Here is a 52,641-nt window from a genome sequence, read left to right on the forward strand (position 1 = left end):
AAGAAAGGATAACCTAATCTGTGACTGACATATTCTATAAACCTTTTTCATCCTAAGATGATTGATTTATGCCAAGTTAAACAATTCTATAGAAGCTTAAGTATTTACTTTACAAACAAAAGTGGCCCGTCCCAGAATGTTTGGAATGTGGCCCAGTCCAAAGTTCACAGTGGGCTACCTGTAAGTAACCCAGCCACATTTTTTCAACAAAATGGCTGTCTTCTAAAACTATATTCTACAATTTACACCTTCAATAAATTCTAAAATCATGACCCAGAAGCCTGTGACCAATATTAAGTTTCTTAGATGTGACACGAGTTTGAATTATAAGTTGTGTGAAAGCCAAAACTGCAGTTTGCGGAAGAATGGGAGCAATGAGCTTCTAAAGTTAGCTTGTGTTCATCTCGGTCTCAGAGTTTTTATGTTTTGAGCTTGTAGGAGCTTAATCTGGTTAGTGCTGAGTAGAAAGTGGGAGGAAATGGGGTCAATAGCTCCCAAATGCATCCTAGTGGTCTCGGGGTTGACAGCCCTTCCTGATCCCTAACGCTCAGTGGGCCTCCATAGCCGGCTCCCAACATCTTGTCTCTCCTCAATTATTTTTAATCTCTCCATTAATGTCTTGATATCTGGGTTTGTATTTTGAGACCAGTCATTCTGGGGGCTGTTCATTGTTTGCCCTCCGAAGTCAGTTTTCTCAGTGTCTGACCTCCCAGAGGTCTGTGAGAGATCCATATTCTTCTTTTGGTTTTTTTTCATTTGTAGAGATTTTTCTCTCCCCCTTTCCCTCCCCTTCTTTAATTCTGCTTTTCAGGGGATGTGGGGTTGCTGTTGCTTTTACTTCTTTTTGTTCAATCTCCTGTTCTTCCTTATGAGCATCCTCTGGTTTTGGTTCACTTTTGAGGCTGGATTGTGGGTTGGGGCTATACTTTTTGCAGTTTTGGTGTTTAATTGAGGGGAAATCTGTGATTCAGAATCTATCTCTAGATCCCAGTATCCACCAACAGGTGTATGGGCACACTGGAATCCACTTTCCACTGTCTTACAATCTGTCCATGCAGTGGGGTTTAGGTTTGCTTCCTGGAACCAAAGGAGGTAAGAAAAAGGAAAATAATGGAAGAATGGGGGTCAAGAGGAAGTTGGAGAGAGAGAAGAGTGAGAGGGAAAACAGACATACATACCAACTAATGAATGAAAAGAGACACAAGGCCAGAAAAGAGTAACAAACAAAGAAACAAACAAAGAAACAAACAAAGATTTCCTAAAGCATACCGGTAATCACACAAAGACAGTCCAATAAATTCATGCCTTTTGATGTGCTTTTCTCCAGCACAAATATGTGGTCTAACTCAAAAAGCAAGCAAAAGTGAGAAAAAACAGTCAAAACAATAAAATCAAAAATCAAAATAAGAAACTAGACTAGCTCTGGAGTCTTTCCTGAGTGTCTAAAGTCAGTTAGCTCTGATCTCTAGCCTCTCCTCTTTGCAGGCAGATAGACTTACTCATAGGTTGGGTTGGTTCCCTTGGCTTGCTGCCTGAGAGGTCTGCCACAGGACTGAGTCTGATTCAGCATAGGGGAGGGCCTTTTGTCTCCTGTTTGGCAAGGTTACCTTAGAAACCAAGGTGGAGGCTGCTCGTAGATGGGCGGGGCAATGCAAATCTCTGCCTGGAAAATGGTTGCACTGGGTGGGTCTTCTTTCACCAATCCTTTCTCTCCACTTGTCCTTTCTCTCCACTGGTTCAGTCTGTGGATAGGGCGGGTGGTGGGTGGTGGCAGTGGCTTTGGGTCCCCCACAGGGCACTCAGTCAGGAATGGAGCTGGTATCTCTGAGGGACAAGCGCTTAGAGCCTCCCTGGTTGACTGTGGCTTGAGATGGGGCTGGGTGGGACCTGGAACCCAGGGCAGCCGGAACTCCAAGGTTTGAGCACTGGCCATGGCTTTGGGTGCTTCAGCCCAGGTGGCAGCATAGAGCCCAGAGGCACAGGTGCGGGGGGCCTGTGTGGGCAGTGGTGGCCTTGGGCCTGGTGGGGCGCCCCAGCAGTGAATCGAGCCTGTAGTTCCGAGGGGCAGGCATGGAGGGCCTTCCTGGGCTGCCACGGCCAGAGACTGGGCTGGGCGCCCAGCCAGGGAGGCAGCTGGCAGTGACTGAGCACCAGGCAGATCAGTGTAGCCAGTAAGAGAACCAAGATCTCCACAAGGCAGTATCCAAGGGCCTCCATTGGCGGTGGTAGGTGGCTTGGGGCCGGGTGAGACAGTGTTGCCGGGGAGGGAGCTGGAAGCTCCACTCTGCCAGGGCCCAGGGCTGCCTGGGGTGGAACAGCAGCGGCAAAGGGGCTGCAGTAGCCAGCCGTGCGTCGGACCGAGAATCTCCAGGCCTCTCAGCAGGTGGTAGTGGGAGGGGGGGAAGGAAAGTAAGAGTCTTTATGGGAACTCACTTTCAGAGAATCTCACAGTCCCACCTGTGCCATCGTCATCTTACCGGAGCTACCTCGAAGGATAATTTCTTAGGGTACATAAGTTTAGGTTTTTTTTCTTAATACTTTTAAATTTTTAATTCACTCTTTTCTTGCTTGCATAGTTTCTGAGGAAAAGTTACATATAATTCTTATGTTGGTCCCTTTATAGGTAAGAAAGTTTTTTTCTCATGCTACATGTTTTCTGAGCTTCCCGGATCTGTAGTTTGGTGTCTGGCATTATTTTGGAGAAATTCTCATTGTTTTAAATATGTATTCTGTTCATTTCTCATTTTCTTCCTCTTCTGTTATTCCCATTACACTTATGTGTAAACCTTTTGTAGTTGTCTCACAGTTTTCGGATATTTTTCTTGGATTTTTTTGTCTTTGTTCAGTTTGATTTTCAGTTTTAGACATTTCCACTGATATATCCTTAATCTCAGAGATTCTTTCCTCAGATGTGTTCAGTCTGCTAGTAAGCCAATCAGAGGCATTCTTCATTTCTGTTACAGTGTTTTAATCTCTAGCATTTCTTGTTGGTTCTTTCTTAGAACTTCTAACTCTCTGTTTAAACTGCCCATCGATTCTTGCATGTTGTCTACTTCACCCATTAGAACTCTTAGTATATTTATTTTAAATTCTTAGTCTGATAATTCCAACACCCTTGACATGTCTTTTTCCAATGTTTGTCTGTTTTTTCAAGTTGTGTTTTTGCCTTTTAATATGTCCTGTAATTTTGTAGTTGATAGCCAGATATGATGTCCTGGGAAAAAGAAACTGCTGTAAATAGGCCTTTAGTGATGTGATGGTAAGATATAGGAGATGAGGAAGTGTTCTAAAGTTCTACTATTATTTCTTTATATTTTAGTGATCCTGTGCCTCTAGGCTGTAAATTTCTCTAGTGTTTCTAAGTCTCCCTAACTCCCCATACATCCTTTACATGGAACAAGATTATATAGTGCACTGGAGTTGGGTATTTACCTTCTCTCAGGTCAGTTAAGCTCTGAAACACTCCAGCAGGCTAAGCTCTGGTTGATTAGTTTCTCTTGAGGGCATACCTTGTTAATAAGCCGGGCTCAGTGGCTCAGCCTGTAATCCCGTGCTTTTGGGAGGCTGAGGTGAGTGGATTGCCTGAGCCCGTGGGTTTGAGACCCGCCTGGGCAGGCAAGACCTCATCTCTACAATAAATAAAAAAATTAGCTGGGCATGGTAGCATGCGCCTGTAGTTCCGGCTACTGGGAAGGCTGAGGTGGAAGGATCACTGGAGCCCAGCAGGTCGAGGCTGTGGTGGCTGGGAGCAGCCACTACACTCCAGTCTGGGCGACAGAGTGAGACTCCAACTCAAAAAAAAAAAAAAAAGAAGAACAGAGTGTGCTAGTGTATTTCAAAATGGGTCATTTTCCCTACCCTTCCTGGCAGCATGAGAGGATTTTTCTCTGATATTTACCATGGGAACCTGGCCAAGTTTCTGAGGATAAAACTCTCAAAAGTGTGGAGGTTTCTTCATGACTCAGATGCCCTGGAAATATTTATTCTCGCACCTGTTTGTTCTAAGCATACCACAATTCTTTAATTACAGTTCAGGTTTTCTACCTCATCAGTGGTTCCCATGGATGTTTCTACTTCCGAGTCTTTGCTCCAGTAAGCCATGATTCCTTATACTCACCTGTCTCTCCAATCTTGAGAGCAGTGGCATGCCTTGTGTCTTTGCCTTTCTAATAGATCCAGGAAGAATGGTGATTTCTTAGTCTGTTCAGCTTTTTACTTGCCAGCATTGAGTGGTAACTTTCAAGTTCTTTACATGTTGAATAGAAATCACCAGTTAATGTCTTATTAATATAAAATTTAAAGAGCATTATTTTAAGAAAACTTGTTATATGATGGACATATATATGTATGTATACATTTTAAAGTTTATTATCTTTTTGACTTTATGATCTTTTATTTCATGCAGAATTTAAAAAATACAATATAGTCAAGTTTATTAAATTTTTTCATGAATTATGAGTTAGAAGTATTGCTTAAAAATTTATACTTTTTCAGAATGATAGAATTTTATATATTTTTTTTAGTTTTTCAGATTATTTTTGTTTTTAAATATTATAGGCAGCTACTCCAGATCAACATCCATTCTTTAACTCATATTTCTTCACTGCCTTCAGGTGTTGTCCTTGTCTATTTTTCCGTGTTTCTTATTCCCCCCTTTAGGTTTTTAACCTAGGCATTGGTTTTTCAGAATCCAAAGTGTATATTTTATTGTTAGTGCTGGAATCATGCCAATAGATTACTGAATATGAAAGTAATATATAGCCAGTCACCCCTGAGCCCTTACTAGAAATAAATAAAAGGAATACTATGTGAGTAGAAGGGATGTTATTAGAGAAGGAGAAAGAGATAAACTACTCCTCTACTTCATGAGAGTGTGTAGTGAGATGTCATTTCAGGCAATGTAAATTATCTGCCTGTTATCCTAAATCTGCCAGTTTCTTTGAGTTGAGAAGATGCAGACAAAGCAGTAGACAACCTTGTTTACAAATTGTCCATCAAGTGAGAAGGAGACAACTAATCTTAAAAGACAAGGACAACTTCGTATATTCTTTGTCTTTTTGAGGAGGAGAAATCAAACAAGTCAGACTTATTTTTAGCATTCAGACAATTTCAGCTATTGAAATGCCTTGAAATTTATTACCCCTTCAATGTTTGGGTTGCTGTTGTTTGGAAGATTTTTTTTTTGAATTTTTTTCTGTTACCACATATGCTTCTTGATGAGGTTTGGATATATCTATTGTAGTAACTATCATAGTTCTCCAAAGATGTTATTGAAAATTGATTATATTTTAAACATAATGTCCCTAATTTAAGCAGAATCTATATGGACAGGTCTGTTGTACTAATATTCCGTCTTTCTACCTCTCCCTCTCTTTCTCCCTCTGCCTCTCTCTCTGTCCTCTATCTTCTGTCCTTTTTTGTTTGTCTTTCTTGACTTTGCTGAACTGATTCTGTGTTCTAGTCTTTTCCTAAAGTAAGCATCTCTGAGGGAGTAACTATTTCTTTGGGCCACAATGCCATCACTATTACCATTTTAAAAATCATTTTATTGTGAATTAAAACAGTTCACAAAAGTAAATAAGCTTATAAACAATGAATTTATTTTCAGTTCTTGCAGATTTAAGATTTAAGACTATTATATCTATATCTACCTATATCAGTGTATATATCTATCTATATCTATGTGGGGGACCCCCAAAACTGGAATTTATAAAATATTGTATATTTATTCTTACATGTTTAAACTTCAGTCATCTTCAAAGTACTCTCTATTTGATGCAATACACCTATCTAGACAGTTTTTCCACTGCTCAAAACAGTTTCTGAATTTGTTCATTTTGGTGCCTTTTAGTGCTTTTGCTGTTTTTTGTTTCATCTCTTCCACATTCACCAAACATTTCCCACTGAGATCTTTTTTTCACCCAGGAAAACAAACAAATAAAGTTGCTTGCGGTAAGATCAGGTGAATAGGGAGGGTGAGGAACAGGAGTCATGCTGTTTTTGGTCAAAAACTACTGAACACTCAGTGTGGTATGGGCAGGTGCACTAGTAAATCACCCATCATGAAATGGGCAAATACAATGAAAGAATCTCTAATAAAAATATTCACTGAAGGCGAACACAACCTCTCATAACAATGCTAGCTGGTACACTGATGCTGCTGGGTTCCTAGAACACTTACTTAGTGGAGGAAGCCAGTACTACAAGGGGCACACCGCCAAAGATTGTTGTTTTTTTTTTTTTGAGGGTCTCCTCATATGTAGATGTGCCTATAGCTGTATATGAGAGAGATTTATTTTAAGGGATTCCTTCACACAATTGTGGGGACTGGTAAGTCCAACTTCTTCAGGGCAGGCTATTATGTTGGCGACCTAGGAAATAGCCGATTTTGCCATTTGAGTTTGAAGGCAGTATGAAGTGGAGGCAGAGTTTCTTAATTTCTTCTTTCTAAGTATTTTTCCCTTAAGATCTTCCACTGATTGTAGGAAGTTCGCCCACATTATGAAGAGTAATCTGCATTATTCAGAGTCTACCGGTTCAAATGTCAATTTTATCTAAAAAAAAAAAAAATCTGTGATCTATCCAAGTAGACACATAAAATTAGCAATCACATCTTCTTTACTTTTAGTAATTTTTTTTCTCACAGCCTGCTTTGTATTATATGAGTATAATACATCAGATTTCTTTTGATTTTGTCTGGTTTATCTATTTCCATTCTTTTTTAAAACTTCTCTGTACATTAAATCTCAAACTTACAATGTATTCTCATATATCTACACTCTCAACTGTTCATTGGCTACTTATTCCACTGAAAAATAGGAGCAATAAGAAGAAAATTTTCACAAGCTTCAGCACTTACCAGCCACCATTATCTGTGTTCAAACACGCTGTCTTCTTGCTCATTAGATTGTAACTCCATGATTGCAGGGACTTTGCTTATCCTCAGCACTTATTATCGCATCTGAAAAGCAATAGGCCTTTAAAAGATAATTGTTGAATTAATAATGAACGAAAAAATAACTCTATCATTACCAGGGCAAAAATTACCATTCACACATTCAGAAAAAATTTATTACATGCCTATTTCTTCATTGGCAGTATTCTAGAAACTAATAATATAGCAAAGAATAGAACAGATAAAAATCTCTATCCTAAGCGAGCTTATATTTTAATTGAGGAATAGGTTCATGTTAATCACTATCATAGGCCTTTACATGAATCATCTCTTTTAAATCATCCAAAAATTGTTAGGTAAGTGTAACTACACCTTTTTTCAGGTGAAAAAGCTGAGGGTTAACTCTCCTATCCAATATCACATAGAGCCAGAATTCAGACTGACGTCTTCAAATAAATGCTTTAATTACTAATCTTCTATGTTTTAATAGACATAGAGGGGCTTCCATATCATGCTGCAAATGTTGAGGAAGAAACAGCAGAAAGCTTATTTAAAGGTTTTGGGCAACTGTAGTTCTGACCCCAAGATGGCAGTGTTTACATTAGTCATGCCTGTAGATGTGAGTGTGTATGGAATAGCTACATCTGGTCTCTGATTGGCTGCTCATACTTTCTGAAAAACCTTTTGTTTAATGTTAGAAAAGAGAATATGTTGAAGCACATTAGCCCTAAGAAGAAGCAGAGCTCTGCAGAATAAAAATGGAGAAGCATCTGAGGATCTGCCTGGTGGTTTTGTGGCTTTATTTTTGTAGTAAGTTAGTAGACAGTTTTGGCCAGGTTGCCACAACAAATCTAGGAAACATTTTCTTAGAATTTGGGGCAAAGGTGTAGTCTACTGGGGTAGGAGGAGGCAAGAAAATGGGTCATTTTATAGTTTACCTGGGATTAATTGTGTAGAGTGAAGAAGGGAGGCAAATTAGAAAGTATTCAGATTGGATGATTGATCTCTTAAGTTTCACTTTGCTTTCTGAATAGGGGTGAGTGGCAAAAACCAAGTGGAGCAGAGTCCTCAATCCCTGATCACCCTGGAGGGAGACAACTGCACTCTTCAATGCAATTATACAGTGAGCCCCTTTAACAACTTAAGGTGGTACAGACAAGATACTGAGAGTGGTCCTGTTCTCTTGACCGTCATGTTTTCTGGTGAGAATACAAAGTCGAATGGAAGGTACACAGCAACTCTGGATGCCAGCGTCAAGCGAAGCTCTCTGCACCTCACAGCCTCTCAGCTCAGCGATTCAGCATCCTACATCTGTGTGGTGGGCGCACTGTGCTCCCCAGGCACTTGCAGCCAGTGCCCAAACCTGCACCTGGAGGCTGTTAAGGAAGCTTAGGAGTTTGAGTAGAACATTATTTTTTAACGCAAAATATAATTTCACAAGCGAGTTAGTATTTCTCTCTTAGTCATGATTAGATTTGGGCTTGAGCCTAGAGGTCTACAGAGCATAAAGATATCTTTACTCAACACATACAATTAACTACTACATCTGGCTGTTCTTTAGCACAAGACTTTCATGCTTGTTATTGCCACTAAAGTAGATTATACCTTTGGTTGGAAGGGAGAGACCGTTCTTTCCAGTTCTGGCTACCAGTAGAATGTCAACTAACTGAAAGAGCAACAAGTTAATGTGGTCGATGCCAATATCTTGATATTGCTCCCCCCTTACAGATATCCAGTCCTCATATCATGACTTTTCAAGTTTTCAGAAAGCATCCTGTGCCAAGTTCTCAGGTGCATACTGTGGGGAGAAATCTGCTTTGCCAATTTAGCCATGTTCCATATCAAGGCATCTCTCCAACTCTTTATCACCTTCCATCACCGATTCTTTGGAGGACATTTCTGTTTAGACTGTTTTGCCAGTGGACACCTGCAGACATGGTCACTCAAAGACAGAAGAACATCTGTGTCTGGCTCTTCAACCATTCATATTATAGAAAAGATATAAGGGAAAGAATGCCTACATGCAATTGTAAACACTGGTTTGCACAAATTAGCTGTGAAATTCCGTTTTGGAATAGTTAGAGAAATGTGAATATATACTTTGAGAATTAAATGAGGTAAATATTTACCTGAAAGGCAGATATCAACTACCAAAAACAGAAAAGATGTATACTAAGTTATTAAAATAGTAATCTCTGGGTTGTGGGAATAGAATTTTTAAATTTTTTAATCTTTTCTTGTCTTCTGTACTTTTAATTTTCTGTAGTTCACAGGTTTTGCTTCTGGCAAAATAAAATTTATTTTTAAAAATCTTAAGAAAATTTGAAGGAATAAATTTGACATGTCATTATCAACTTGCAGAAATAAATATTTTAAAATGATCACACATTCCAGGATGTTGTAATAAAGTTTACTTGTTAATTGCTTGTGACCATATTTCCAAATGCCTTGAATTCTGGAGCTAAAAGTAAGCCTGGATGTGTTAGGAAATCAGACATTTCTTCCTATCCTACACCTCCTTCCAAGTCTTTGGAGTGAAGAAATTAAAGATCAGCTTTCTTCTGCAGCAGACTTGCATAAAGTATTAATTTTAAATTTGTTGAGGAACACGATAAAATGCATGAAAACTTAACCAACAGGTGAAATCCCAAGTATGTGCACAAATACATTTTAAAGGTATTCTTAGAAGGAAACCACTGCAACACAGAAAGACAAAGGGGAAATGGCATATTTAGTTAGGTCTTGCACAGACTTACATAGAATTTATTCATTATATAATTATTTATTAAACAAGTAACAAGTGATAGGTGTTTTTGTTGGTGGAAGCAGTAGAGTAATGCACAGACACATACAGACACATGCAGACACAAAAGTCCTTCCCTCATGAGGTTTGAGTCCAGATTTGTCTATAGTGTTCACTTCACTTTACAGGAATATCTTTTGAAGTTTGTGTTCCAATATCTGCATTTCCCTTTCTTGCTTTAATGACTGGCAGATTTCATGTGGGAGATTAAAGTATAGACATTAAAGTGCTATATCTATCACTTACTAACTTATGTGTTCATGGACAAAATTGCTTAAACTTAGTGCACCTACACATCAATGGTAAGAACATACACCATGTAACTTGGATGGATTTAGAATCTATAATACTGAGTGAACTGTCACAGAAACAAAGAACTGAGTACCACACGTTCTTACTCATAAGCAGACATTGAACAATTATCATAATACTATAAGAAAAGGATTGGCAGTGTGGGAAACGGCCAGGGGGTTGGGGAGAACGGGATTGGCAGTAGTGGGGAACTGCCAGGGGATGAGGTGGGGGTACACCTCATCAACAAGGGTGCCTGCATAATGAACATTTGTATACCTAACCCTGAATTGTACCCCACATCTTTAAAATAAAAATTTTAAAAATTTGTTTAAAAAAAAATCTCATCCCATGGTTGTAAAGATTTAACTAAATTATGTGACCTTACTTAAATGATTGAATGGCATTAGTAGAAAAAGTTTTCAACAAATGGCATTTAGTCTTGGATGTAGAAGGGATAATAAAACAAAAACAATTCAAGATAAAACAACAGGAAAACTTAAAAATAGATTAAGGCTTACTTCTTCACCCTCCAGCTACTGATTATGTTATTTAACTATGGTTATGACTGTGAGTCACCCTTTATTTCATGTTGGCCTTCTCCCATCCAATTATTTGAACTGATTCTAATGGCTTTCTTGTATGGTTCTTGATCTCAGTTTTTATGCACAGAAAATGAAACTATTTTTTTTAATGTTTTCCTTTTTTATTTTTTAAAAAATTTTTATTACAAAGATGTGGGGTACAATTCAGGGTTAGGTATACAAACATTGATCATGCAGGTACCTCTGTTAATGAGGTATGACTCTCCCTCCCCTAGCAGTTTCCCTCAGCTGCCAATCCACCCTCCCCAGAAAATGAAACTTTCTTGCTTCTGGTATATCTTATTGTAAATTCTAAGATGAGCCCACATAAGTCTGATGGAGCAGGTCTTGAATATTATTATAATGAGATACTGTGCCAATAACTAGATACATGCCTGGGAGCTCATTTAACAGACTTCTGTATTGGAAGGGGGAGAAAATAAACTTTCTAGGTTTCGTTGAGGGATGAATTTTTTTTTGTTATTCAATTTATAACTTGTACAAGATAGATACTTAAGAAGTCTTATAGAAGATAAAAGGAAAGAGAACAATCTCGGGGACAACAGCAGGTGCAACTCTCCAACAAATCAGCACACAATCCTGGTGTGACCTGTTTCATTACTATTTCTTCAGAGATCAAGGGTAGCTGTGTGATCTGTGCACAGGGCAGTGGAGCTAGTTTTTGATTGGCTGGAGAGTTTCAAAGCAACAGAATTATGCATATGCCCTCAGAGAACAAACTATTTAACTTGGTAGTGTTTGTGGACTACCGGACCTCAACCAGAGTGCTCAGTGCACTTGATGGATAGAAAAATGGAGAAACTCTTAGGAGTCTCATTTGTGATTTTTTGGGGGCAGCTGTACGGTGAGTTGGTGGGCTTTGGAAACATGAAATTAAAGAGAAGACTGTAGTATCTTTTCCAAAAATCTGAAAGTTATAAATGTGTGGCTAGAGCCTCCATGCTTGCTTGTGGGTCTCTGAAAAGAGATTATATCTTCTCAAAATAGTCAGGCATTAATGAATCTCATCTGTCTGTGGTTCTCTGTTTAAACAGGGGTGAACAACCAGCACACACTGGAGCAGAGTCCTTCATATCTGAGTATCCTGGAGGGAACACACGCCATTCTTAATTGCACTTATCAAGAGAGATCGTTCTTTAACTTCTACTGGTTCCGGCAGGATCCTGGGAAAGGACTTGTATCTTTGGCCTTAACTCAATCAGGCCAGAAAGAGCAGGGAGACACAAATGTTAAAGAAATGCTTGGAAAAGAAAAGTCATATAGTATTTATAATATCTCAGCCTTTCATCCTGGAGATTCAGCCATGTACTTCTGTGCTTTGGGGCACAGTGTTCTCTAAGCACCTGGTGCCTGTACCACAACCCACAGCTGGGTCTCTTGACACAGGGTTAGCCTTATGGATGGGAGCGAAGATGTTTTCTTTATTTATGGAGAGTATTTTATTTATAATCTCTGCCTCTGAACAGAGTGAAAAATATTCTACCATCTTTCTTAAGTGATTCATCTGAATTTATATTGGATTTAATTTCCTCTTGCTATTACTGATTTTTCATTTCTCACTGCAGATTGTACTGGTCCTGGGCCGGTTTACCCACAGATTTCTTCTACTTCTTTGCCTTTTACTTAAAAGAGCAGACCCCTTTGTGATGGAGGTTCTGAGTAATGAAGGAAGTTTTCACCAAGCTGCACTCTTATCAGCAGCATTTTATCCATTTGTTTATATCTTCATGACATTTTCTGTATCTGTGTATCACCTATATCATTATTTACTTAATTTAATATTAAATTGACTTTTATGCTAATACATAGACTTGAAAAATACTATCTATGAAACCATATATATGATATAAACCATATATTTGAATTGCTACTGGTTATATTTTTTCCCAGTGCAAATTAAAATAGCATTATATATGTAACAATTGAAAAGGTTTTCTGTGGACTGCCTAACATGACCTCCTGTATCAATCACAGTTTAGGAAATACTGATCTAGACTATGACCCTTATGTTATAAGTGAGAGAATTGGGTCCCAAAGCCAATGGTATCACTTACTCAAAGCATCATCTATAACAAGATGGAAGCTAGGAGCAGAACCCAGACATTCTGATCTTTGTCAGTTGCTTCTTTCACAAAAGATGCAATGCAGAATCCAGAGTTATAGTTGTAAATTTAAACTAAAGTAAAATTTTAATTTAATTGCATGCTAATTCTAGATAACTTAGAAGCTTTAAACACTTTCCCATAGAATATTCCCATAACTCTACCACCTAGACAAGTATTACCATGTTTCAAAATTTCTTATGTACATAGAAAACTATATTTTTCTATTGATGGGGCTTATAATGTCTTCATTATTTATTAACATAATTGTGTCTCTAAACAGTATAAGTATTTTCATGCCAGGAAACATATATTGAGGACAATTTTAAATGACTGTCTAGTTTTCATTATATAGATACATATTTAAAAGGTGGAATACCTTTTGGCATTATTTCAAATTATCCAGTATTGTAGACAAAGTTTTTATGAACATCATTAATGTTGCAGCTTTCATAGACATAGTGTGAGTTGAGTAAGGGGAAACATAGGACACTGGATACCTAATTTCTAGGAATAAATACCGAATTGTGATTTTGACAGTGTGTATGATTTTGATATTTCATACTTCACCTATTATGGACATTATTATTTAAAGATGTTTCTGCTTTTTCTAGGAAAAATTTTAAGTGATTTGCCTTTCTTTTCTTTTAACCTATGAAGATACAAATTTGTTATAAAAACCCCTAGAATTTGAAAACACAGAGAGTAAGAGGGTATCACACAGAGTAAGCATTCTTTCATAATATAAGATATGCTTTAAAAAATTTGTGAAACAATACTCTGGTCTCAGTTAGATCTGCCAACTTGTCTCTTCTAAATTTTCTTTTTTTATTTTAAAGATGTGGGGTACGATTTAGGGTTAGCTACACAAGTGGTAATCGTACAGGTAAAGTTTGGGTCTTCCACTGGTCCTCACTTTGCCTGGTTTGGGATCAGGTACACTTATTAATGTTATTTGCCCTTCTCCTCCCTATCTTGGCAGTGATCCACTACTGCTAATTTCCTTCATGTAGCATTATGATAAATGTTCAGGGTCCACTTATGAGTGAGAACATGTGGTACTCAGTTACTTGTTTCTGTGATAGATCACCGAGTATGATGGACTCTAAATCCACCCATTAACTTGTCTGTTTTTCCTCAAGGTTATCTATTCTCCATGTCTTTGCTACTCAAAGTGTAGACGCATGGTCTGTACTTGTGCAGAATCTTAGACATCACTCAAGAATGACTGAATTCAAATCTGCATTTTGACAAGATTCCCAGGTGATTCTCTTCCTTCAAAATTTGAGAGGCACCCCTCTGGTAGGGTGCCCGAATGACTTTTTAAAGTGTAAATAAAAAGCTGTCTCTACTTGCCCAAAATGCTTCAGTGACTTTCTATTGCACCTGGAATGAAATTCTCATTTGAGGCCGTGACAGACAAGGATCTGTAGAATTTGAACCTCCCCCAAGCCGTCCATTTCAGTTCTAAACTTTCTTTTAGTGGCTCTTGCGCACTATAGATCAATACTGATCTTCCAATTTTCTGAACTTATTATGTTCTTTCTCACCTTTTTCTAACTCATCCATCTGAAATGCCCTTCTCCCAGATCTTGGTGAGTTCTGTCTCATTTTCATGCTTCAGGTCTCATCTCAAGTATCACTACTATAGATAAACCCTCCTGACTTTTCCTCACTAATGCGGACAGCTGAGATCCTTTCCCAAGCGCTATCACAACACCCTGATTATTTCCCCTGTGGTAAAAATCATAACGTCATTATATTGTTGATTTCTATACCAATGTGTACGTTGCCTATACCTCCACCTAGAGTACAAGCTCTTTGAGATCAGGGGTATTGTTTGTTTAACCACAGCTTTAACCTCAGTGCCTATCCTTAGTGACCGGCCCGTAGTAGTCAATCAAGAAATATGTACCAATTAAATAAATGAATGTTGATTTGTCCTCTCTATTTTCTTTTTCTCTGTCTGGCATTCCCAATCTAGCATCTAAACTTTGTGCTCCCAGCTTGGATATGGGTTAGAGTTATGTTCTTGCTAGCCCTTAGCTCTCGACTCAGAACTTGGCCTTGTGCTCACTAAGCTCTGTCAAACTATTAAATTTACTCAGGGTCTCAGACTATCCTCATTCAACTGGCCTCAGGTGTAATTTGAATGAAATGGGTCAACTCTAAGACCCCATATTGAAATATCTAAAAGAAATATCTATATCTATATCTATCTATCTATCTATTTAAATAGTATTAAATAACTTCCCAAGTCAAATAATTATGAACACATGTCAAAATTTTATTTCGGTTGCTGCAAGAGAAAAATTGTCTCAGGAAACACATTTGAATAATTAGCTTAGGTAGAGACACTTTATAGTAGACTAGATTTTTTTAAAAGTCTGGTTAAAGATCATTATTATAAGTAATTGGCTAATAATTACCCTACTCTGAACTGTCTGTGTGGTGTCTATTAGGTTTATCATAAGATTAATGGTCATCTGAGTGTGTAATCCTAATATCCCAGAATAAGTCTTTATTTCATTAAGATATGTCAGAAAGTTGCTCAAGCATTTTATCAGAAGTAATAGTTAATTCCCTTATGGGGCTATACATGACACTCTTCAAATGAAGTTCATTCCAGGCCTGTTTCTTTGTCAAACATATCTTTGTCAAAAGTAATTCAAGTTGTGCTGGTGACATGTGCCTGTAGTCCCACTTGGGAAGTTGAAGTGGAAGGATCCCTTGAGCCCTGGAGTTTGAGCTCCGTCTGGGCAACATAGTAAGAGCTCATCCCTAAAAACAAAAAATGTAATTCAAGTTGTTAGTCTTTACTATAATAGAGAGAGGTTTGTCAGGTTTTGGATTTTTCCCTTCTTACAAGCTAATAAGCTTGTTGTTTCATTGAAAATGTCAGTAAAGACATAAGGCTCCTTAGTCAGAGTCAAAGGATATTATTACTTATAGCACAACAAACAGCATAAACATTGTCATATTTGCTTCAGTTGCCCTTTCTTTTAAGTCCACAAAAGGTATCACAATGAGTGCAGATGGAATCTATGCACGCAGTGGTATTGTGTCATAACTGAGAAACTCTGAGCTTGGAAAATTCACTGTTTTTATAGCAAGCAGTAAGCAAGCTTTCTCTTTGCCTCACAAGGAGACATTATGTCATCCCTCAATGTTGCTTGCTGCAAGTATAACTCTGAAAAGTGATCCAGGTAGAGTGATGATGACCGTATACTAGTGGCACCACATCCAGCAAGACATGTAGAAATATGAGAGACTTGCTATGGACTCTTTCAACAGTATTCACTTCACAGTTCTACACTGTGTTAGTTTGTAGACATTTTTCTTATGCATAATACTACCCAGCAGCCATTCTGATTAATTTGACTGACAGAGGATGAAACTAAATCCATCATATTAGTCTTAAACAACATTTAATTTAGGCTACTATCACCAGAACTGTAGGCAGCAGAAAGAGACCAACCTGCAGTATTAGCCTCAATCGTGCCTCCTAAGATCATAGATTTGGCTGATTCTGATTAAGTTTCAGCTAGGATGTAGTGTATCATCCATTATGACACACACATGGATGTTTAGACCAGTACACCGATCTTTGTTTTAATTGCTAAAAAACAAATTAAAAATTAAACTACCATTGTCAGTATAGAGAGGGTCTATGGCTCCCATTCCCTAGACATAAACACAAACCAATCCAGTTTGGGATTTGTTATTAAACTTGATTTGGATCAGCATTACAGCACTTTAGTTAAGTTGTAAGAATGGTGTCAGTGAATATTTGCAACCTCTGTAGCCATTCATGGTATAAGTCAGGGCTGTTCAGACATCAGGAGGAACATATTCATTTGTACCAATCAGACTGAGACAAGGTTGTGCTGATTCCTGTATTGTACACTTTCGATGAGTTGTAAGAGTTAAGTTGTGGGGATGAGGAATCTGTTGAGAAGCTGCCATTGGTGTAGCAGAACAGTTCAGGAGATAACATATTCACAAGAATTTTTTCTGTTTTCATGGAATATAAATATTCCATGAAAGGATGACAAACCAACACCGGGTGAGCTAGGCAGCAGCTGCTGCTGCTGGACTTCAGCAAACCCTATGGTTATTTTGCTAGGCTGTGGTGCTTGATCTACCATACAAGAGAGTATTAAGCCCTGACCCCTCTCCACCTTGCAGGGACTCATTTTCCCTCGCCAGGTGTCAATGTTGTTGTTCTTTTTCTACAATGACAACAGTAGCTATAAGCTATAACTTTGTCCTTTTTTTTTTTTTGGTAGTCAGTTCTTATCCACACCAAAATCTTTTGTCTAGAAGATTATATAGGAAGAGGAACAAGGGCATTTTCATGACATTTGCATAGACTCATTATATTCACCACTTCGGCCTCCTGGGCCACAGTATGAGAGCTAGTAAAGCAGTACAGTTAAATAAACGATATTTATCTTCATGATCTAAGACCATGTTTGCCAAACAAAATAATTGAGATGGTTAAACCACAATTGATTTGAATACCATTCTGACCAGGTTGCTATCTGGAGAGTGTAACAACCAGGCTGTTAGGAGAAAGAAACATTATGCTTTTCACTTTTAGAAAATTAGGGTAGATGTATATTTTTCTATTTCTCTTGTTAAGTAAAGCTAAAAATTTTGGATGTTGCAGATGCTCTGGGATTGCTTCCCAATAAACTCATTGTAAGTGGATAATATTTTAAGTAAAAAATGTATTTAGTATGCCAAATATACCTAATATACTGAATGTCATAACTTAACCTAGCCTATCTTATTATGCTCAGAACACTTACATGAGCCTATGGTTTGGCAAAATCATCTAAGACAAAGCCTATTTTATAATAAAGTGTTGAATATCTCATACAATGTATTTAACACTGTATAGAAGGTAAAAAATATAATGGTTGTATGGGTAACCAAAGTAAAGTTTCTACTGATTGTGAATTGCTTTGCATCATCAAAAAATCATAAGTCAAATCATCATTAATTCAGAGACCATGTGTATATAAAAATCAAAGGATAAGAATATTCTACAATGTGCAGAGGAAAAGTCAGACTGGCCAAGGAACTTAGGACTTGAGGAATGCTAAAGCAGTGAGCTTCACAGGATTCCTTTTGACTCATATAACACAATTGTATCCAGGAGTAGCTGGAAACCTGAGAAAACTAGTGGATACAGAAAGAAAAGCCTATTTTTTCTAGCCCAAAGTCCATGAAAAGGACAGACTAGCAAAACAGAAAACTGTAAGACCATAACCAATCTATTCCAGCCAAATACCACAGAAAGGTTTACTACTATCAAGCACACACTTAATCAAATAAAAAGCAAATGCAACCTTGTAGGAAGGTTTTGTGGTTCCTTACTTTTGCTCCATCTTCTTATCATTGGCTCGAAGACAATCTTTAAATGCAGCCTGCATTCCCAAGGTGGGTTCCTGGTGCTGGAGGGAGCAGTGTGGACCTTATTTTCAACAACTAGTACTTGACTACTTTAACCTGTCGGGTTACTTTCTGAAGAGCTAATTTAAAGGGAGTGCCTGTATTTCACATAACTAAAACTCTCTCAGGATGCAGAAGTGGCTATGAAAAGGAAACTTTATCCAAAAATATTTGCTAAAGTGATTCAACAGTGGGAAGAAGAAACAATCTATCTGAAAATTTGAAGAAAAACAAATTGAGATTATTCCATCTAAGAAGCAGAATAAAAAGAGTATAAAACATATATACAGCTTAAGAGGGCTGTGGGAAACTGTCAATAGTCCAGGCATAAGTAGAATAAAATTGCCAGATTGGGAAGAAAGAGAGAAAGGAGCAGGAAGAATATTTGTGTATATCGTGGCACAGAACTTCTCAAATTTGATGGAAAACACAAATCTACACATCCAAGAAGTTCAACAAGCACAAAGCAGGACAAAAGCAAAAAGAAATTCACATTAAGACACATTATAATCAAACCGTTTAAAGAAAAAGACAGATAGGGAATCTTAAAAACTGCCAGATTATAAGTGACTAATCATGTGCAAAGGATCCTTAATAAGATTCGCAGTCAATTTTTCATCAGAACCATGGAAGCTGGGAGGCAGTGGGATGACATATTTAAAGTGCTTAAAGAAAACAAAAGACACTCTGTTAACCAGAGATTTTATATCTGGTAAAACTTTTGTACAAAAATAAAGACAAAATCAACACATTCCCAGATAAACAAAACCTGAGAGTATTCATCACTGTAGACCTGCTTTACAAGAAAATTTAAAGGGAGTTTTTTTAGGCAGAAATGAAATGGCACTAGGCAGTAAATTGGAACCATACAAAAAATAATGAACAACAGTCAAGACAACTACATAGATAAGCATAAAATCAATATTTTTTTATTGCAGTTGTTGGTGGGAATGGGGAGGGTCTGCCCAAATCATCTTCGATGGATAGTGATTACATGGATCTTGAGTAGCAAAAGTCCTGCATCGTTGCTGGCCTCCAGCTCCCATTTCTGTAGGGACACAAGCAATTTGTGGAACAGAGGAGAAACAGAAGAGTTTGCGCTTGTTTCTCTATGGATCCAATTAACTTTCTTGCATAGATAGTATTCCATAGATATGTTTTGCTGGTTAGGTTAGGTTAAAAAGGTAGAGAGAGACCAAATGCACAACTTCTGTAGATTAATTCCTAGATACCAGCTTTATATAAGAAAAACAATAATAGAAACTAGACAAATAAATAGGTATATTGGGTTTTATTGACAGTCTAGGTATTGAAGGCAGGTTCATCTCTTTTGCCACAAACCCAAGAAAGTATTGTTTCAACACTAATATGTCATTGGTGCAAAATGGACTGACACGTTCCAAACTTCTCTAGCTTTTGGACTTGTTAAAATTTGCTGCTCAGGCTGTGAGATGAAACCATGTTTGTTGAGGTAGATCACAGGCCACTCTGTTTTGAAATAGTTATTTGAAATTCCAAGAGGTTTCATTAAATTTTTTAGATAACAGAGGGGCTATCTGGCCTGACATGGAGAAGAATTGGGAAATATGAAATGCTAGTTGAATTACAAGAATCTCACCCAAATTTTTATAGTAGAAAACTTCCTGACTGATCAGTGTAAGAAAGTGGCTCTTTGAAATAACTGCTCTTACTCTTTGAAATAACTGCTCTTACTAAAATAGAAGTTACATTTGGTATAAAACACATACACATCCCCTACCCACATTGACTTGGAGCATTAGCTTTTCAATTTTTAAATTTACTTTTGTATCAGATTTTTACTTTAATCAGTTTACATAATAAGGGTCTACATTTTGAATAAATCTTTGATCACTATTATGATTCCACAAGATGGCAGTATCTTCTTAGAGGCCCTGGAGTTAGCTCTCAAGTACTCCTCTGTGTGTATGTGTGTGTGTGTGTGTGTGTGTGTGTGTGTGTGTGTGTGTGTGTGTGAAGTGGGGAGAGAGAAAGACAGAGAGAGAGAGAGAGAGAGAGAGAGAGAGAGATAGGAGGGTAGACAAGGGGAGGGGCTTAGTGTTATATAGGGGGTGGTGAAAATGACCTCTTTATTTAACTGGTAGAACAAATTCTTTCTATGATCCCTTTTGAGCTAGGCTCGTTTATTTTTAGGATTTAAATTTTGATTCCTCAGTGAACTGTACAGAAAATAATGATGAAATCCTTGAGAGTATTACTAGTGATCCTGTGGCTTCAGTTAAACTGTGAGTTTTGGGCATCTCTATGGAAAGTGAGACTTGTACAATATTTAGATATACTTGGAGTTTTTGTCTATCTTAGGCCTTGAATAAAAACATAAATGTCTTACTTCCCACCTACTAAGGAAAGATGGGTGGATAGGAGGCCTAAGAAAAAAATTACTTAAATTCTAGAGAGTAAATATTCACGATCCAACCTGTCTTCTCTGTCTGACCATTGTTTTTTTCACAGGGGTGACGAGTCAACAAAAGGAGGTGGAGCAGAATACTGAATCCCTCAGTGTTCCAGAGGGTGCCACTGCCCCTCTCAACTGCACTTTTAGCGACCGTGGTTCTCGGAACTTCATGTGGTACAGGCAGTATTCTGGGAAAGGTCCTGAGTTGCTGATAGCCATATACTCCAACGGTGACAAAGAAGATGGAAGGTTTACAGTGCAGCTCAATAAAGGCAGCCAGTATGTTTCCCTGCTCATCAGAGACTCCCAGATCAGCGACTCAGCCACCTATCTCTGTGCCGTGAGTGCACAGTGCTCCCTAGACACCTGCAGTCTGTACCCAAATCTCCTGGGGCCCAGGAGTGCCTTGTGAAGAGCTTAGCCTGCAGAGGAGTGAAGTTCTATTTGCTCTCTAGATGCAAATGTAAACTAGAGTGGCTGTATGGAGGGTTTGATTGATTTGGGGCATAGTTTCATAATTCTGAAAATAATTGAGATTTTGAAGAAGAATGTAAGATACAACTTGATCTGGATGAAATATTTTCCAGTCTTCTCTTGCCCTCTCATTTAAAATATTTTTATTACTGAGGTATGATTGACATATCAAAAAGTTCATGTATTTATGTTGATGAGTTTGAAGATAAGTGTACACCCATGAAACCATCACCACTATTTATGCCATAAGGACATTAATCATCTCTAAAAGTGTCCTTCCTTCCTTTTTCCTTTTTTAAGCTGAGGTATGATTGATATACAAAAAGGTACATATATTTACCATATACATCTTGATGCTTACTTTGGTTTTATTCCACAACTTATCTTAATGGAATTGGCTTTCTGATTTATTTATATAGGACATGGAAACATTTTATTATGGTTAAAATATTCCCTCAGAGTCTCTAGTATACCTTGGTCTTTTCTTATTTAGTTACTAAAGATGTTTGACAGTCATATCAAAAGTTATTTGCTCCAGAAATGCAAGAGCAAAACAGAACTGCAAAGGGGGAAAAAGTTATAAAAACTATTTGGAAAGTTGTAAGTCATAGTTTCAGTTATACATATCCCACTTCCTCTCCTCCCACAGCTGCAGCCCCATTTGAATTACATAAGGATACACTGAATGGAAGGAATAGATTCAGAGAATGAAAATTGGTTAAAAAAGTCAATTTTATAAGTTTGGTAGAATTCAGCAGTAAAGCCATCTGGTACAAGATATTTTTGTTGTTGTTGTTGGGAGACTTTTTATTACTGATTCAATCTTATTACTTGTTGTTGGTCTGTTCAGGTTTTGTTTTCTTCTTGGTTCAATTTTTGTAGATTGTATGTGTCCAGAAATTAATATTCTGTGATATTAGTTATCATATGTTCTTTCTTGTTCTGATTTTACTTCAATTTTATTTTTTCCCAAAACCAACTTTTGTAATTTTTTAATATTTCAGTTTCATTTATTTCTGCACTGATTCTTCATTATTTCTTTCTTTCTTCTAATTTTGGGTTTGGTTTATTCTTGTTTTTCTAATTCCTTGAGCTACATCATCAGACCTGTTTTTTGGAAATCTATATTATTATTATTATTATTATTTATTATTATTTTTTGAATTGGAGTCTCACTCTGTCACCCAGACTGGAGTGCAGTGGCCTCTCCCGGCCACTGCAGCCTCGACCTGCTGGGCTCCGGCGATCCTTCTGCTTCAGCCTTCCAAGTAGCTGGAACTACAGGCGTCCGCTACCACGCCTGGCTGATTTTTGATTTATTGTAGAGATGAGGTCTTGCCAAGTTGCCCAGGTGGGTCTCGAACCCGCAGTGTTATTTTTTGTTGGAGGTGTTTATTCCTATAAACATCTCTCTTACCGCTGGTTTTGTCACATTAAATAGGTTTTGGTATATTGTGCTTCCATTTTCATCTGTTTCAATAATTTTTTTGATTTTCATCTTAATTTCTTCATTGACCCAGTGGTCGTTCAGGAGCATTTGGAGGTCATTATATTAAGTGAAATAAGGAGTATACAGAAAGACATATATCACTTGTTCTCATGCATATCTGAGAGCTAAAAAGGTTAATCTCATGGAGGTTACTGGGAAATGTTTGGGGAAGGGTTTGATAAAGAGAGATTGGTTAATGGGTACAAACATACCATTAGTTAGAAAGAGTAAGTTCTAGTGTTCAGTAGCACAGCAGGTGACTATAGTTAACAGTAGTTTATTGTATATTTCAAAGGAACTAGAAAAGATTTGAAATGTTCTCAATCAGAGAAATAATAAATATTTCAGGTGATAAATATCCCAAATGCCCTGTTTCATCGTTACACATTGTATGCATGCATGCATCACAATATCACACATACAACTGCTATTTACATAGTTTAATAGCCTATATAGTTGCAGATATTAAAGATTAGAGGAGGTCTATGTTGCCATTTTGAATTAAAAGCTGAACAAAACGCAACATTCCTGGCTTGACCCTTGCATGGCAGTATATTGATTCCTACGTACTTGAGTGTGGCATGGGGATAGTAGGGAGCATTGCTGTAGCCATAGAATGCCCCATACCCTCAGCAAAATGTGGGAGCACAGAACTATTTCAGATTTCTTGAGAAGAATCTCTGAGTAAGTATCTAAAAGAGTTCCAGACACTAAGGGGCTTTGTTATGGTAAGTAAAGATGTGTATGGATCAATAGCCAAAGGTCATATGGTATTGAGAATGTTTTGGCAAATGTTGGTCAGGCAAGATGGAAACACTGAGGATCATATGAATGTCTGCCTCTCCTGGCTCTGTGACTCTATGGGTTTGACCTGTAACTTAAACCAAATTCAGGAAAAACATTGATGGCCTGATAGAAGTAAGACCTTTTAGTAGATATTAGGTGGATTACAGAAAAAATGAAAAGTCATATTTATTGTGAAATTGAAGATGTGATCAGTTAGTCATGGCAATGGTTATGAAGTCCAGGAGGTGGGGAAAACTTGGAAATAGAGAATTAATATTTCTGTTTGGCTTGTTCACATAGTCATTGGTGAAAAAGATGCAGTTGAATGAGAATTTGCTTCAAATTCTTAAAAAAATTTTTTTTTTTATTTTAAAGATGTGGGGTACAATTCAGGGTTAGGTATACAAATTGCTTCAAATTCTTAATCTGCAGAACTGAAGACTCTAAAGAAACTTTTCCAAGTCATAAAAGAAAGATTTGAAGGGCGGTGAGAAAGAGCAGAAAGTTGTGCTGCCATCAATATTTTAGTTCCACTTTTATTGTATGTCTTCTAGCATCATGGCACTCTGAAAAAACTCAAATTGTCGATCCAGATTGAATATCTATTATGTTATTAATGGGCCATTTGATGTTACTCTATACTATTATATCAATATATCTATAGTTCTCATCATTACCCATTGTATGCAGATATCAAAATATCACATATATAATTGTTATTTACAAAATTTAAAAACCTATATAGTTACAGATGTTAAAGATTAGATCAGATATTGTATTGATATATATATATACATCAGGATTGGTTTGAAGATCAAATAAGATAACATGTTATGCTAGAATAGCTTTTTCTTTTTCTTTCAACTTTAAACTTTTTTTAAATTTTAAAGCTGTGGGGTACAATTCAGGATTATGTATATAATATTCATTGTGCAGGTACCCTTGTTGATGAGGTGTGCCCCCTCTTCCCCAGGCAGATTCCCACTACTGCCAATCTCACCTCCCCACCTTCCCACCCCCCTCCCCCGGCAGTTTCCCGCTACTGTCAATCCTTTTCTTATAGTATTACGATAGTTGTTCAAGGTCCACTTATGAGTGAGAACATGTGACACTCAGTTCTTTGTTTCTGTGAAAGACCACTCAGTATTATAGACTCTAAGCCATCCAGGTTGCTGCAAAGTTCATGATTTTAAGTTTTTATTTTTTTTAAGAGCAAAGCCTGAATTGGAAATCATTTGTCCTTAATTTTTTGAAAGAAGTGGGTTGAGACAGGGGAAAAGGCTAGGCACGGATGGGGTTCAACTTGATTCAGCCTGATATCATGGCCAACTCTGGAGTATAAATTGCATCACAGAGTTGATTTCTCCTATCTTGAGGCAAGGGACCAGACTGCTGACCTTTTGTACCTAAGAATTAAATAGTCATTAGCTGTGGTTTATTAGGGCTGAGAAATACCCTACTGCACAATTATGACTCTTATTGGCAGAGGCCGATTTTCTGAGGAAAGGGACAATTGTGGACCAGGTGTAGCCAACACTGAGCAACTAGGGATGGCTTTACCAGCCTGGGAAAAGGCATTAGGCTGGACACTAACAATGTTGACCATTAATATAGAACTATTCTGGCCCATGGGCTGTATTCAAGACATGATTGACTTTATAATTATTCTACATTTCAGTTTATTTCTATATTTATTTGGAGTTTATACAGCTGACCTTACTAATTTTGAATAGTTGAAATAATGTAGGTTAAAGCAGTTGTTAACAGAAAACATCTGACTAAATACAAGGAATAAATAAAAGGAAACATAATACATGACTAAGACTCAGGATTATTTAAGAATAGTGACGAAGGAATTATATATTATTTTAGTTCCTGATTCCTTTTGGGAATGATTACATGGCATTCTGTCCATCCTTTTGTATTTTGGTAGAAATGACTCTGATGATTCACAGCAAATGACTCTGGGCTTCCGTATATAGAAAGACCAACAGAAAGATACCATCTATATCAGCGGTCCCCAACATTATTGGCATCAGGAACCAGTTTTGTGAAAGACAATTTTTCCACAAATGGGGAGTGGGGATGGTTTCGGGAAGATTCAAGTGTATTACATTTATTGTGCAGATAGTGGAGGCATTAGATTCTTATAAGGAGAAAGCAACCTGGGTCTCTCGTATGCACAGTTCACAATAGGGTTTATGCTCCCATGAACCAAATGCAAATGCTGATCTGACAGAAGGCAGAGCTCCCCTCACTGGCTGCTCACTTCCTGCTGTGGTGCCTGGTTCCTAACAAACCAGGGACCAGTACCGGTCCGTGGCCTGGGGATTGAGAGCAACTGATCTATATGACAGAGAACCCCCCCAAAATTATTTTTAGCGCGTGAACCCTTTAATATACAGGCTTCCCCTGCTAGGTAAGTGTTCTAGGAACCCATGGGCATCAGTGTACCAGCTAGTGTTGTTGTGAGAGGCTGTGTTCGGCTTCAGTGAATTTTTTTTTAATATATCAATATTTTTTATTTTGATATTGTGGGGTACAGTTAAGGGTTAGATATACAAATATGCTTCATTCAGGTACCCTTGTTGATAAGGGGTATCTCCCCGTCCCCAGACAGATATTGACTACTGTTAATCCCACCTGAATTTTTTTAATGGGTGGTTTACAAGTTCGCCTGTCCACACCATGCTGAATAGTCAGTAGTTTTTGACCATAAACAGCATGACCCCTGTGCCCCACCCTCCCTATTCATTCGATCTTTCTCTGAGCGAACCTTTATTGTTTTACCAGATGCAAAAGTCCTCAAAGGGAAACATTTTGCCAATGTGGAAGAGGTGAAACAAAAAATAGCAGAAGCCCTAAAGGACATCAAAATTAACAAGTTTTAAGCAGTGGAAAAACCATCTTGATAGGTGTATTGCATCAAACGGAGAGTACATTGAAGGTGACTGAAGTTTAAATATGCAAGAATAAAAACACAATTTTTTAATGTATAAATTCTGTGTTTTATTGTGTCTGCTTTGTATTTATACATGACTAATGTGACTTTGTCCTTGGTTTATATTTAAATGTGAAGGACTGGGTAGCTGCATGGATGCCTCTTGTCATGTGGCCATGCTTCCCAAAAGGCATCTTCTTGAATGGGGAGTCTGGCCAGTAGTATGGGCATGTGGACATATCAAGCGAATTGTTAGGTTTCTTATTAGGATGAACAGATAGAGAATTGGCTGTCTTTCCCTGTACCTTCTGTCATTTGAAAATAGCCTAACTCTGTCATCTACTCACACTAAAAATGTCATCCTTCTCAGGTGGTTATTTCAGCTCTAGTGAGGATTAAATGCCCTGGGCAAAAGTTGGCCTACTATGCTTCTCACACATGAGGACAGCAGCAGAATGAGGGAGTGCAGAAAGAGGTTGGTGTAGCTATTCCACATGTGGACCTTCATAATGTCCCTTTATGTTCTGTTTCTTTTGCCCTCCACCATATCTGCCCTCTTTCTCAGCCCAGAACCTCTCCAGTATCAGAGTGCATTTCCTTCACTAGCGTTTCCATTGTAATCTTCCCTCTCTGTTTCATCCATCAGTCTGCTCACATCTATTTTCCATATCATGGAAATTGTTGATATCTTTATCTTTTTATTACTTTGACTATGATGGATTCAACTCATCCTGTTTATGCTTCTAATTTTATTTCAGTGGGAATTCTGGAGAAATAGGAGAGTACATATATGCTTAGTAAGAAATTTTGAGTCAGAAGCATAACAGTCACATTTAATACTTCAAGGAGACCATGTAATTTTGTCTTACATGTGAAAAAAAATTCATAAGCAGAATCAAGAACTAGATCAGAAGTTCAAGGAAGAACTGACTTCAAGCTGGTATAAGTGAATGGATTATGAAGAAAGTGGTGAGTTGGTTCTGACCCTGTGAAAATAATCCTTATTGGCCAGATTCTCATTTAATCTGAGATTGCTCCTTATTTGGTGACTCCATTTTCTATTCAATGGTCTCTATGCTAAAATAAGTGAGTGGAGAAGGCTGCTTGCTCAAGCATCATATTATTATTGGGTCCCAGAGCAGACTGCTCTTGTTTGATACGTCCTGGCTTCCACCCTCATGGGACCGCTACTTGCTTAGCTCTGTTGAGTGTCACCAACAATCTCTCCCCCATTTTCTATGCTTTCCATTAGTTTTTCTCATTTATCATCTGCAGGTTGCACTCCTTCCAGCTTTAAAGACTTCATGTAGGTTTACTTTTCTTTTTCTTGTCCTGATTCTTAATGACTTACTTACATGTTGTGTTTTCTTACCCTTATAATTCTGCTCAAGTTTCTCTATAGATGGACCTCTGTTGATATTTTTTTTAGTGTCAGATTCCCGTAATTTGGCATAATATATCAGTCTATTCTGAGCAGTATCAATTGGAACAAGACTCTCATTTTCTCTTTTTAAACATGAGATACCTAAGTTATTGTCTCTTAGATTTCTTATTATCAAACTTATTGACCTGAAACCAAAAAGTCTTTATCACGCTTTCTGTCTCACAAAATAAATATTGCTTTTCATCTTCCTAACCAGAGATGTGAAAGACCTTTATAAGCCAGGCTTGGTGGCTCAGCCTGTAATCCTGCGCCTTTGGGAGGCTGAGGTGAGTGGATTGCCTGAACCCGCGGGTTCGAGACCCGCCTGGGCAGCGAGACCTCATCTCTACAATAAATCAAAAAAATCAGCCTGGCGTGGTAGCACATGCCTGTAATTCCGGCTACTGGGAAAGCTGAGGCGGAAGGATCGCCGGAGCCCAGCAGGTCGAGGCTGCGGTGGCCGGAAGCAGCCACTGCACTCCAGTCTGGGTGACAGAGTGAGACTCCAACTCAAAAATAATAATAATAATAATAAGAAAGACCTTTACAATGAAAACTACAAAACACTACTCGAAGAAATCAAAGATGATACAAACAAATTGGAAACTATTCCATGATCATGAATTGGAAGAATCAACATAGTTAAGATGTCCATTCTACCTAAGGCAATCTACAGATTTAACGCAATATCCACTAAATTACCAGCAGCATTCTTCTCAGAAATGGAAATAACAATACAGGCATTCAAATGGAAATATAAAAAAAACCCACGAAATCCCGAATCAGCAAAACAAAACCAAAACCAACCAAACAAACAAAAAACAAAGTGGGAGGTATCACACTCCCAGACCTCAAACTTTATTATAAAACTACAATAATCAAAGCAGCCTGGTATTGGTACAAGAAGAGGCATATGGACCAATGGAACAGGACTTCAATTTCTCAACCGACTCATCTCGACAAAGCCTCCACCACCAATCACTGGGGAAAGGCGACCATATTCAGTAAATGGTGCTGGGAAAACTGGCAGACCACTTGTAGAAGATTAAAACAAGATCCCTAGCTATTACCATACACAAAAATTAACTCTCAATGTATCAAAGACCTAAATGTAAAACCTCAAACTATAAGAATCTTAAAAAAATGCAAGAGATCCCCTTACGGAAATTGAAACTGGCAACTAATTCCTGATCAAAACCCCAAGTGTCCATCCGTAAGAAATGATAGACAAGTGGGACCTCATCAAACTGACAAGTTTCTGCAAAGCCAAAGAAACCATCAAGAGAGCAGGGAGACAGCCTACCAACTGGGGAAAAATATTTGCCAACTGTATATCTGACAAAGGCCTAACATCTAGGATCTACAAGGAACTCAAACATGCTGAAAAGAAAAAAACAGCCCCATTACAAAGTTGGCAAAAGATATGAACAAAAAAAGACATACAAGCAGCCAACAGAAACATGAAAAAATGCTTTGCCTCACTAGTCATCAAAGAAATGAAACTTAAAACCACACTGAGATATCACCTAATTCTAGTCAGGATGGTCATCATCAATAACAAAAAACAACAGATGCTGGAGAGGATGCGGGGAAAAGGGAACACTTGTACACTGTTGATGGGAGTGTAAACTAGTGCAACCTCTGTGGAAAACAGTTTGGTGAATCCTAAAAGATCTAAAAATTGACCTTCCATATGACCCCACAATCCCCCTATTGGGAATATACTAGGAGGAATTCAAATCTCATAAGTACTTTAGTATATTTACAGCGTTGGCATCCATTTTTAGGCTTGACATAAGTTGTTTGAAACCGAGATATACCTCCCTACCTTTGTCCTAGTTAAAACCTTCCCTCCTTGTGTTGTTTTCCATTAGGCCTGCTTGTTACTTATCTCATGTACTCAAACCCATCACACCCCACAGCTGCTAACCACAGTAAACCCTAATGGTTTTCAACATTAGTCATGCAAATAATTCTTTCCTTCATATACATTTTCTTTAAACTAGCAAATTACAGCCCCTTTGGGAAAGTCTAAAAGACAATGCCCCCCTTAATAAAAGCATAGACCCACCAACTCTTTCTCTCTTCTTTCTCTCTCTCTCTCTTTCTGTCCTCTGTCTTCTGTCTCTTTCTCGATAGCCCTGCTTCTAAGTTGAGCTGCCTGTAATCTCCAAACTTCCACCTGCTCTTCATTAGTACCCCAACTTCTCTAAGATCTGTGAGAAAAAAATTTCTTCTGTTTCATATATTTTGCTTCCCCCGCTCATTGTACCTTGCAGGATTCAGCACATGCTTTGAATCAGAAACCATTATATGTATGTTGTTGTCTCCCATTTGGCCAAAATCCATGGGTCAGGAGTCAAAAGGTAGAAGTGAGAGTGGCTTCTCTCATTATACACCTAACAACCCACTCACAAACTTTTAGCTTCCCACTCTGACAACTTTTTACTGTGTTGATTTGGAGATCTCAGTCTGTAAGACAAGAATTCTTCCACCAGGGGACACAAAAATGGTTCATTCAGTGCATGATGGGAATATTTTTTGAGCATTTGGGGTCCTAAGCCACTGAACCCCTCCATGGAATAAAAAAATCTATTAGCTGGAGTGATTGATCATTATTATAAGTACTGAGACTCTTTGTTCTTTCATGACCCATGGTAAAGTTTAATGGAAAACTGCAGCAACCAAAAAAGGCAGGATAATTGAGGACTCAGGTCTTTTTGGAATAAAGTTTTGAGCCACTCGACTAGGTAAATAATTCAGACCAGCTTAAGTTTTGATTGGGGGTGGGTGAAATACAGTGTAGATACTTGTGAAAAATCATAGATATCAATTACAGTCTGATCAATTACAGAAAAAAAGACTATTATATTTGCATATTTTTGATTTGCTTATTATATACATTTGCTTATTTGTATGTGTTAAAATTTTTCATCTTCTTTCTCTATTTCTCATTTTATCTTATATACAAGCATTTGGAAATTAACTTTATGATCTAATGTATAGGTAACAGATTTTCTCATTTTATCTTATATACAAGCATTTGGAAATTAACTTTATGATCTAATGTATAGGTAACAGAATTTTCATAAGAACCCTTACTGAATTTGAAGAGATACTAATATAACCAATGATGAATACAATGACCCTTGGGACTGTGCATCTTTTCATTTTGGAGAAAGGGTAAGAAGTTCTTCACTTACAAGAAAGATCTGTACCTTGAAGAAGATGGAGATATAGAATTGTGCTGTTATATGTGTTTCAAATGTGTGTAGAAGGTTGTATATAAAAGCTGAGTAGTTTAAGTGTGGATTGATTTATTGACATTCATCTCCAAATTCACCCTTGAACAGTTCTGTGAAGATGGATCCAGAACCTTCCCCTCTTTTTCTTTGCCAGTTGGCCCAATGTTAAGCTTTGTCAGTAGACAACACAGGAAAGAAGGGTTTTACTTTCTGCTTTTGTGTGTCATTCGACAGGCTCTGCAGCATGGGAGGTTTCTCTAGTGTTTAGCTCATGCAGTGCACTTGCACCAGGTTCCTGCAGGGCCCAGTGACCAGCAGATTCCTCCAGCAGCCCAGACCTATTTTGAGGTTGTTCTGTAGAAAAGCATCTCCAGTGAGACAATTCCCTGTGAACAGCTTTCCCCAGCACCCTTGAGAATGGTTTTCCAGCAAGCTCTAGAGGGTGAATTTCTAGCAAGGATGGCATGTGCAGCATCACAGTGACATCTCTGCCATCCAGTGACATGCAGCTGTGCCTTTTCCACAAGATGTGGGTCTCATTCCTAGTTGTGGGGCTGGGGACCTCTTCTTGGGCATTCTACCCACCCTAGGATTGGTGGCTGCACCTGATATATTTGCTATTCCTACATTAATAGGAATAGGAATAGCAGAGGTTTTTTTCTCCTTAGTATACATTCTCTTGTCATTCTACCTCCTGTTATAGTTAATAATTCTTTATATTAAAATGTTCCTGTTAAAATTATTATAAAGTTTATCTTTCCTGCTTGGACCAGACTTCAATGTGCCAAAGATCTCAAGCCGTTGAAGAGCATTCTCTATCACCCCATTCACTTCTGCTGACAAGTCAACTTGCTTGATGGTTTTATTTAGTCATTGCTTTATTTGTTTTACTTATTTATTATTTTACTTATTTATTATTTTAATTATATGACTATTGTATGACTATGAGAAAGGTTTTTTACAATAAAGAATTATATAAAGAAGAATTTGGAAATATGTTTTTATATTAATGAAATTAATTTTGATTTTTCACTTTTTGTGTATGTTTGACACAAAATTTTACTATACCATTGAGGCAAATGGTAATCCATTTTTAAAGGTATTTTAACTTACAACACAAATAGGCATTCATTCACCGATGAGAATGTGCCTGAAGATTTTAATTCCAAGTCACATTTCTTGCATGCAACTCTCTTATTCATCCTTATTTTTGAATTGTAATTTTTTTGCCTTATTATAAAGGTGTGGTGTACAAATCAGGATTAAGTACATATGTAAAGTATGTGCAGGTGAAGTTTGGGCCCCCAACTAATCCTCACTTTAGGATCAGGTACCCTTTGTGTTGTTATGTGCCCACCCACCCCTGGCAGTGTCCTGAGACTGCTGATCCCTCCCTTGTGTTACTGTGGTTCATGTTCAGGTCCCACTTATGTGTGAGAACATGCGTTATTCGGTTCTTTGTTTATTGTTTCACTATTCGCAATAGCAAACACATGGAACCAAGCCCACTGCCCACCAAAAGTAGACTGGATAAAGAAAATGTGGTACATATACATGGTTTTCTATTTCTTTAAAATAGAGGAAGAAAACAATGATATTTTAAAAACAATCTGAAGACAGTATCACTCCAGAAAGTTTTTGTGTCCCCTTTTAGTCAACTCACATTCTGAAGGCACACACATTCTTATTTCTATCATTACAGATTTACTTTAACTATTTTAGAACTTTAAATCAATACAGCTATACAGTAGGCACTCTCTTGTGTCTGATTTCTTTTACTCATTGTGTTTTTGAAGTTCATCCATGTTCTCTGTATATCAGTATTCACTATTGTCATTGTTGAGTAGTTTCCAATTATATGAATATAACACAGTTTGTTTATTTGTTTGACTGTGCACATCCCTGACTGGACACAGAATCTGCTAGGCATTAAATATTTATTATTTATAAATATTTAATATTTATTCACACCATTCTTAAGGGTGCAAAGTATAGGTTGTCCTTAATTTTTACATTCTGTTCATACAAGCATAGAGTGTGTCTCTAAAATACTTTAATTGAAACTAATATCTTAAATACTTAATTTAAAAATCCATTTCTAACATTTATTATCCTATTTAACATGCCACTAATCTTGCTAATACAAACTCAATATCTGATATTCCCTATGCTATTTAGCGAGTCTTCAGGTATCATTCAAGATATGAGTAGCACAATGCAGCGTCCTTTGTTGTGGACTTTCATAACAGCAGTAGCTGACCACCTTGGAATTTGCTTTCTTGACTAGGTCAATGACTATCCATAGACTTGAGACTTAATTTAACTAGGCTATACTCAATAGCCTATGGTTTATGTTGAAAGAGTCAATGTAAGTTATATGTTTTAGCACCTTGATGTATTTATATATATTTATTCTTACTTGGTAACTGATATATAGATCTCATGAACAATATTTTCATAGTTTTCCCATAAGTTTTGAAGATCTGTAGGTCATGTAATTATAATCCTTGCTAAATAGTTATTCTATATAACTTATTTAATATTTAGAGGCATCTTATCTGGCTGTATATAGCAAATATTAAAATATTTTAAAGCTTGTTAAGTAACTTATGAGGAAACTCTCACTATTCTATTATTTAAATCAAACAATACATCCAATACAAAGTTCCAATCTTTTTAGCACATTAACCAAGTTTTCAGGATAATTAGACTGCCATACACAATTCTTATGGGACTATCTAAGATAAGAGAGTACTTTTATTTAGGAAATAAGTGTACCAGAACATAAGTATAAAAAGTTGAATGTTAAAATGTTGAAGATATTTTATATGTATACTTATAATTTCAAATTTATTCTTGTGGTATATCATGGGATATTGAAAACTGACCTTTATATTATTTTTCTAATTCTGCCACAACAAAATATCACACACTGGGAAGTGTAAATAAGTTATTTTCACTCAGTTCTGGGAGTCAGAAGTCCAAGATCAAGGTGTTGGCAGGGCTAGTTTTTTCTGAGACTTGCAGATGCTGTCTTCTCATTGTGTCCTCATGTGGCCTTCTCTCTGAGGGTATACACATCTGTGTTCAAACTTCCTTTTTTAATGTAAAGATGTGGGATACAATTCAGGGTTAGGTATACAAATATTGATCATGCAGATACCCCTGTTAATGCGGTATGCCCCTCCTTGCCCTAGCAGTTTCCCTCAACTGCCAATCCCACCCCTCCCCCCCACCAACAGTTTTCCATTACTGCCAGTCGCTTTCTTATAGCATTATAATTGTTCAAGTTTCTCTTATGAGTGAGAACATACGGAACTCTGTTCTTTGTTTCTGTGATAAATCACTGAGTATGATTGACTTCAAATCCATCCAGGTTGCTGCAAAGCCCATATATTTGTTGTTCTTTATGGCTGCATAATATTCCATTGTGTGTATGTACCACATTTTTTTTATCCAGTTCAGCTTCGATGGGCAACATGGTTGGTTCCACATTTTTGCTATTGTGAATAGAGCTGCAATAAACATTTGTGTGCAGGTATCTTCTTTGTAGAATAATTTTTTTGAGTTCCTCTGGGTATATTCCCAATAGGGGAATTGCTAGGTCATATGGAAGGCCAATTTCTAGTTCTTTCAGAAATTTACAGGCTGTTTTTCAGAGAGGTTGGACAAGTTTGCATTCCCACCAGCAGTGTAGAAGTGTTCCTTTTTCTCCACATCCTCGCTAGCATCTGTTGTTGTTTGTTTTATTAATGATGGCCATTCTTATGGGGTTAGGTGGTATCTCAATGTGGTTTTGATCTGCATTTCTCTGATGATGAGTGAGTCTGAGCACTTTTTCATGTGTCTGTTATTTGCCCGTATATCTTCTTATGAGAAGTGTCTATTCATGTCTTTTGCCCACTTTTTAAAGGGGCTATTTGTTTTGTTTCCTTCGGTGCGTTTGACTTCCTTGTAGATCCTAGATGTTAGGTCTTTGTCAGATATACAGTTGGCAAATATTTTTTCCCATTCTATGTGCTGTCTCCCTGCTCTCTTGATGGTTTCTTTTGCTTTGCAGAGGCTCATTAATTTGATGAGGTCCCACTTATCTATCTTATTTCTTAAGGTATTGGCCTCTAGGGTTCTAGATAGGAATTGGTTGCCAGTTCCAATTACCATAAGGGTATCTCCTGTGTTTCCTAAGATTCTTATAGTTTGAGGTTTTACGTTTAGATCTTTGATCCATTTAGAGTTAATTTTTTGTGTATGGTGATAGGTAGGGGTCCTGTTTCAGTCTTCTGCATGTGTTCAGCCAGTTTTTCCAGCACCATTTACTGAATAGGTTTTCCTCTCCCAAGCAGTTGTTATTGGAGGCTTTGTCAAAGATGAGTTTGTTGAGGAATTGAGGTTTTGCTTCTGGAATCTCTACCCTGTTCCATTGGTCTATGTGACTGTTTTTATACCAGTACCAGGCTGTTTTGATTACTGTAGCTTTATAGTAGAGTTTGGAGTCTGGAAGTGTGATACCTCCTGCTTTGTTTCTCTTGCTAAGGATCATTTTGGCTATTCGTGGTCATTTGTGTTTCCATATGAATTTCTGTATTGTCATTTCCAGGTCTGAGAAGAATGATGTTGATAACTTAATGGGTATTGCATTGAATCTGTAGATTGCCTTTGGTAGGATGGACATCTTAACAATGTTGATTCTTCCTATCCATGAGCATGGTATATTTTTCCATTTGTTTGTGTCTTCTTGGATTTTTTTGAGCAGTGTTTTGTAATTCTCATTGTAAAGGTCTTTCAACTTCTCTGGTTAGGAAGGTGCAGAGGTATTTCTTTCTTTCTTTTTTTTTTTTATAAGAACACCTGTCATACTGAATTGAAGCCCACCTTATATGACCCCATTTTGCCTTAATTACTTCTTTAACGACCCTATATTCAAACACATTCGCATTCTGAGGTACTGGGGTTAGGGCTTCAATATGCAAGTTTTAGATGGGACAGAGTTCCGTCCCTAAGAATCCTCCAAGTAAATACATGCTAAATTCATAGTCAAGACCCTTGAAGCCTCCCTTGATGGAACACTTTATTAATTTCTGGTACACACGGTAATCATATACAATTTTGATGATCAGGTTTTTCTTCCTTCTCTTAAGTGAGTTTCTAGAGGAATCAGAAATGTGCAGCTAGAAGTACAGATAGTTGATAAAATACTCCAAATTGTGAAAGAAAGGAGGTAAAGGGACAATTGATAGAAATCTAAAAGCTGTTATTCAGACTTGATTTTTTTCTTTTTCTTTTCTGCTACATTAAAGTATGGGATTTCCACATGTTTAGATTTGTTCTTTTCTGCAGTTGAGTCGTAATTTCTTGTTGGTATTTCATCTTTGCCAGTTTTCTCTTATTTTCCTATTTTGTGTCTTAATGTTAATTTTTTTTGACCTCTGTCATTTTTTTCTCTTGTCTGAGAGCTCGTCTTTGCAGGAGCCAATTCATCTGACTCTTTTGCTGTTCTCTTCTTGCACTCCTTTACCTCCCCATCAGCAGAACTGACATTTGAAGAAAGAACTGACTTTTTTTGGGATGCTCTTTGGTAGGTGTGGTGGTTAAGTGGATGAGGGAGGGGGCTTCAGTCCTTGAACATGGGGCAGCAGGAAGAAGTCTGTCCTATATGCTCATCTTCCGTGGAGGTTGTTTTCTGTTTTTTTCAAGCAAAATATGTAGCAAGATTTTTAATTTTGATTCAATCAGATAGTATCTTTTTATATGGTTGTATTCTGTGATTACTGATATGTTTGGATTCATTTTTAAGATTTTGGTTTTTCTCAGGATGCTTTTCATTTTTTTCTTTCCTGTTTTAGTAAGTCTTTTGTAGCATGTTAGTTTTCTTTTTTTCTACTGTTTTACAAAATGTAAGTGTATTTCAATTCTTAGAATAAGTGCTCTTTGATTATATATGTATAGATATACATATATGCAATTTTTATGCCCAATGTTGTTTTTTCTTTTCCCAGTGTAATTTTACCACTCTTTCCCTCTTTATTTGCTACTCCTTCTCCTTGGGTACATACTTTCTCCTGCTGACTTACTATTGTAAGAGTGACCACTGTGGCTGTTTAGAAGAAACTACACACCATATGTACCAGGATAGCACTTTCACAGTTTATCAGATCAGTTGACTGATTATTGCCCCAATGCATTAAAATGTAATAAAAAAGAAAATCATCTAACACAGTAATTAGCACATGAGTTCACTGCCTTCTTCCCGAGAGCCTCTGTCTCTGATCTTCCCTCTGCCTGAAGTGCTTCTTACTACCTGTCACATGGATCCCTCCACTTTCTCCTAGTTTCTGCTTCTGGAGACACATGGACACCTCTGAATAAAGAAGAAAGTTTTCAAATGTTTACTGAAGCACTTTATTTATTTCATAGTTTAAAAAGCAACATCTTAAGTGTTAATCAACAAGGGAAACACTATGCAAACTGAAGTATAGGTCTAATGTGGTGCAGCGCAGCAAGAGGCCCCATAATGTGTGAATCTAATAAGACATTCGACATTTATTATTGAGTTTATAAAGTCAGTTACAAAAAGCTATGCCCAAGGCATATCATTTTGTATTCATTTTAAAACTGTATATGAAATTCTATATATTTTTTAGGTGTTTCATATAGTCTGCATATGTATGAAAATCTGCAGTAAAATACCTGAAAATATCAACTGCAATTTGATAAAATGAAAGGAGACTTAGGGTAATGAGCGTTGATAGGTCCAGAATTGAGAGTGGTGGTCAAAGGGGATCTTAGTTTATATATGATGTTTTATTACTTTTAATAATTAATATATTCATAAATTCTTCAAAAAGTCACACAAGCCATCGTAAAGGCTAATCCACATTCTCTCCTTTTCTTCTCATAAAAAAGGGGGAAAAGAAGAAAATGACCACCTTCCTCATAAGAATTTGTCTGGCCTTCCTAAATATAAGTATTTCTCCCACCTCTGGGATCACATAGCTTTTAGCCAACATTTGTGTTTTTTTGTATTATAGATATGTATATTTTTGTCTACCCCAGTAGACTCTAAAGAAGAGTTTCATCCCCCTTACATATTTATTTAAACATAAAAATAGATGCTTAAGACCTAAAAAATTACTTGCTTATGGTAAAACTTCAATAAATGTTTTTTAAAAAATGATTTTGCACTAAAATAAGTCAAAACAATAGCACAAGATGAGCATTACCCGACTTTTAAAAGATATTTATTTTCATGAAATGGCATTTTCACTTAAAAATGACAATTAATTCATTTTTAATTTCCATTCGATCTGGGCAGTCATTTTGTTTTGTGACCATCAGCAGCCTCTTCAGAAAACATCAAGTGAATGGCACTAAAGTTGTGAGACTGCTGCTGAGTGAGTTAGCAGATCCAAAGTGTCTTTGTTGATGATTTCAGTACACTAGGGGGCATTCTAGGCTTTACTAGAAAAGGTTTTTTCTGATCGTCCCAGAGAGTTGACAATTAAGATTTTAAAATGTGGGAGACCAGAAAACAGACTAATAAACCAAATCATAAAGTGGAAGGGGACATGGGGAATGTTTGTGTAAAGTTTATCTCAGTTTTTCAGCTCTTCCACTATATAAAAAACCTCAGAAAGCTAGAGTCCATAAATCCACTGGGATGATTCTCTGACAGAGGATATTGAGACCATGGATGCTCAGTAGAAAACATCTGTATAGCCTATTTTCAACTTTTAATTTTTATAGCTAAAATTCCTGAAATTCACTATCCTAAAGATTATTCCACATATCCCTGATATTTCATCTTTTTATGTCTTCTGTGAGACAAAAGAAACAAGAATACATAGAAGAGAAGCAAAGAAAAATACATATAACAGAAAGAGAAAAGGGAGAGGACAATATTTAATGTGATCAGCAAGGTGTGGCCTGATCAGAACAGCTGTGTGGGCCGAAGGGTATATGGGGAAAGAGCTGGACAGAATCATGTGAGAGGTTAGAATGTAAAACAGGATGGACTTAATGAGAATTCTGTTTTCCTTTTAATCAACCAAACTCTTGTTGAAAACATTTTCTGTGCAAATGGTGATCATATGTCATAGGTTTCTAGAACTCTACGAATTTCAAAAAATTATATTTGTTCTTTAATACAAAATGCAAGCTATCGAACAGTTTTTCTTTATCAGATTTTAATATAATCGATTTCACAAACTCTCTGTCCATACATGCAATTTGGAAAATAAAGTTCATTCATCTCTGATGCTTCAAGGCTCTACTTAACCCAACTGGAACACAGATTCTTCTCAGGCATATAATCCCCTTCCTGACACCATCCCACAAACTTCTCATATATAAAGTGTTTTAAAAATAACTCATATTTTTAGACATTGGAAATCTTTCCTCCTACTCATCTGTACTGGTTGCATCCACAATTTTGAAGAAATTACCGTGCAGTCTCACTGGGCCACTGTGGGTGGAGTTTCCCGTGAAGATGAAAAACAGAGCTCAAGTGTGTCTGGTGCTCAGTGAATCTGGTGAAACCTATTGTCTGCAAGAACAAGTTTGTCTAGATCCAATACGTGGAACTCTTCGGAGGCGGGGAGAAGACGCCCCAGCAACGGCCAAGAAGCCATGGAAAGGAGACTAGGGGCCCTACTGGGGCTTCTGTGGGTCCAGGCTTGCTGTGAGTTGGCCCAATCCAGATGGGGGACTGGGAAAGGGAGAGCTGACATCAAGCTCCTGGTCTGTCCTACATCCTAATGGGTGTTTCTTGGAAGGGCTTACAGGTTTGGAAACTGCATCGGTAATTCCCCACTGACATCATGTGTTTTTCTTTCCAACAGGGGTTAGAGGGTTGCAGGTGGAGCAGAGCCCTTCAGTCCTGAGACTCCAGGAGGGAACCAGTCCTACCCTGAGGTGCAATTTTTCTGCCACTGTGACCAGGGTGCAGTGGTTCCGACAGAATCCTGGGGGCGGCCTCATCAGTCTGTTTTTCCTGGCTTCAGGGATGAAGCAGAATGGAAGGTTGAAGTCAACAATGAATTCTAAGGAACTTTATAGTACGTTGCACATCACAGCCTCCCAGCTAGAAGATTCAGGCACCTACCTCTGTGCAGCGGAGGCACAGTGCTCCCAGACAGTCTGCAGCCTGGACCCAAACTGCAGCTGGGTCTGCAGCCCCACCTCTTCCATGCAGGAGGCGGGTTTTCCCCCATGCAGCATGTGCACAGCTTTGGATTTCCTGGCTGATGTTGTTGCACTTTTATCTCTGCTAAAATGAGGCATTCAGGACTGTCATTTCACTTGGCCTTTCTTCCTACCTTTTTACTCCCAGAAATTCCTCTGCATGAAAAAAGCTCTAGTCTGAAACGACTAGAGTGACTGATAATGATGTCTGTATCCACTGTGCTGTTAAAACAGATCCCCTGGCAGAGATCAGATAAATTGCATATAAATTACTCTGATGAAAAAGGCTTGAAAAAATGTATGCTAATCAACAAATAGAAAAGAGATGACTCAGTGTTTCCATTAATTTCAGGTCATTTAACTTTCTAGGAAAAGTGAAGACAGTGGGGTACAATTCAGGGTTAGGTATACAAATGTTCATTATGTAGGTACCCTTGTTGATGAGGTATGCCCCTCCCTCCCCTGGCAGTTTCCTTCAACTGCCAAATCCACCCCCATCCCCTGACAATTTCCCACTACTGCCAATCCCTTTCTTATAGTATTATGATTACTGTTCAAGGTCTGCTTATGAGTGAGAACATGAAGACAGAATTTTTTTTTTGTATTTTTATTTTTCACTCCTGGAACCCATAGCAAATATAATTTAAAAATACTTAATGTTGATCTTTGTCAAGCACTCTAACTTATTACGTATATTATCTAGATACTGACAATACTGTGTAAATAGTTACTTTCTGCTTACTTAGCAGGTGAATAAAGTGGGGATTGTAGACCACAAATGTCTTCTCTGAGCTGACATGATTATTGAGTTTATCTGGCCTGGAATTCCAACTCAGGAAGTCTGACATCAGAGTTTGTGTTCTAAGCTAGCTGGTATAGAAGACTCTTCAGAATCACCAAATGCAAACGATTTCTATTGGTAAATTTGTGCAATGTGCTTACATACATCAATGACAAAACTATCCGTTTTGGTTATTTCTAAAGAGTGTCTTTCAAAGAAGAACTCATTGAACTGTTCATTTTGTTACATTAAAATCCATTAGTCTGCCTGCATTTTGATGAATCTGTTATCCATGATTTTTTTAAATCGTCATTCAGGGTCTGGGGAAGGGAACAAAAAGCTTCCAGGACTAGCCTACAAGAATCTGGTTTCTGCTGTAGCCACATCAAAACAAACTTGATAACCAGACCCCAAATTGAAACCTGAATGTGGATCAATTAAAACACGGTTAGCATTCCAGTCTTGCAAAGTCTATTATGTTAATGTGCGGACATTGATTGGAAAGGAGTAGGATACTGAGAACCAAGATGAAGACAAGCCAGACCACCCCAGTGAATCTGGGACTAGGGCCAACTTCCTAGACATGTGACCTGAGCAGCGCATAGGGCCCTGGTCTCAGAAAGGGCCTGGAGTTTGATCTAATGCTCTGCCCTCACTGCCTTGAATTCTTCATCATTTTTTCTTTGAAATTGTGTTTTCAAGTGAAGTCCAATAAGAGGATGGTGCATGTGAATGAACAGATGAGGTACACGGGGCAGCAGACACATGACAGGAACACATACACAGGCTCAAGTTCAAGGGTAGAGTGGGTGGCGTGTAACCTGCTCAGTTGATCAGGCCATTCCAAGTGTAGGTGAACACTCAAGGTTCTCTGGTGTTCTGTGTGTCCTCAAAGTAGGTGGCAGTAAATTTTGTCAGTAAATTATTACAGAATCAAAGCTTATTCATGGACTTTGCAATAAAGCATAGTGGAGAGTTATTACAATCATTCAAAAAGTTCAGAAACACTGGTTTTGAAAATCAATACAACATTTCAAAGCAAATATCTGCAGGTTTAGAAATAGAAATTAAATGTAAAGGTGGCAGCTTGATGCAAAAGCCATTATTTTCATATGAAGTTTTGCATAAATCAATTATTATCATAGAAGGTAATTTTAATTTTCCTTGTAACTGACTATTCAGTGATAGAATGCATAAACAAACATTCTCAATGATATACATATGATGAAGCCCTTTTATTTCTTATAACACTTCCCCAAGTTACAGAGAACTTCAGAGGAAATATTAAGATGCCATTGTATGTTTTTACACGTAAGATGAAATTCAGACTTCCATGAAACTGATTTGTATTGTTTTAGAAAAATTGTTCCACTGGAAACATCAACCCTAGATTTACTAAAATGTTTATTTCAATTAATTCATCATACACTTATGCTAATTCTGTCACAATATAAAAAATACTTTTAAGAGCTCTGGTATCTCCAGCCATATCTTTCTCAAAATTAGAAATCATCAAAAATTCTGTTTAAAATCTTGCATTTACCAAGAGCACCTAACATTGCCTTCGATTATAGTGCTTGAAAATGAAGTTGCTAAAGGCATACATTTTGATAACCTAATACATTAATTTGCAGGAAACGAGCCAGAAAATCTTACAATGACTCTAGATATTACATTAGTAAAGTATAATATCATATAAATTACTACACCAAAAAACTTTTGCAACTTCTACATTTATCTCAAGCATGTATCATTATAAAGTCTACTGTGTTTTATAAGTAATAAGATCTTTTTTAAAAGAACTTTACATTTTATTACCTAAAGGCACTTTCCCCCTGCCTTTTGATCATGAGACACAAATTTTCCTTTTTCCAACAAATAATACAACCAGTCCTGGAGCATCTTGAACCCCCAGGTTAAACTTGTAGGCAAAGATCTTGAAGTCAGAGAATAATCAGGTTTCAATAACGGTAATAATCATGCTTGAGAAAAGTGCCTCTTGCTTTACACATTAGTAAACTCATCCAACTTCTCCAGGTTATCCAAGTTGCTAAGGTGCTTTTTATTTTCTGCAAAAAATATATCCTGTGTTATAAATATAAATACAAGAAATACATCTCCAGAAAGGAGCATTCTCCTTTCCCATGGCCCAGCCATATAGTCCATCCATGTCACATCCTGTGATGATCTTTACATTTACTAATGTCACTTTTATCCCATTTTACTATGTGTCTTAAAGCTCCCCTTGATTCATCATCTATCATTTATTTCATAGAAGTAATGAAAACCTAGAAAGGAACTTATTCTGAGAATCCAGTCTCTACTTCCACAGAAACCCCAGGATTACTTAGGGGAAACCTCAGACCCATTAACCTGCATGTGGACATGAAAATGATCTAGAGTTCCATGATGCAGTACAACTTCTCCTTACTCCTTTACTCCATATTGCACACAACCAGGCCTCAATACATATTTGAACTGTTAAAAAGCATAAAAGAATGCTAGAGCTGGAAAAGCCTTTAGAAATCCTTTAGTCCAATTTCGCTTTACAAAGTTGGAAACTAGATGCAAGATGCCAGTATGAAAAATTTAGAGAGTGAATGGGCTGTGAGTACAAAGATATTGAGTTTCCTTAATTTCTCCTGAGCATTCTTGCCCCTGCCTCCTTGCTACAGGACCTTATTGCTAAGCAAAGGTAAACTGTCAAATGAAAGCCCCTCCACTTTTGATCTCTGTAGTCTGGTTTTGGGAAAGCCTTGGTCCAATCAGTATGACCATGAGAATGGAGAGTCACTATGTATGCAAATGTTTGCCACTCGGGCAGGAGAGTCTCAGTATGAGCCATTGTAATTCTACTAGCAAATCTGTCCATCACTCAGTGGTTTATGTAGGGTGAGTTAAAAGGGATAGTGTCTTCTCAACATCAGGATGTAGTTCTAAGGGCTTTCCTAAAATTAGCAAGTGATATTCATTGCACCAGTGGACATACCTTGTAGGAAGATATGAACATAATGAGCATCACACACACATAGTCAAAGAAATGATCATTGAAATAAGGAGACTAAGAGGAACATTGTCCTCATGTGGCTGGCACTCTGTGAAGAGCTATAACAGCTTTTCCAGACCAACACTTTGACAATGAGCCAGGCAGTATTCAATAAAATAATCGTAGGGCTGGAAATCTTGTCCAGGTGATGCTTATACCTGTGGTATATTTACTATATAGAATACCGTGCTCCATTTAAATTGTTGTAATTAAACCTTTACCTTCAGTTCTGAATGCCGTAACTCAAAAGGACAAATAATGACTTAAAATATTTTTCTCCAGAAGGAGGAAAATTTGCTCAATGAAGAACTGGAGAATTCTATTGTATGAAGAATGAGTGAGAGGACAGAAGATCCTCAGAATGGAGAAATTTTATGCGTGTGTTTACGTATATTTATATATTGAGTTGAGAGTCTTCATCATAGCTGTCCTTAAATCTTTAAGGGCACAAGATGCGAATAAGCCATTAAACCTGTTCTCTGTAACTTTAGGGGACTAGTGAGTACAAATCACAGGAAAGAGACTTCTACTTCTGGAAATGAGATAGTTTTGGTTTTTTCAGAATCATTTTTTATGGTCTGCTTTTTAGGGTCAGTTTCTTATTTGTACTATTCTCTTAGCAGACACAAGCAATATTTAGGCTTTTCTACATTTATTCTTATGGAGGTAATCAGAAAATATCAAGAAATAAAAGTAGAAGAGAGAGAGGGTTTTTGTTTGTTTGTTTGTTTTTGGCAGAGGGAGATCACCCTGGAAATGTAGTCCTGAAAAGGCTGAGGAACATTATCAATATCTTGAGTAGTGGAGTTTGGGAAAAGCTGGTAGAGTAAAGAATCTGAGCCAGCAATGGTCAAGGGACTAGGAATCCATGCCAGGAGAATTGGCTCATATTTCAGGGAGAAGTTTCACTGAAGATACGAGTCAGTCATTGTACTTAAGGATATGACACATTGATATAATCTATTTCGAGATCAGAAAATAAGAACACTTCATGTAGCTACATTTTAAACAACCTGATATTTTTGGAGAATTTCTGCTCTTTCAGCAAATTGTAGAATACAAGCCACAGAGCAGTAGGAAAAGATTTCTTAAAGCATGTCACATTTCTCATTGCAAATCAACCCAATCTATGAGTCAAACTGTTTCCTGTGGTTGGAGTATTAATGACTAATGGAACATAATATATCCACCTCTTCCTACCATGGTGATTTAATTCTTTACTTTTTATCACAGCTATTTTTTGTTTTGTTTGTTATGCTTTGAATTGGGGTCTCACTGTGTTGCCCAGACTAGAGTGCGATGCTACAATCTCAGCTCACTGCAACATTGGCATACTGGGCGCAGGCAGTCCTTCTGCCTCAGCCCCCTGAGTAACTAAGACTACAGGAGCCTGCCAACATGCTTGGCTAATTTTTCAATTTTTGTGTAGAGTTGAGGTCTTGCTATGTTGTCTAGGCTGGTCTTGAACGACTGGGCATAGTGATTTCCCTTCCTCAGACTCCCAAAATGCCGGGATTATAGGTGTGAGCCACCATGTCCAGTTAGCCATCTTCCTTGAAGGAATATTCCAGGTTTTAATTGTTGGAATTGTCAATTCTCTTGGAATAGCAAGGTCACAGGCAAGACCAGGCTTGGAGGAGCAGAACCTGAGATAATATGCACTCAAAATACTGAGTGATCTCCCTCTTACTCTGATCTTTGGTTACATGCTCCTTTTTAGAAAGAGTTTTTCTCCTTAACAGACCAATCATGATGATAGATTTGGTCTAAAAGGAAAGTATGATTTTTTTTCTTTGATTCATAATGCTTTTCTGACTTCAAACCTATAAACCAGTCCATCATTGAATAAACACCAACAGCATCTATTTCTTTCCAGTTTTTAAAAATAATGACTCAGTAGTGTGTATAGATATAAATCTTGAGCTCCATATTTTTACTGTGCATTTAATCTCTGACCTAACACCTAGTTTGTCTGACCTATTGCTGCTTTCATGCATATGAGTTCTTCATAGAGAGAAAAACATTCAACCAGTGAGTTTGGTAGTTAGGAGTGTGACCACAAGAGGGTAGTGCACCTTTGCTGATGGAGAATATGTGGGGGGTTCATTTTTGTGGATTCTGAATAAATAGGATTATGGCAGAAGCATAGCCTTTTTCTTATTGGCTGAGTAGGCAATGTGAGAAACCTTGTCAGTTTGTTAGAGAAAAGAAGGGACATCCTAATCATAGAAGTAGCTTTATAGCTGGGGACTGCTGATCTACAACTGATCCTAATTGGAAAGAGCAATGGCAACATCCACTCGAGCTTTATTCATGTTTTTGTGGCTGCAGCTGGACTGTGAGTTGAGGACTTGGGGTAACAGAGTATATTAGTGGATGTTTTCTAGAAATTCATGAAGAAGACTGGCTTTATTCAAGTTTCTTCCAATTAATATAGACAAGGGAAATTCTAGAGAATAATAACCTAACAATCCCTCTTTTTTTCTCACTTTTTCTTTCTTCATAGGGATGAGTGGAGAGGAGGATATGGGGCTGCGTCTCCCTACCCTGAGTGTCCAGGAGGGAGATTCCTTTGTTATCAACTGTACTTATTCAGATACTGCCTCATCCTACTTAGCTTGGTATAAGCAAGAACTTGGAAAAGGTCCTCAGCTTATTATAGGCATTCGTTCAAATGAAGGCAAAAGAGAAGACGGAAGACTCACTGTTTTACTGAATAAGATGGCCAAACACCTTTCCCTGTACATCACAAATACCCAACCTGGAGACTTAGCTGTCTACTTCTGTGCAGAGAGTACACATTGGTTTGCAGGCACCTGCAACCTGTATACAAACCTGAGAATGGGTTTGAAGCTGCACCCACTTTCCCTCAGTACAGGCCTTCATGTATAGCAGTGGTCATATTGTTTGTAAGTGGAAGCTAACATATAGGCATTACAAACATATTATAAGATTAGGTCAAGTTGATTCAGAAAGGCTTAGATCATTTTATTGGCTGATTGATACTTAATGGATTCTTTTATTAAAAAAATTATTGTATATATTTAAGGTATACAACATGAAGTTTTGATATACAAGTATATAGTAAAAAAAATGAACAGTGAAACGAAGAGAGGAATAGGGCAAGGTATGGGAAAAGGGGTTCTGAGCTTCCATGGCCTTTCTGGCTGTGCCATCCCCAGGTGCCTCCGTGCACTCAGCAATCAGGAAGCTCTACTTAACTGATTCTAAAAGAGAATTAGTGATGTTTCATTTTGAATTCTAGTCTTTAAAAATGACTTTACATTTACTATTTCCTATAAATTTCCCCTTAGTATCAATATCATAATTCCTATTATAAATGGACTTTAATTCCTACCTTTAAAAAAAGCTTAATCTTATTTTTTATGATCGTAAAACATTACATGCCAAGTGTATAAATATAAATATGTATTATTAGAAAATATAGTATTATTAGAAAATGTGAATCTGACAAGTCTGTACCCATATGATATTTTGCTAATATTTGGTTTAGTTTCATCATAGATTTTTATTATAATTAAAATCATAAAATTGTCACTTAATATTGTATCTTGAATTGAGCATTTCTCATTTAATGAAGTCTTCTCCCCAGACGTATGCTGTCTAACAGCTCCAGTGATTTATATTTATTTAGACTCTATTACACCTGTGGTAAAATTTGACAGCATTTTCTTTTTTTTTCTTTCTTTGTATGATATTATCTTTTTTTTTTGAGTTGGAGTCTCACTCTGTTGCCCAGACTGGAGTGCAGAGGCACACTCCTGGCCACCGCAGCGTTGACCTGTTGGGCTCCGACGATCCTTCCACCTCAGTCTTCCAAGTAGCTGGAGCTACAAGCGTGCTACCATGCCAGCTAATTTTTGGTTTATTGTAGAGATGAGGTCTCTCCAATTTGCCCGGGTGGGTCTTGAACCTGCAGGCTCAGGCGATTCACTTGCCATGGCCTCCCAAAGTGCTGGGATTACAGGCTGAGTCACCGAGCCTGGCCGACAGCATTTTCTACCTGCTGTTTTTTGTGGAGAAAATGTGGCATGGATTTTCCTTCAGAGTCTAATTAGGGTATATAGGTATATAATGCTTTGTGTGTGAGGGAAATTAAGATAAGTGGTCTGAGAATGTGAGCTTCAGATGTGACTGACCAATATGTTCTTCTTTTTCAAAATCTTATTAGCATCTGTTTATATTTACTCTCTCATACAATTAAGAAGAGTTGTGTGTTTTAATCACTACTGTATCTGCAGAAGCCAGAAGAAACTTTTGCACATAGTTAATAATGAGCAGACGTTTGTTAAAGAAAGAAAAAAACAGATTTATGCTGTAGTATATTTAAAATATTAATTTTGTGGTTGAATTAAATGTACAAATTCATTTGTGAAGAGTAAAACTTAAAAATGTGTATTTTATTACTTGATGGTTCAGTAATATAAATATTTCTTTTCATTTTTTATGTCTTTATAAATATCAGTTGTTTATAGATAATTAAATTCTTTCTTTGATATTTAACTTTTATTGCTACTTTTATTCTTCTTGGGTATGTGGGAAAGCATTTTATAAATATTTTTCAGCTACCTTGCTTATTCTTATTAGTGGATTGCAGAAGGCATTTGGACTAATGGTTAGGTTACAGATAGCTCATTACCAATTCCCCCCATGTTCATGTGGCTTTTTTTTCTTTTAAAGATGTGGGATACAATTCAGGGTTAGGTATACAAATGTTCATTATGCAGGTACCCTTGTTGATGAGGTGTGCCCCTCCTTCCCTTGGCAGTTTCCCTCAACTGCCAATTTTCATGTTTTAACAATAGCAAAAACATGGAACCAACCATGCTGCCCATTGAAAGTGGACTGGATAAAGAAAATGTGGTACATTTACACAATGGAATATTATGCAGTCATAAAGCAATATGAACTTTGCAGCAACCTGGATGGAATTAGAGTCTATAGTACTCAGTAATTTATCACAGAAGCAAAGATTGGAGTCCCACATGTACTCATTCCTAAGTGGACCCTGAACATTGATCATAATGCCATAAGATAGTGATTGGCAGTAGTGGGACACTGCCATGGGAAAGGGGGCACATGACAGCAATAAGGGTACCCACACTTTACCTGTATGATCACCACATGTGTATCTAACTCTCATTTGTAACCCACATTTTAAAAATAAAATAAATTAAAAAAATACATCTTTGCATGTTTAAGAATTTTCTGCTTAATTAAAACCAAGCAGAAAATAGTAAAAATCCAAAACAAACCAAGAAAACATTACTACTACAGTTTCTTTTTAAAAAGTTAGATAGACTTCCGGCAAGATGGCAACAGGGCAGCCTGGTCTGTGAAACTCTCTACAAAGGAGAATGCAGAGGGTCTCTGGCTCTCTCCCTGGGGACTGTGGATCCCAACGTCGGCAGCCTGCTCTTCACATGGGGCTTGGCCGTCGCCACCCCTGGGGCGGTCTGGACAGCCACTGCAGCCACAGACACAGCAGCCACCAGCGCCAGCCACTGTGCCCTCCGTGGCAGCCATAGCGCATCGCGCCATCCATGCCTGAGGCGATCCACAACTTCAATCCTTGAAACCCCTGCAGGCAAGATCTGCTGGGATCACTGCCACCTCTGCTGCCACCATGATGTCCTGCCAGCTGTGGGTCTCCTCCCGTGTGCCCTGAGGCAGGCTTCCATCTCCTGCCTCTACCTGGCTCCTGTCCGGCTTCACCCCGCCCTGGGGCGAGCAGCTGAGATAGCACCACCTGCTGGTGATTCAAGGAAAAAACACCGAAACGGGAGAAATAAGTTTGAAAAACAGACATAGGCCAGATTTGAGTGGTGAACTGAGGGTAATCTGAACTGTCCTTCACAGAAGGCCAGGAGCAACTGACCCTAACGGTGAACTAATTTACCAGCCTGAAAAGACAGCGAGAAATCAGAGCTGAAAGGACATTGGACTTAAACGAAAAGTCTCAGAGTGTGCTTGATTGGTTCTGTAAATTTAATGACTTAATTCTATTCCACTGTTTTGCTCCTTTTTTTCTTTTCCTTTTCCTTTTCTTCTCTTTTCTCCTCTCTGTAAACCATTTCTTTGTATAGAGGAACAGCACACCAATAAGGTGGTTGGTTAGCTGGTATGTTAGCATCATTGTATGTTTTAATTTTTTTTGTCTGGGAGTTGGTTAGTCTGTAGCCATGGTCTATTATTTTTATCTGTTTCAGTTTAGGCCTCTCTCTCTCAATTTGTTGGTACACTCATCTGTTTCCCTCCTTACTCCTCTCTCTCTCCACCCCCCTCTTCTCCCCACTGTCTGCTCCATTCTCTTCCCTCTGCTAACCACATTTTATTTCAGGGAGTAAACCTACAGCCCCACTGCATGGACAGATTCCAAGGCAATGGGAAGTGGGCTTCAGATTATCCATACACCTGTCGGTGAATACCAGGACCTGCAGATAGATTTTGAATCACAGCTCCCCCCTTAAGTAAATCTCAAAACAGCAAAAAGGACCACCCCCAACCTACAGTGCAACTCCAGAATTGAACAAAGCAAGAGGGCATACATAAAGAATAGGAGATTGAACAAACAGAAGTAAAAGCAATACCTCTACCCCTGAATAACAGACGTAAAGAAGATGGTGACATGGAGGGTAGGAAAAAGTAGGGAGGGGGAAAAAACCACACAAATGAAGAAAAACCAAAAGAAGAATATAGGTCTCACACAGACCCCTGGGAGATCAGACACTGAGAAAACAGATTCCAGACCATAAACAATGATGAGCCCCCAGAATGACTGGTCACATGCAAAAAAACCAGACATCAAGACATTAATAGAGAAAATTTTAAAAATTGAGGAGAGATAAGAGGAAAATAGGAAGGAGCTGATGTCAGAAATAACAGCAGTAAAGAATACTGTGATGGAAATAAATAACAAACTAATAAGCATGGAAAGCAGAATTAGCCAAGCAGAAGAAAGAATCTCAGAGCTTGAAGACCAAAACACAGAACTAACCCAAACTGTCAAAAGCATAGAAAAGAAGCTCAAAAAGACAGAACAAAACTTTCAAGGGATGAATGATCACTTCAAGATACCGAACCTAAGAGTAATTGGCCTTCCTGAGGCAGAGAGAGAAACAGAGGCCACACTGGAACAAACATTTCATGAAATCATTCAAGAAAACTTCCTCATCCCATCAAGGATGAAAAAATTCAAACACAAGTGACTCAGAGAACACCTGCAAGACAACAAATGAGAAGACCAACTCCCAGACATATAATAATTCACCTAAACAAAGTAGGTATAAAAGAAAAAAATCCTAAAGGCTGCAAGAGAAAAAGGGCAGACTACATACCAGGGAAGACCAATTAGAATAGCAGCAGATTTATCTGCAGAAACCCTCCAGGCTAGGAGAGCTTGGAGCCCTATCTGCAAAGTCCTAAAAGATAAACAATTTCAACCAAGAATAACCTACCCAGCCAAGCTAAGCTTCATCAGTGAGGGAGAATCGAAATCTTTCCCAGATATCCAATCCCTAAGAACCTACGCTTCAACCAAACCACCTCTACAAGACACACTTAAGAAAGTGTTGAACACAGAAGAAATGGAAAAAAGAACAACAACGTTCTTCACAAGAGTACAGGACCCAACTCTAAAACCAAAAGAAAGACAACACAAAAACAGGAAGAACAACAACTCTGTAAGAACATTATGATAGGGATCAACTCTCACATTTCAATAATTAGTTTGAATGTGAACAGACTTAATGCACCACTGAAAAGGCATAGAATGGCAACATGGATAAAATATCACCAGGCAACAATCTATTGCCTTCAAGAGACTCACCTCACTAGAAAGGACACTCACAAACTCAAAGTAAAGGGATGGGAAACAAATTTTCAGGCGAATGGAACACAACAGAAAGGCAGAGTTATGATTTTAATCTCAGACAAAATACCCTTTAAGCTATCAAAAATTTAAAAAGATACAGAAGGCCGCTACATACTGATAAAAGGTTCAATCCATCAACAAGAAATATCCATCCTAAACATATATGCACCAAACATAGGAGCACCAACTTTCATAAAGCAGCTCCTAGGTAAACTAAAAACAGATATTGACTCCAATACCATCATAATTGGGGACTTTAATACCCCACTCACAACCCTAGACAGATCATCAGGACAAAAAATCAGCAACGAGATCTGAAACCTCAATGTGACTCTTGATCAGATGGACTTAATTGATACCTACAGAACCCTCCATCCAAAGACCACAGCATACACATTCTACTCATCACCACATGGAACATATTCTAAGATCGACCACATATTTGGCCATAAATCAAGCATAAGCAAGTTTAAAAGGACTGAAATTTTACCATGCACCTTCTAGGACCACACTAGAATAAAAATAATCATTAACACCAACAAGGTCCCCCCCAAATCCACAAAGACATGGACACTAAATAGCATGATGCTAAACAACTCCTGGGTCAATGATGAAATCAAAACAGAGATTAAAAGATACATGGAAACAAATGAAAATGAAGAAACATCTTACCAAAATATCTGGGATGCCATGAAAACTGTAGTAAGAGGGGAATTTATATCCCTACAAATGCACATGAAGAAAATGGAAGGATCACAAATTAACAGTCTAAGAAGCCACCTAAAAAAACTG

At 37.7% G+C, this 52,641-nt stretch overlaps 2 gene segments (V, D, J or C); both read left to right on the forward strand.

Annotated features, from left to right (window-relative positions):
* Positions 1-7,635: 7,635 nt before the first annotated feature.
* Positions 7,636-8,288, forward strand: LOC103267561. The segment is given in 2 exon segments: positions 7,636-7,705; positions 7,930-8,288. Coding segments are annotated over 2 exon segments (411 nt in total).
* A 12,031-nt stretch (positions 8,289-20,319) lies between these two features.
* LOC103267563 lies at positions 20,320-39,589 on the forward strand. The segment is given in 4 exon segments: positions 20,320-20,420; positions 20,647-20,925; positions 36,528-36,620; positions 39,327-39,589. Coding segments are annotated over 4 exon segments (687 nt in total).
* The last annotated feature ends 13,052 nt before the right edge of the window (positions 39,590-52,641 follow it).

This window comes from Carlito syrichta, unplaced genomic scaffold (genome assembly GCF_000164805.1).
Source record: "Carlito syrichta isolate Samal-C Ts95f unplaced genomic scaffold, Tarsius_syrichta-2.0.1 Scaffold308163, whole genome shotgun sequence".
Taxonomy (NCBI): domain Eukaryota; kingdom Metazoa; phylum Chordata; class Mammalia; order Primates; family Tarsiidae; genus Carlito; species Carlito syrichta.